We start from the raw sequence: 72,089 nt of genomic DNA, 5'->3' as shown, positions 1-72,089 counted from the left end.
TCTCCACCGAACGTCACCCACTCTCCACCGAACATCGCCCACTCTCCACCGAACATCATCCACTCTCCACCAAACATTGACCACTCTCCACTCAACATCAACCACTTTCCACCGAACATTGACCACTCTCCAACAAAGATCGCCCACTCTCCACTGAACATCATCCACTGTCCACCGGACATTGACCACTCTCCAGTGAACATCACCCACTCTCTACCGAACATCGACCACTCTCCACCGAACATCGACCACTCGCCAGCGAACATCGCCAACTCTCCCCTGAACATCGCCCACTCTCCACCGAACATCACCCACTCTCCACCGAACGTCACCCACTCTCCACTCAACATCACCCACTCTCCACCGAACATCGAACACTCTCCACCGAACATTGAGCACTCTCCACCGAACATCACCCATGCTCCACCGAACATCACCCATGCTCCACCGAACATCACCCACTCTCCCCGGAACATCGCCCACTCTCCACCGAACATTAACCACTCTCCACTCAACATCGACCACTCTCCACCGAGCATCACCCACTGTCCACCGACCTTGACCACTCTCCAGTGAACATCACCCACTCGCCACCGAACATCGACCACTCTCCACCGAACATCGACTACTCTCCACCGAACATCACCCACTCTCCGCCGACATTGACCACTCTCCAGTGAACACCACCCACTCTCCACCGAACATCGACCACTCTCCACTGAACATCACCCACTCTCCACGGAAGATCGCCCACTCTCCACAGAACATCGACCAGTCTCCACAGGACATCAACCACTCCAGCGAATATCGCCAACTCTCCGCTGAACGTCACCTACTCTCCACTCAACATCGACCACTCTCCACCGAACATCACCCACTCTCCACCGACATTGACCACTCTCCAGTGAACACCACCCACTCTCCACCGAACATCGACCACTCTCCACCGAACATCACCAACTCTCCACGGAAGATCGCCCACACTCCACAGAACATCGACCACTCTACACCGAACGTCACCCACTCTCCACCGAACATCGCCCACTCTCCACCGAACATCATCCACTCTCCACCAACCATTGACCACTCTCCACCGAACATCGGCCACTCTCCACCGAACATCACCCACTCTCCACCGAATGTCACCCACTCTCCACCGAACATCGCCGACTCTCCACCGAAAATCATCCATTGTCCACCAAACATTGATCACTCTCCACTCAACATCGACCACTCTCCACCGAACATCGAACACTCTCCACCGATCATCACCCGCTCTCCACCGAACATTGACCACTCTCCACCAAACATCGCCCACTCTCCACTGAACATCATCCACTGTCCACCGGACATTGACCACTCTCCAGTGAACATCACCCACTCTCCACCGAACATTGACCACTCTCCACCGAACATCGACCACTCTCCACCGAACATCACACACTCTCCACCGAACATCGACCACTCCCCACCGAAAATCGACCACACTACAGCGAACATCGCCAACTCTCCCCTGAACATCGCCCACTCTCCACCGAACATCACCCAGTCTCTACCAAACATCACCTACTCTCCACCGAACATCACCCACTCCCCACCGAACCTCGACCAATTTCCACCGAACATCGACCACTCTCCACCGAACATCGCCCACTCTCCACCGAACATCGCCCACTCACCACCGAACATCACCCACGCTCCACCGAATATCACCCACGCTCCACCCAACATTGACCACTCTCCACCGAACATCGATCACTGTCCACCAAACATCACCCACTCTCCACCGAACATCACCCACTCTCCACCAAACATCACCCACTCTCCTCGGAACATCGCCCACTCTCCACCGAACATTAACCACTCTCCACTCAACATCGACCACTCTCCACCGAGCATCACCCACTCTCCACCGACCTTGACCACTCTCCAGTGAACATCACCCACTCGCCACCGAACATCGACCACTGTCCACCGAACATCGACTACTCTCCACCGAACATCACCCACTCTCCACGGAAGATCATCCACTCTCCACCGGACATCGACCACTCTCCAGCGAATATCGCCAACTCTCCGCTGAACGTCACCTACTCTCCACTCAACATCGACCACTCTCCACCGAACTTCACCCACTCTCCACCGACATTGACCACTCTCCAGTGAACACCACCCACTCTCCACCGAACATCGACCACTCTCCACCGAACATCACCCACTCTCCACGGAAGATCGCCCACTCTCCACCGAACATCGCACACTCTCCACCGAACATCGAACACTCTCCACAGAACATCATCCAGTCTCCACCGAACATCGACCACTCTCCACCAAACATCGCCCACTCTCCACCAAATATCACCCAGTCTCCACCGAACATCACCCACTCTCCACCAAACATCACCCACTCTCCACCGAACGTCACCCACTCTCCACCGAACATCGCCCACTCTCCACCGAACATCATCCACTGTCCACCGGACATTGACCACTCTCCAGTGAACATCACCCACTCTCTACCGAACATCGACCACTCTCCACCGAACATCGACCACTCTCCACCGAACATCACCCACTCTCCACCGACATTGACCACTCTCCAGTGAACACCACCCACTCTCCACCGAACATCGACCACTCTCCACCGAACATCACCCACTCTCCACGGAAGATCGCCCACTCTCCACCGAACATCGCACACTCTCCACCGAACATCGAACACTCTCCACAGAACATCATCCACTCTCCACCGAACATCGACCACTCTCCACCAAACATCGCCCACTCTCCACCAAATATCACCCACTCTCCACCGAACATCACCCACTCTCCACCAAACATCACCCACTCTCCACCGAACGTCACCCACTCTCCACCGAACATCGCCCACTCTCCACCGAACATCATCCACTGTCCACCGGACATTGACCACTCTCCAGTGAACATCACCCACTCTCTACCGAGCATCGACCACTCTCCACCGAACATCGACCACTCTCCACCAAACATCGCCCACTCTCCACCGAACATCACCCACTCTCCACCGAATGTCACCCACTCTCCACCGAACATCGCCCACTCTCCACCGAACATCATCCACTGTCCACCAAACATTGACCACTCTCCACTCAACATCAACCACTCTCCACCGAACATTGACCACTCTCCACCAAACATCGCCCACTCTCCACTGAACATCATCCACTGTCCACCGGACATTGACCACTCTCCAGTGAACATCACCCACTCTCTACCGAACATCGACCACTCTCCACCGAACATCAACCACTCTCCACCGAACATCGCCCACTCTCCACCGAACATCACCCACTCTCCACCGAACGTCACCCACTCTCCACTCAACATCACCCACTCTCCACCGAACATCGAATACACTCCACCGAACATTGAGCACTCTCCACCGAACATCGACCACTCTCCACCGAACATCACCTACTCTCCACCGAACATCACCCACTCTCCACCGAACATCGATCATTCTCCACGAACATCACCCACTGTCCACCGAACATCACCTACTCTCCACCGAACATCACCCACTCCCTACCGAACCTCGACCAATTTCCACCGAACATCGACCATGCTCCACCGAACATCACCCACTCTCCACCAAACATCGCCCACTCTCTACTGAACATCACCCACGCTCCACCGAACATCACCCATGCTCCACCGAACATTGACCACTCTCCAGTGAACATCACCCACTCTCCACCGAACATCATCCACTCTCCACCGAACATCACCCACTCTCCCCAGAACATCGACCACTCTACACCGAACATCACCCACTCTCCACCGAACATCACCCACTCTCCACCGAACGTCACCCACTCTCCACCGAACATCGCCAACTCTCCACCGAACATCATCCACTCTCCACCAAACATTGACCACTCTCCACCGAACATCGGCCACTCTCCACCGAACATCGCCCACTCTCCACCGAACATCATCCACTGTCCACCAAACATTGACAACTCTCCACTCAACATCAACCACTTTCCACCGAACATTGACCACTCTCCAACAAAGATCGCCCACTCTCCACTGAACATCATCCACTGTCCACCGGACATTGACCACTCTCCAGTGAACATCACCCACTCTCTACCGAACATCGACCACTCTCCACCGAACATCGACCACTCGCCAGCGAACATCGCCAACTCTCCCCTGAACATCGCCCACTCTCCACCGAACATCACCCACTCTCCACCGAACGTCACCCACTCTCCACTCAACATCACCCACTCTCCACCAAACATCGAACACTCTCCACCGAACATTGAGCACTCTCCACCGAACATCACCCACGCTCCACCGAACATCACCCACGCTCCACCGAACATTGACCACTCTCCACCGAACATCGATCACTCTCCACCAAACATCACCCACTCTCCACCGAACATCACCCACTCTCCACCAAACATCACCCACTTTCCCCGGAACATCACCCACTCTCCACCGACCTTGACCACTCTCCAGTGAACATCACCCACTCGCCACCGAACATCGACCACTCTCCACCGAACATCGACTACTCTCCACCGAACATCACCCACTCTCCACGGAAGATCATCCACTCTCCACCGGACATCAACCACTCTCCAGCGAATATCGCCAACTCTCCGCTGAACGTCACCTACTCTCCACTCAACATCGACCACTCTCCACCGAACATCACCCACTCTCCACCGACATTGACCACTCTACAGTGAACACCACCCACTCTCCACCGAACATCGACCACTCTCCACCGAGCATCACCCACTCTCCACGGAAGATCGCCCACTCTCCACCGAACATCGATCACTCTCCACCGAACATCACCCACTCTACACGGAAGATCGCCCACTCTCCACCGAACATCGCACACTCTCCACCGAACATCGAACACTCTCCACAGAACATCACCCACTCTCCACCGACCATTGCCCACTCTCCACATAACATCGACCACTCTACACCGAACATCACCCACTCTCCACCGAAGTTCGCCCACTCTCCACCGAACATCGCCCACTCTCCACCGAACATGGACCACTCTCCACCGAACATCATCCACTCTCCCCAGAACATCGACCACTCTCCACCGAACATCGACCACTCTCCACCAAACATCGCCCACTCTCCACCAAATATCGCCCACTCTTCACCGAACATCACCCACTCTCCACCAAACATCACCCACTCTCCACCGAACGTCACCCACTCTCCACCGAACATTGCCCACTCTCCACCGAACATCATCCACTCTCCACCAAACATTGACCACTCTCCACTCAACATCAACCACTTTCCACCGAACATTGACCACTCTCCAACAAAGATCGCCCACTCTCCACTGAACATCATCCACTGTCCACCGGACATTGACCACTCTCCAGTGAACATCACCCACTCTCTACCGAACATCGACCACTCTCCACCGAACATCGACCACTCGCCAGCGAACATCGCCAACTCTCCCCTGAACATCGCCCACTCTCCACCGAACATCACCCACTCTCCACCGAACGTCACCCACTCTCCACTCAACATCACCCACTCTCCACCGAACATCGAACACTCTCCACCGAACATTGAGCACTCTCCACCGAACATCACCCACGCTCCACCGAACATCACCCATGCTCCACCGAACATCACCCACTCTCCCCGGAACATCGCCCACTCTCCACCGAACATTAACCACTCTCCACTCAACATCGACCACTCTCCACCGAGCATCACCCACTGTCCACCGACCTTGACCACTCTCCAGTGAACATCACCCACTCGCCACCGAACATCGACCACTCTCCACCGAACATCGACTACTCTCCACCGAACATCACCCACTCTCCGCCGACATTGACCACTCTCCAGTGAACACCACCCACTCTCCACCGAACATCGACCACTCTCCACTGAACATCACCCACTCTCCACGGAAGATCGCCCACTCTCCACAGAACATCGACCAGTCTCCACAGGACATCAACCACTCCAGCGAATATCGCCAACTCTCCGCTGAACGTCACCTACTCTCCACTCAACATCGACCACTCTCCACCGAACATCACCCACTCTCCACCGACATTGACCACTCTCCAGTGAACACCACCCACTCTCCACCGAACATCGACCACTCTCCACCGAACATCACCAACTCTCCACGGAAGATCGCCCACACTCCACAGAACATCGACCACTCTACACCGAACGTCACCCACTCTCCACCGAACATCGCCCACTCTCCACCGAACATCATCCACTCTCCACCAACCATTGACCACTCTCCACCGAACATCGGCCTCTCTCCACCGAACATCACCCACTCTCCACCGAATGTCACCCACTCTCCACCGAACATCGCCGACTCTCCACCGAAAATCATCCATTGTCCACCAAACATTGATCACTCTCCACTCAACATCGACCACTCTCCACCGAACATCGAACACTCTCCACCGATCATCACCCGCTCTCCACCGAACATTGACCACTCTCCACCAAACATCGCCCACTCTCCACTGAACATCATCCACTGTCCACCGGACATTGACCACTCTCCAGTGAACATCACCCACTCTCCACCGAACATTGACCACTCTCCACCGAACATCGACCACTCTCCACCGAACATCACACACTCTCCACCGAACATCGACCACTCCCCACCGAAAATCGACCACACTACAGCGAACATCGCCAACTCTCCCCTGAACATCGCCCACTCTCCACCGAACATCACCCAGTCTCTACCAAACATCACCTACTCTCCACCGAACATCACCCACTCTCCACCAAACATCGATCATTCTCCACGAACATCACCCACTGTCCACCAAACATCACCTACTCTCCACCGAACATCACCCACTCCCCACCGAACCTCGACCAATTTCCACCGAACATCGACCACTCTCCACCGAACATCGCCCACTCTCCACCGAACATCGCCCTCTCACCACCGAACATCACCCACGCTCCACCGAATATCACCCACGCTCCACCCAACATTGACCACTCTCCACCGAACATCGATCACTGTCCACCAAACATCACCCACTCTCCACCGAACATCACCCACTCTCCACCAAACATCACCCACTCTCCTCGGAACATCGCCCACTCTCCACCGAACATTAACCACTCTCCACTCAACATCGACCACTCTCCACCGAGCATCACCCACTCTCCACCGACCTTGACCACTCTCCAGTGAACATCACCCACTCGCCACCGAACATCGACCACTGTCCACCGAACATCGACTACTCTCCACCGAACATCACCCACTCTCCACGGAAGATCATCCACTCTCCACCGGACATCGACCACTCTCCAGCGAATATCGCCAACTCTCCGCTGAACGTCACCTACTCTCCACTCAACATCGACCACTCTCCACCGAACTTCACCCACTCTCCACTGACATTGACCACTCTCCAGTGAACACCACCCACTCTCCACCGAACATCGACCACTCTCCACCGAACATCACCCACTCTCCACGGAAGATCGCCCACTCTCCACCGAACATCGCACACTCTCCACCGAACATCGAACACTCTCCACAGAACATCATCCAGTCTCCACCGAACATCGACCACTCTCCACCAAACATCGCCCACTCTCCACCAAATATCACCCACTCTCCACCGAACATCACCCACTCTCCACCAAACATCACCCACTCTCCACCGAACGTCACCCACTCTCCACCGAACATCGCCCACTCTCCACCGAACATCATCCACTGTCCACCGGACATTGACCACTCTCCAGTGAACATCACCCACTCTCTACCGAACATCGACCACTCTCCACCGAACATCGACCACTCTCCACCGAACATCGCCCACTCTCCACCGAACATCACCCACTCTCCACCGAATGTCACCCACTCTCCACCGAACATCGCCCACTCTCCACCGAACATCATCCACTGTCCACCAAACATCGACCACTCTCCACCGAACATCGACCACTCGCCTGCGAACATCGCCAACTCTCCCCTGAACATCGCCCAGTTTCCACTGAACGTCACCCACTCTCCACCGAACATCACCCACTCTCCACCGAATGTCACCCACTCTCCACCGAACATCGCCCACTCTCCACCGAACATCATCCACTGTCCACCAAACATTGACCACTCTCCACTCAACATCAACCACTTTCCACCGAACATTGACCACTCTCCACCAAAGATCGCCCACTCTCCACTGAACATCATCCACTGTCCACCGGACATTGACCACTCTCCAGTGAACATCACCCACACTCTACCGAACATCGACCACTCTCCACCGAACATCACCCACTCTCCACCGAACGTCACCCACTCCCCACTCAACATCACCCACTCTCCACCGAACATCGAACACTCTCCACCGAACATTGAGCACTCTCCACCGAACATCACCCACGCTCCACCGAACATTGACCACTCTCCACCGAACATCGATCACTCTCCACCAAACATCACCCACTCTCCACCGAACATCACCCACTCTCCACCAAACATCACCCACTCTCCCCGGAACATCGCCCACTCTCCACCGAACATTAACCACTCTCCACTAAACATCGACCACTCTCCACCGAGCATCACCCACTCTCCACCGACCTTGACCACTCTCCAGTGAACATCACCCACTCGCCACCGAACATCGACCACTCTCCACCGAACATCGACTACTCTCCACCGAACATCACCCACTCTCCACGGAAGATCATCCACTCTCCACCGGACAGCAACCACTCTCCAGCGAATATCGCCAACTCTCCGCTGAACGTCACCTACTCTCCACTCAACATCGACCACTCTCCACCGAACATCACCCACTCTCCACCGACATTGACCACTCTCCAGTGAACACCACCCACTCTCCACCGAACATCACCCACTCTCCACCAAACATCACCCACTCTCCACCGAACGTCACCCACTCTCCACCGAACATCGCCCACTCTCCACCGAACATCATCCACTGTCCACCGGACATTGACCACTCTCCAGTGAACATCACCCACTCTCTACCGAACATCGACCACTCTCCACCGAACATCGACCACTCGCCAGCGAACCTCGACCAATTTCCACCGAACATCGACCACTCTCCACCGAACATCACCCACTCTCCACCAAACATCGCCCACTCTCTACTGAACATCACCCATGCTCCACCGAACATCACCCATGCTCCACCGAACATTGACCACTCTCCAGTGAACATCACCCACTCTCCACCGAACATCATCCACTCTCCACCGAACATCACCCACTCTCCCCAGAACATCGACCACTCTACACCGAACATCACCCACTCTCCACCGAACATCACCCACTCTCCACCGAACGTCACCCACTCTCCACCGAACATCGCCCACTCTCCACCGAACATCATCCACTCTCCACCAAACATTGACCACTCTCCACCGAACATCGGCCACTCTCCACCGAACATCACCCACTCTCCACCGAAAATCATCCACTGTCCACCAAACATTGACCACTCTCCACTCAACATCGTCCACTCTCCACCGAACATCGAACACTCTCCACCGAACATCGCCCACTCTCCACCGAACATCACCCACTCTCCACCGAATGTCACCCACTCTCCACCGAACATCGCCCACTCTCCACCGAACATCATCCACTGTCCACCAAACATTGACCACTCTCCACTCAACATCAACCACTTTCCACCGAACATTGACCACTCTCCACCAAAGATCGCCCACTCTCCACTGAACATCATCCACTGTCCACCGGACATTGACCACTCTCCAGTGAACATCACCCACTCTCTACCGAACATCGACCACTCTCCACCGAACATCGACCACTCGCCAGCGAACATCGCCAACTCTCCCCTGAACATCGCCGACTCTCCACCGAACATCACCCACTCTCCACCGAACGTCACCCACTCTCCACTCAACATCACCCACTCTCCACCGAACATCGAACACTCTCCACCGAACATTGAGCACTCTCCACCGAACATCACCCACGCTCCACCGAACATCACCCACGCTCCACCGAACATTGACCACTCTCCACCGAACATCGATCACTCTCCACCAAATATCACCCACTCTCCACCGAACATCACCCACTCTCCACCAAACATCACCCACTCTCCCCGGAACATCGCCCACTCTCCACCGGACATCAACCACTCTCCAGCGAATATCGCCAACTATCCGCTGAACGTCACCTACTCTCCACTCAACATCGACCACTCTCCACCGAACATCACCCACTCTCCACCGACATTGACCACTCTCCAGTGAACACCACCCACTCTCCACCGAACATCGACCACTCTCCACCGAACATCACCCACTCTCCACGGAAGATCGCCCACTCTCCACCGAACATCGATCACTCTCCACCGAACATCACCCACTCTCCACGGAAGATCGCCCACTCTCCACCGAACATCGCCCACTCTCCACCGAACATCGAACACTCTCCACAGAACATCACCCACTCTCCACCGATCACTGCCCACTCTCCACATAACATCGACCACTCTACACCGAACATCACCCACTCTCCACCGAAGTTCGCCCACTCTCCACCGAACATCGCCCACTCTCCACCGAACATGGACCACTCTCCACCGAACATCATCCACTCTCCCCAGAACATCGACCACTCTCCACCGAACATCGACCACTCTCCACCAAACATCGCCCACTCTCCACCAAATATCGCCCACTCTTCACCAAACATCACCCACTCTCCACCAAACATCACCCACTCTCCACCGAACGTCACCCACTCTCCACCGAACATCGCCCACTCTCCACCGAACATCATCCACTCTCCACCAAACATCACCCACTCTCCACCGAACGTCACCCACTCTCCACCGAACATCGCCCACTCTCCACCGAACATCACCCAGTCTCCACCGAATGTCACCCACTCTCCACCGAACATCGCCCACTCTCCACCGAACATCATCCACTGTCCACCAAACATTGACCACTCTCCACTCAACATCAACCACTTTCCACCGAACATTGACCACTCTCCACCAAAGATCGCCCACTCTCCACTGAACATCATCCACTGTCCACCGGACATTGACCACTCTCCAGTGAACATCACCCACTCTCTACCGAACATCGACCACTCTCCACCGAACATCGACCACTCGCCAGCGAACATCGCCAACTCTCCCCTGAACATCGCCCACTCTCCACCGAACATCACCCACCCTCCACCGAACGTCACCCACTCTCCACTCAACATCACCCACTCTCCACGCAACATCGACCACTTTCCACCAAATATTGAACACTCTCCACCGAACATCACCCACTCTCCACCGAACATCGATCAGTCTCCACCGAACATCGCCCACTCTCCACTCTCCATCGCCCACTCTCCACCGAACATCACCCACTCTCCATTGCGCCACTCTCCACCGAACATTGACCACTCTCCACCAAACATCGCCCACTCTCCACCGAACATCGACCAGTCTCCTCCGAACATCACCCACTCCCCACCGAACATCGCCCACTCTCCACCGAACATCGCCCACTCTCCACCGAACATCGAACACTCTCCACAGAACATCACCCACTCTCCACCGAACATTGGCACTCTCCACATAACATCGACCACTCTACACCGAACATCACCCACTCTCCACCGAACATCATCCACTGTCCACCAAACATTGACCACTCTCCACTCAACATCAACCACTTTCCACCGAACATTGACCACTCTCCACCAAAGATCGCCCACTCTCCACTGAACATCATCCACTGTCCACCGGACATTGACCACTCTCCAGTGAACATCACCCACTCTCTACCGAACATCGACCACTCTCCACCGAACATCGACCACTCGCCAGCGAACATCGCCAACTCTCCCCTGAACATCGCCCACTCTCCACCGAACATCACCCACTCTCCACCGAACATCGAACACTCTCCACCGAACATCACCCACGCTCCACCGAACATCACCCACGCTCCACCGAACATTGACCACTCTCCACCGAACATCGATCACTCTCCACCGAACATCACCCACTCTCCACCGAACATCACCCACTCTCCACCAAACATCACCCACTCTCCCCGGAACATCGCCCACTCTCCACCGAACATTAACCACTCTCCACTCAACATCGACCACTCTCCACTGAGCATCACCCACTCTCCACCGACCTTGACCACTCTCCAGTGAACATCACCCACTCGCCACCGAACATCGACCACTCTCCACCGAACATCGACTACTCTCCACCGAACATCACCCACTCTCCACGGAAGATCATCCACTCTCCACCGGACATCAACCACTCCAGCGAATATCGCCAACTCTCCGCTGAACGTCACCTACTCTCCACTCAACATCGACCACTCTCCACCGAACATCACCCACTCTCCACCGACATTGACCACTCTCCAGTGAACACCACCCACTCTCCACCGAACATCGACCACTCTCCACCGAACATCACCCACTCTCCACGGAAGATCGCCCACTCTCCACCGAACATCGCACACTCTCCACCGAACATCGAACACTCTCCACAGAACATCATCCACTCTCCACCGAACATCGACCACTCTCCACCAAACATCGCCCACTCTCCACCAAATATCACCCACTCTCCACCGAACATCACCCACTCTCCACCAAACATCACCCACTCTCCACCGAACGTCACCCACTCTCCACCGAACATCGCCCACTCTCCACCGAACATCATCTGCTCACCACTCTCCACGCAACATCGACCACTTTCCACCAAATATTGAACACTCTCCACCGAACATCACCCACTCTCCACCGAACATCGATCAGTCTCCACCGAACATCGCCCACTCTCCACTCTCCATCGCCCACTCTCCACCGAACATCACACACTCTCCATTGCCCCACTCTCCACCGAACATTGACCACTCTCCACCAAACATCGCCCACTCTCCACCGAACATCGACCAGTCTCCACCGAACATCACCCACTCTCCACCGAACATCACCTACTCTCCCCAGAACATTGAACGCTCTCCACCGAACATCACCTACTCTCCCCAGAACATTGAACGCTCTCCACATAACATCGACCACTCTACACCGAACATCACCCACTCTCCACCGAAGTTCGCCCACTCTCCACCGAATATCGCCCACTCTCCACCGAACATGGACCACTCTCCACCGAACATCATCCACTCTCCCCAGAACATCGACCACTCTCCACCGAACATCGACCACTCTCCACCAAACATCGCCCACTCTCCACCAAATATCGCCCACTCTCCACCGAACGTCACCCACTCTCCACCGAACATCGCCCACTCTCCACCGAACATCATCTGCTCACCACTCTCCACGCAACATCGACCACTTTCCACCAAATATTGAGCACTCTCCACCGAACATCACCCACTCTCCACCGAACATCGATCAGTCTCCACCGAACATCGCCCACTCTCCGCTCTCCATCGCCCACTCTCCACCGAACATCACCCACTCTCCATTGCCCCACTCTCCACCGAACATTGACCACTCTCCACCAAACATCGCCCACTCTCCACCGAACATCGACCAGTCTCCACCGAACATCACCCACTCTCCACCGAACATCACCTACTCTCCCCAGAACATTGAACGCTCTCCACCGAACATCACCTACTCTCCCCAGAACATTGAACGCTCTCCACATAACATCGACCACTCTACACCGAACATCACCCACTCTCCACCGAAGTTCGCCCACTCTCCACCGAATATCGCCCACTCTCCACCGAACATGGACCACTCTCCACCGAACATCATCCACTCTCCCCAGAACATCGACCACTCTCCACCGAACATCGACCACTCTCCACCAAACATCGCCCACTCTCCACCAAATATCGCCCACTCTCCACCGAACATCACCCACTCTCCACCAAACATCACCCACTCTCCACCGAACGTCACCCACTCTCCACCGAACATCGCCCACTCTCCACCGAACATCGCCCACTCTCCACCGAACATCGAACACTCTCCACAGAACATCATCCACTCTCCACCGAACATCGACCACTCTCCACCAAACATCGCCCACTCTCCACCAAATATCACCCACTCTCCACCGAACATTTCCCACTCTCCACCAAACATCACCCACTCTCCACCGAACGTCACCCACTCTCCACCGAACATCGCCCACTCTCCACCGAACATCATCTGCTCACCACTCTCCACGCAACATCGACCACTTTCCACCAAATATTGAACACTCTCCACCGAACATCACCCACTCTCCACCGAACATCGATCAGTCGCCACCGAACATCGCCCACTCTCCACTCTCCATCGCCCACTCTCCACCGAACATCACACACTCTCCATTGCCCCACTCTCCACCGAACATTGACCACTCTCCACCAAACATCGCCCACTCTCCACCGAACATCGACCAGTCTCCACCGAACATCACCCACTCTCCACCGAACATCACCTACTCTCCCCAGAACATTGAACGCTCTCCACCGAACATCACCTACTCTCCCCAGAACATTGAACGCTCTCCACATAACATCGACCACTCTACACCGAACATCACCCACTCTCCACCGAAGTTCGCCCACTCTCCACCGAATATCGCCCACTCTCCACCGAACATGGACCACTCTCCACCGAACATCATCCACTCTCCCCAGAACATCGACCACTCTCCACCGAACATCGACCACTCTCCACCAAACATCGCCCACTCTCCACCAAATATCGCCCACTCTCCACCGAACGTCACCCACTCTCCACCGAACATCGCCCACTCTCCACCGAACATCATCTGCTCACCACTCTCCACGCAACATCGACCACTTTCCACCAAATATTGAGCACTCTCCACCGAACATCACCCACTCTCCACCGAACATCGATCAGTCTCCACCGAACATCGCCCACTCTCCGCTCTCCATCGCCCACTCTCCACCGAACATCACCCACTCTCCATTGCCCCACTCTCCACCGAACATTGACCACTCTCCACCAAACATCGCCCACTCTCCACCGAACATCGACCAGTCTCCACCGAACATCACCCACTCTCCACCGAACATCACCTACTCTCCCCAGAACATTGAACGCTCTCCACCGAACATCACCTACTCTCCCCAGAACATTGAACGCTCTCCACATAACATCGACCACTCTACACCGAACATCACCCACTCTCCACCGAAGTTCGCCCACTCTCCACCGAATATCGCCCACTCTCCACCGAACATGGACCACTCTCCACCGAACATCATCCACTCTCCCCAGAACATCGACCACTCTCCACCGAACATCGACCACTCTCCACCAAACATCGCCCACTCTCCACCAAATATCGCCCACTCTCCACCGAACATCACCCACTCTCCACCGAACATCACCCACTCTCCACCGAACGTCACCCACTCTCCACCGAACATCGCCCACTCTCCACCGAACATCGCCCACTCTCCACCGAACATCACCCACTCTCCACCGAATGTCACCCACTCTCCACCGAACATCGCCCACTCTCCACCGAACATCATCCACTGTCCACCAAACATTGACCACTCTCCACTCAACATCAACCACTCTCCACCGAACATTGACCACTCTCCACCAAACATCGCCCACTCTCCACTGAACATCATCCACTGTCCACCGGACATTGTCCACTCTCCAGTGAACATCACCCACTCTCTACCGAACATCGACCACTCTCCACCGAACATCAACCACTCGCCAGCGAACATCGCCAACTCTCCCCTGAACATCGCCCACTTTCCACCGAACATCACCCACTCTCCACCGACCTTGACCACTCTCCAGTGAACATCACCCACTCTCCACTCTCCATTGCCCACTCTCCACCGAACATCGCCCACTCTCCACTCTCCATCACCCACTCTCCACCAAACATCACCCACTCTCCACCGAACGTCACCCACTCTCCACTCAACATCACCCACTCTCCACCGAACATCGAACACACTCCACCGAACATTGAGCACTCTCCACCGAACATCGACCACTCTCCACTGAACATCACCTACTCTCCACCGAACATCACCCACTCTCCACCGAACATCGATCATTCTCCACGAACATCACCCACTGTCCACCGAACATCACCTACTCTCCACCGAACATCACCCACTCCCCACCGAACCTCGACCAATTTCCACCGAACATCGACCAGTCTCCACCGAACATCACCCACTCTCCACCAAACATCGCCCACTCTCTACTGAACATCACCCACGCTCCACCGAACATCACCCATGCTCCACCGAACATTGACCACTCTCCAGTGAACATCACCCACTCTCCACCGAACATCATCCACTCTCCACCGAACATCACCCACTCTCCCCAGAACATCGACCACTCTACACCGAACATCACCCACTCTCCACCGAACATCACCCACTCACCACCGAACGTCACCCACTCTCCAACGAACATAGCCCACTCTCCACCGAACATCATCCACTCTCCACCAAACATTGACCACTCTCCACCGAACATCGGCCACTCTCCACCGAACATCACCCACTCTCCACCGAAAATCATCCACTGTCCACCAAAAATTGACCACTCTCCACTCAACATCGACCACTCTCCACCGAACATCGAACACTCTCCACCGAACATCGCCCACTCTCCACCGAACATCACCCACTCTCCACCGAATGTCACCCACTCTCCACCGAACATCACCCACTCTCCACCGACATTGACCACTCTCCAGTGAACACCACCCACTCTCCACCGAACATCGACCACTCTCCACCGAACATCACCCACTCTCCACGGAAGATCGCCCACTCTCCACCGAACATCGATCACTCTCCACCGAACATCACCCACTCTCCACGGAAGATCGCCCACTCTCCACCGAACATCGCCCACTCTCCACCGAACATCGAACACTCTCCACAGAACATCACCCACTCTCCACCGATCACTGCCCACTCTCCACATAACATCGACCACTCTACACCGAACATCACCCACTCTCCACCGAAGTTCGCCCACTCTCCACCGAACATCGCCCACTCTCCACCGAACATGGACCACTCTCCACCGAACATCATCCACTCTCCCCAGAACATCGACCACTCTCCACCGAACATCGACCACTCTCCACCAAACATCGCCCACTCTCCACCAAATATCGCCCACTCTTCACCAAACATCACCCACTCTCCACCAAACATCACCCACTCTCCACCGAACGTCACCCACTCTCCACCGAACATCGCCCACTCTCCACCGAACATCATCCACTCTCCACCAAACATCACCCACTCTCCACCGAACGTCACCCACTCTCCACCGAACATCGCCCACTCTCCACCGAACATCACCCAGTCTCCACCGAATGTCACCCACTCTCCACCGAACATCGCCCACTCTCCACCGAACATCATCCACTGTCCACCAAACATTGACCACTCTCCACTCAACATCAACCACTTTCCACCGAACATTGACCACTCTCCACCAAAGATCGCCCACTCTCCACTGAACATCATCCACTGTCCACCGGACATTGACCACTCTCCAGTGAACATCACCCACTCTCTACCGAACATCGACCACTCTCCACCGAACATCGACCACTCGCCAGCGAACATCGCCAACTCTCCCCTGAACATCGCCCACTCTCCACCGAACATCACCCACCCTCCACCGAACGTCACCCACTCTCCACTCAACATCACCCACTCTCCACGCAACATCGACCACTTTCCACCAAATATTGAACACTCTCCACCGAACATCACCCACTCTCCACCGAACATCGATCAGTCTCCACCGAACATCGCCCACTCTCCACTCTCCATCGCCCACTCTCCACCGAACATCACCCACTCTCCATTGCGCCACTCTCCACCGAACATTGACCACTCTCCACCAAACATCGCCCACTCTCCACCGAACATCGACCAGTCTCCTCCGAACATCACCCACTCCCCACCGAACATCGCCCACTCTCCACCGAACATCGCCCACTCTCCACCGAACATCGAACACTCTCCACAGAACATCACCCACTCTCCACCGAACATTGGCACTCTCCACATAACATCGACCACTCTACACCGAACATCACCCACTCTCCACCGAACATCATCCACTGTCCACCAAACATTGACCACTCTCCACTCAACATCAACCACTTTCCACCGAACATTGACCACTCTCCACCAAAGATCGCCCACTCTCCACTGAACATCATCCACTGTCCACCGGACATTGACCACTCTCCAGTGAACATCACCCACTCTCTACCGAACATCGACCACTCTCCACCGAACATCGACCACTCGCCAGCGAACATCGCCAACTCTCCCCTGAACATCGCCCACTCTCCACCGAACATCACCCACTCTCCACCGAACATCGAACACTCTCCACCGAACATCACCCACGCTCCACCGAACATCACCCACGCTCCACCGAACATTGACCACTCTCCACCGAACATCGATCACTCTCCACCGAACATCACCCACTCTCCACCGAACATCACCCACTCTCCACCAAACATCACCCACTCTCCCCGGAACATCGCCCACTCTCCACCGAACATTAACCACTCTCCACTCAACATCGACCACTCTCCACTGAGCATCACCCACTCTCCACCGACCTTGACCACTCTCCAGTGAACATCACCCACTCGCCACCGAACATCGACCACTCTCCACCGAACATCGACTACTCTCCACCGAACATCACCCACTCTCCACGGAAGATCATCCACTCTCCACCGGACATCAACCACTCCAGCGAATATCGCCAACTCTCCGCTGAACGTCACCTACTCTCCACTCAACATCGACCACTCTCCACCGAACATCACCCACTCTCCACCGACATTGACCACTCTCCAGTGAACACCACCCACTCTCCACCGAACATCGACCACTCTCCACCGAACATCACCCACTCTCCACGGAAGATCGCCCACTCTCCACCGAACATCGCACACTCTCCACCGAACATCGAACACTCTCCACAGAACATCATCCACTCTCCACCGAACATCGACCACTCTCCACCAAACATCGCCCACTCTCCACCAAATATCACCCACTCTCCACCGAACATCACCCACTCTCCACCAAACATCACCCACTCTCCACCGAACGTCACCCACTCTCCACCGAACATCGCCCACTCTCCACCGAACATCATCTGCTCACCACTCTCCACGCAACATCGACCACTTTCCACCAAATATTGAACACTCTCCACCGAACATCACCCACTCTCCACCGAACATCGATCAGTCTCCACCGAACATCGCCCACTCTCCACTCTCCATCGCCCACTCTCCACCGAACATCACACACTCTCCATTGCCCCACTCTCCACCGAACATTGACCACTCTCCACCAAACATCGCCCACTCTCCACCGAACATCGACCAGTCTCCACCGAACATCACCCACTCTCCACCGAACATCACCTACTCTCCCCAGAACATTGAACGCTCTCCACCGAACATCACCTACTCTCCCCAGAACATTGAACGCTCTCCACATAACATCGACCACTCTACACCGAACATCACCCACTCTCCACCGAAGTTCGCCCACTCTCCACCGAATATCGCCCACTCTCCACCGAACATGGACCACTCTCCACCGAACATCATCCACTCTCCCCAGAACATCGACCACTCTCCACCGAACATCGACCACTCTCCACCAAACATCGCCCACTCTCCACCAAATATCGCCCACTCTCCACCGAACGTCACCCACTCTCCACCGAACATCGCCCACTCTCCACCGAACATCATCTGCTCACCACTCTCCACGCAACATCGACCACTTTCCACCAAATATTGAGCACTCTCCACCGAACATCACCCACTCTCCACCGAACATCGATCAGTCTCCACCGAACATCGCCCACTCTCCGCTCTCCATCGCCCACTCTCCACCGAACATCACCCACTCTCCATTGCCCCACTCTCCACCGAACATTGACCACTCTCCACCAAACATCGCCCACTCTCCACCGAACATCGACCAGTCTCCACCGAACATCACCCACTCTCCACCGAACATCACCTACTCTCCCCAGAACATTGAACGCTCTCCACCGAACATCACCTACTCTCCCCAGAACATTGAACGCTCTCCACATAACATCGACCACTCTACACCGAACATCACCCACTCTCCACCGAAGTTCGCCCACTCTCCACCGAATATCGCCCACTCTCCACCGAACATGGACCACTCTCCACCGAACATCATCCACTCTCCCCAGAACATCGACCACTCTCCACCGAACATCGACCACTCTCCACCAAACATCGCCCACTCTCCACCAAATATCGCCCACTCTCCACCGAACATCACCCACTCTCCACCAAACATCACCCACTCTCCACCGAACGTCACCCACTCTCCACCGAACATCGCCCACTCTCCACCGAACATCGCCCACTCTCCACCGAACATCGAACACTCTCCACAGAACATCATCCACTCTCCACCGAACATCGACCACTCTCCACCAAACATCGCCCACTCTCCACCAAATATCACCCACTCTCCACCGAACATCACCCACTCTCCACCAAACATCACCCACTCTCCACCGAACGTCACCCACTCTCCACCGAACATCGCCCACTCTCCACCGAACATCATCTGCTCACCACTCTCCACGCAACATCGACCACTTTCCACCAAATATTGAACACTCTCCACCGAACATCACCCACTCTCCACCGAACATCGATCAGTCGCCACCGAACATCGCCCACTCTCCACTCTCCATCGCCCACTCTCCACCGAACATCACACACTCTCCATTGCCCCACTCTCCACCGAACATTGACCACTCTCCACCAAACATCGCCCACTCTCCACCGAACATCGACCAGTCTCCACCGAACATCACCCACTCTCCACCGAACATCACCTACTCTCCCCAGAACATTGAACGCTCTCCACCGAACATCACCTACTCTCCCCAGAACATTGAACGCTCTCCACATAACATCGACCACTCTACACCGAACATCACCCACTCTCCACCGAAGTTCGCCCACTCTCCACCGAATATCGCCCACTCTCCACCGAACATGGACCACTCTCCACCGAACATCATCCACTCTCCCCAGAACATCGACCACTCTCCACCGAACATCGACCACTCTCCACCAAACATCGCCCACTCTCCACCAAATATCGCCCACTCTCCACCGAACGTCACCCACTCTCCACCGAACATCGCCCACTCTCCACCGAACATCATCTGCTCACCACTCTCCACGCAACATCGACCACTTTCCACCAAATATTGAGCACTCTCCACCGAACATCACCCACTCTCCACCGAACATCGATCAGTCTCCACCGAACATCGCCCACTCTCCGCTCTCCATCGCCCACTCTCCACCGAACATCACCCACTCTCCATTGCCCCACTCTCCACCGAACATTGACCACTCTCCACCAAACATCGCCCACTCTCCACCGAACATCGACCAGTCTCCACCGAACATCACCCACTCTCCACCGAACATCACCTACTCTCCCCAGAACATTGAACGCTCTCCACCGAACATCACCTACTCTCCCCAGAACATTGAACGCTCTCCACATAACATCGACCACTCTACACCGAACATCACCCACTCTCCACCGAAGTTCGCCCACTCTCCACCGAATATCGCCCACTCTCCACCGAACATGGACCACTCTCCACCGAACATCATCCACTCTCCCCAGAACATCGACCACTCTCCACCGAACATCGACCACTCTCCACCAAACATCGCCCACTCTCCACCAAATATCGCCCACTCTCCACCGAACATCACCCACTCTCCACCGAACATCACCCACTCTCCACCGAACGTCACCCACTCTCCACCGAACATCGCCCACTCTCCACCGAACATCGCCCACTCTCCACCGAACATCACCCACTCTCCACCGAATGTCACCCACTCTCCACCGAACATCGCCCACTCTCCACCGAACATCATCCACTGTCCACCAAACATTGACCACTCTCCACTCAACATCAACCACTCTCCACCGAACATTGACCACTCTCCACCAAACATCGCCCACTCTCCACTGAACATCATCCACTGTCCACCGGACATTGTCCACTCTCCAGTGAACATCACCCACTCTCTACCGAACATCGACCACTCTCCACCGAACATCAACCACTCGCCAGCGAACATCGCCAACTCTCCCCTGAACATCGCCCACTTTCCACCGAACATCACCCACTCTCCACCGACCTTGACCACTCTCCAGTGAACATCACCCACTCTCCACTCTCCATTGCCCACTCTCCACCGAACATCGCCCACTCTCCACTCTCCATCACCCACTCTCCACCAAACATCACCCACTCTCCACCGAACGTCACCCACTCTCCACTCAACATCACCCACTCTCCACCGAACATCGAACACACTCCACCGAACATTGAGCACTCTCCACCGAACATCGACCACTCTCCACTGAACATCACCTACTCTCCACCGAACATCACCCACTCTCCACCGAACATCGATCATTCTCCACGAACATCACCCACTGTCCACCGAACATCACCTACTCTCCACCGAACATCACCCACTCCCCACCGAACCTCGACCAATTTCCACCGAACATCGACCAGTCTCCACCGAACATCACCCACTCTCCACCAAACATCGCCCACTCTCTACTGAACATCACCCACGCTCCACCGAACATCACCCATGCTCCACCGAACATTGACCACTCTCCAGTGAACATCACCCACTCTCCACCGAACATCATCCACTCTCCACCGAACATCACCCACTCTCCCCAGAACATCGACCACTCTACACCGAACATCACCCACTCTCCACCGAACATCACCCACTCACCACCGAACGTCACCCACTCTCCAACGAACATAGCCCACTCTCCACCGAACATCATCCACTCTCCACCAAACATTGACCACTCTCCACCGAACATCGGCCACTCTCCACCGAACATCACCCACTCTCCACCGAAAATCATCCACTGTCCACCAAAAATTGACCACTCTCCACTCAACATCGACCACTCTCCACCGAACATCGAACACTCTCCACCGAACATCGCCCACTCTCCACCGAACATCACCCACTCTCCACCGAATGTCACCCACTCTCCACCGAACATCGCCCACTCTCCACCGAACATCATCCACTGTCCACCAAACATTGACCACTCTCCACTCAACATCAACCACTTTCCACCGAACATTGACCACTCTCCACCAAAGATCGCCCACTCTCCACTGAACATCATCCACTGTCCACCGGACATTGACCAATCTCCAGTGAACATCACCCACTCTCTACCGAACATCGACCACTCTCCACCGAACATCGACCACTCGCCAGCGAACATCGCCAACTCTGCCCTGAACATCGCCCACTCTCCACCGAACATCACCCACTCTCCACCGAACGTCACCCACTCTCCACCGAACATCGCCCACTCTCCACCGAACATCACCCACTCTCCACCGAATGTCACCCACTCTCCACCGAACATCGCCCACTCTCCACCGAACATCATCCACTGTCCACCAAACATTGACCACTCTCCACTCAACATCAACCACTTTCCACCGAACATTGACCACTCTCCACCAAAGATCGCCCACTCTCCACTGAACATCATCCACTGTCCACCGGACATTGACCACTCTCCAGTGAACATCACCCACTCTCTACCGAACATCACCCACTCTCCACCGAACATCACCCACTCTCCACCAAACATCACCCACTCTCCCCGGAACATCGCCCACTCTCCACCGAACATTAACCACTCTCCACTCAACATCGACCACTCTCCACCGAGCATCACCCACTCTCCACCGTCCTTGACCACTCTCCAGTGAACATCACCCACTCGCCACCGAATATCGGCCACTGTCCGCCGAACATCGACTACTCTCCACCGAACATCACCCACTCTCCACGGAAGATCATCCACTCTCCACCGGACATCAACCACTCCAGCGAATATCGCCAACTCTCCGCTGAACGTCACCTACTCTCCACTCAACATCGACCACTCTCCACCGAACATCACCCACTCTCCACCGACATTGACCACTCTCCAGTGAACACCACCCACTCTCCACCGAACATCGACCACTCTCCATCGAACATCACCCACTCTCCACGGAAGATCGTCCACTCTCCACCGAACATCGCACACTCTCCACCGAACATCGAACACTCTCCACAGAACATCATCCACTCTCCACCGAACATCGACCACTCTCCACCAAACATCGCCCACTCTCCACCGAACATCGCCCATTCTCCACCGAACATCATCCACTCTCCACCAAACATTGACCACTCTCCACCGAACATCGCCCACTCTCCACCGAACATCACCCACTCTCCACCGAATGTCACCCACTCTCCACCGAACATCGCCCACTCTCCACCGAACATCATCCACTGTCCACCAAACATTGACCACTCTCCACTCAACATCAACCACTCTCCACCGAACATTGACCACTCTCCACCAAACATCGCCCACTCTCCACTGAACATCATCCACTGTCCAGCGGCCATTGACCACTCTCCAGAGAACATCACCCACTCTCTACCGAACATCGACCACTCTCCACCGAACATCGACCACTCGCCAGCGAACATCGCCAACTCTCCCCTGAACATGGCCCACTTTCCACCGAACATCACCCACTCTCCACCGAACGTCACCCACTCTCCACTCAACATCACCCACTCTCCACCGAACATCGAACACACTCCACCGAACATTGAGCACTCTCCACCGAACATCGACCACTCTCCACCGAACATCACCTACTCTCCACCGAACATCACCCACTCTCCACCGAACGTCACCCACTCTCCACTCAACATCACCCACTCTCCACCGAACATCGAACACACTCCACCGAACATTGAGCACTCTCCACCGAACATCGACCACTCTCCACCGAACATCACCTACTCTCCACCGAACATCACCCACTCTCCACCGAACATCGATCATTCTCCACGAACATCACCCACTGTCCACTGAACATCACCTACTCTCCACCGAACATCACCCACTCCCCACCGAACCTCGACCAATTTCCACCGAACATCGACCACTCTCCACCGAACATCACCCACTCTCCACCAAACATCGCCCACTCTCTACTGAACATCACCCACGCTCCACCGAACATCACCCATGCTCCACCGAACATTGACCACTCTCCAGTGAACTTCACCCACTCTCCACCGAACATCATCTACTCTCCACCGAACATCACCCACTCTCCCCAGAACATCGACCACTCTACACCGAACATCACCCACTCTCCACCGAACGTCACCCACTCTCCACCGAACGTCACCCACTCTCCACCGAACATCGCCCACTCTCCACCGAACATCATCCACTCTCCACCAAACATTGACCACTCTCCACCGAACATCGGCCACTCTCCACCGAACATCACCCACTCTCCACCGAAAATCATCCACTGTCCACCAAACATTGACCACTCTCCACTCAACATCGACCACTCTCCACCGAACATCGAACACTCTCCACCGAACATCACCCAATCTCCACCGAACATCATCCACTGTCCACCAAACATTGACCACTCTCCATTCAACATCAACCACTCTCCACCGAACATTGACCACTCTCCACCAAACATCGCCCACTCTCCACTGAACATCATCCACTGTCCACTGGACATTGACCACTCTCCTGTGAACATCACCCACTCTCTACCGAACATCGACCACTCTCCACCGAACATCGACCACTCACCAGCGAACATCGCCAACTCTCCCCTGAACATCGACCACTCTCCACCGAACATCACCCACTCTGCACCGAACATCACGCACTCTCCACTCAACATCACCCACTCTCCACCGAACATCGAACACTCTACACCGAACATTGACCACTCTCCACCGAACATCGACCACTCTCCACCGAACATCACACACTCTCCACCGAACATCGACCACTCCCCACCGAACATCGACCACACTCCAGCAAACATCGCCAACTCTCCCCTGAACATCGCCCACTCTCCACCGAACTTCACCCACTCTCTACCAAACATCACCTACTCTCCACTGAACATCACCCACTCTCCACCAAACATCGATCATTCTCCATGAACATCACCCACTGTCCACCAAACATCACTTACTCTCCACCGAATATCACCCACGCCCCACCGAACCTCGACGAATTTCCACCGAACATCGACCACTCTCCACCGAACATCGCCCACTCTCCACCGAACATCACCCACGCTCCACCGAACATCACCCACGCTCCACCGAACATCGATCACTCTCCACCAAACATCACCCACTCTCCACCGAACATCCCCCACTCTCCACCAAACATCACCCACTCTCCCCGGAACATCGCCCACTCTCCACCGAACATTAACCACTCTCCACTCAACATCGACCACTCTCCACCGAGCATCACCCTCTCTCCACCGACCTTGACCACTCTCCAGTGAACATCACCCACTCTCCACTCTCCATTGCCCACTCTCCACCGAACATCGCCCACTCTCCACTCTCCATCACCCACTCTCCACCAAACATCACCCACTCTCCACCGAACATTCCCCACGCTCCCACCGAACATCGACCACTCTCCACCGAACTCACCCATTCTCCACTGAACATCACCCACTCTCCACCGACATTGACCACTCTCCAGTGAACACCACCCACTCTCCACCGAACATCGACCACTCTCCACCGAATATCGCCCACTCTCCACCGAACATCATCCACTCTCCACCAAACATTGACCACTCTCCACCGAACATCGCCCACTCTCCACCAAACGTCACCCACTCTCCACCGAACATCGCCCACTCTCCACCGAACATCATCTGCTCACCACTCTCCACGCAACATCGACCACTTTCCACCAAATATTGAACACTCTCCACCGAACATCACCCACTCTCCACCGAACATCGATCAGTCTCCACCGAACATCGCCCACTCTCCACTCTCCATCGCCCACTCTCCACCGAACATCACCCACTCTCCATTGCCCCACTCTCCACCGAAGATTGACCACTCTCCACCAAACATCGCCCACTCTCCACCGAACATCGACCAGTCTCCACCGAACATCACCTACTCTCCCCAGAACATTGAACGCTCTCCACCGAACATCGACCACTCTCCTCCGAACATCACCCACTCCCCACCGAACATTGTCCACTCTCCACCGAACTTCGATCACTCTCCACCGAACGTCACCGACTCTCCACGGAAGATCGCCCACTCTCCACCGAACATCGCCCACTCTCCACCGAACATCGAGCACTCTCCACAGAACATCACCCACTCTCCACCGAACATTGCCCACTCTCCACATAACATCGACCACTCTACACCGAACATCACCCACTCTCCACCGAACATCATCCACTGTCCACCAAACATTGACCACTCTCCACTCAACATCAACCACTCTCCACCGAACATTGACCACTCTCCACCAAACATCGCCCACTCTCCACTGAACATCATCCACTGTCCACCGGACATTGACCACTCTCCAGTGAACATCACCCACTCTCTACCGAACATCGACCACTCTCCACCGAACATCGACCACTCGCCAGCGAACATCGCCAACACTCCCCTGAGCATGGCCCACTTTCCACCGAACATCACCCACTCTCCACCGAACGTCACCCACTCTCCACTCAACATCACCCACTCTCCACCGAACATCGAACACACTCCACCGAACATTGAGCACTCTCCACCGAACATCGACCACTCTCCACCGAACATCACCTACTCTCCACCGAACATCACCCACTCTCCACCGAACATCGATCATTCTCCACGAACATCACCCACTGTCCACTGAACATCACCTACCCTCCACCGAACATCACCCACTCCCCACCGAACCTCGACCAATTTCCACCGAACATCGACCACTCTCCACCGAACATCACCCACTCTCCACCAAACATCGCCCACTCTCTACTGAACATCACCCACGCTCCACCGAACATCACCCATGCTCCACCGAACATTGACCACTCTCCAGTGAACATCACCCACTCTCCACCGAACATCATCTACTCTCCACCGAACATCACCCACTCTCCCCAGAACATCGACCACTCTACACCGAACATCACCCACTCTCCACCGAACATCACCCACTCTCCACCGAACGTCACCCACTCTCCACCGAACATCGCCCACTCTCCACCGAACAGCATCCACTCTCCACCAAACATTGACCACTCTCCACCGAACATCGGCCACTCTCCACCGAACATCACCCACTCTCCACCGAAAATCATCCACTGTCCACCAAACATTGACCACTCTCCACTCAACATCGACCACTCTCCACCGAACATCGAACACTCTCCACCGAACATCACCCAATCTCCACCGAACATCATCCACTGTCCACCAAACACTGACCACTCTCCATTCAACATCAACCACTCTCCACCGAACATTGACCACTCTCCACCAAACATCGCCCACTCTCCACTGAACATCATCCACTGTCCACTGGACATTGACCACTCTCCTGTGAACATCACCCACTCTCTACCGAACATCGACCACTCTCCACCGAACATTGACCACTCACCAGCGAACATCGCCAACTCTCCCCTGAACATCGACCACTCTCCACCGAACATCATCCACTCTCCACCGAACATCACCCACTCTCCACTCAACATCACCCACTCTCCACCGAACATCGAACACTCTACACCGAACATTGACCACTCTCCACCGAACATCGACCACTCTCCACCGAACATCACACACTCTCCACCGAACATCGACCACTCCCCACCGAACATCGACCACACTCCAGCGAACATCGCCAACTCTCCCCTGAACATCGCCCACTCTCCACCGAACTTCACCCACTCTCTACCAAACATCACCTACTCTCCACCGAACATCACCCACTCTCCACCAAACATCGATCATTCTCCATGAACATCACCCACTGTCCACCAAACATCACTTACTCTCCACCGAACATCACCCACGCCCCACCGAACCTCGACCAATTTCCACCGAACATCGACCACTCTCCACCGAACATCGCCCACTCTCCACCGAACATCACCCACGCTCCACCGAACATCACCCACGCTCCACCGAACATTGACCACTCTCCATCGAACATCGATCACTCTCCACTGAACATCACCCACTCTCCACGGAAGATCATCCACTCTCCACCGGACATCGACCACTCTCCAGCGAATATCACCAACTCTCCGCTGAACGTCACCTACTCTCCACTCAACATCGACCACTCTCCACCGAACATCACCCACTCTCCACCGACATTGACCACTCTCCAGTGAACACCACCCACTCTCCACCGAACATCGACCACTCTCCACCGAACATCACCCACTCTCCACGGAAGATCATCCACTCTCCACCGGACATCGACCACTCTCCAGCGAATATCGCCAACTCTCCGCTGAACGTCTCCCACTCTCCACTCAACATCGACCACTCTCCACCGAACATTGACCACTCTCCACCGAACATCGCCCACTCTCCACTCTCCATCGCCCACTCTCCACCGAACATCACCCACTCTCCATTGCCCCACTCTCCACCGAAGATTGACCACTCTCCACCAAACATCGCCCACTCTCCACCGAACATCGACCAGTCTCCACCGAACATCACCTACTCTCCCCAGAACATTGAACGCTCTCCACCGAACATCGACCACTCTCCTCCGAACATCACCCACTCCCCACCGAACATTGTCCACTCTCCACCGAACTTCGATCACTCTCCACCGAACGTCACCCACTCTCCACGGAAGATCGCCCACTCTCCACAGAACATCGCCCACTCTCCACCGAACATCGAGCACTCTCCACAGAACATCACCCACTCTCCACCGAACATTGCCCACTCTCCACATAACATCGACCACTCTACACCGAACATCACCCACTCTCCACCGAACATCATCCACTGTCCACCAAACATTGACCACTCTCCACTCAACATCAACCACTCTCCACCGAACATTGACCACTCTCCACCAAACATCGCCCACTCTCCACTGAACATCATCCACTGTCCACCGGACATTGACCACTCTCCAGTGAACATCACCCACTCTCTACCGAACATCGACCACTCTCCACCGAACATCGACCACTCGCCAGCGAACATCGCCAACTCTCCCCTGAGCATGGCCCACTTTCCACCGAACATCACCCACTCTCCACCGAACGTCACCCACTCTCCACTCAACATCACCCACTCTCCACCGAACATCGAACACACTCCACCGAACATTGAGCACTCTCCACCGAACATCGACCACTCTCCACCGAACATCACCTACTCTCCACCGAACATCACCCACTCTCCACCGAACATCGATCATTCTCCACGAACATCACCCACTGTCCACTGAACATCACCTACCCTCCACCGAACATCACCCACTCCCCACCGAACCTCGACCAATTTCCACCGAACATCGACCACTCTCCACCGAACATCACCCACTCTCCACTAAACATCGCCCACTCTCTACTGAACGTCACCCACGCTCCACCGAACATCACCCATGCTCCACCGAACATTGACCACTCTCCAGTGAACATCACCCACTCTCCACCGAACATCATCTACTCTCCACCGAACATCACCCACTCTCCCCAGAACATCGACCACTCTACACCGAACATCACCCACTCTCCACCGAACATCACCCACTCTCCACCGAACGTCACCCACTCTCCACCGAACATCGCCCACTCTCCACCGAACATCATCCACTCTCCACCAAACATTGACCACTCTCCACCGAACATCGGCCACTCTCCACCGAACATCACCCACTCTCCACCGAAAATCATCCACTGTCCACCAAACATTGACCACTCTCCACTCAACATCGACCACTCTCCACCGAACATCGAACACTCTCCACCGAACATCACCCAATCTCCACCGAACATCATCCACTGTCCACCAAACACTGACCACTCTCCATTCAACATCAACCACTCTCCACCGAACATTGACCACTCTCCACCAAACATCGCCCACTCTCCACTGAACATCATCCACTGTCCACTGGACATTGACCACTCTCCTGTGAACATCACCCACTCTCTACCGAACATCGACCACTCTCCACCGAACATCGACCACTCACCAGCGAACATCGCCAACTCTCCCCTGAACATCGACCACTCTCCACCGAACATCATCCACTCTCCACCGAACATCACCCACTCTCCACTCAACATCACCCACTCTCCACCGAACATCGAACACTCTACACCGAACATTGACCACTCTCCACCGAACATCGACCACTCTCCACCGAACATCACACACTCTCCACCGAACATCGACCACTCCCCACCGAACATCGACCACACTCCAGCGAACATCGCCAACTCTCCCCTGAACATCGCCCACTCTCCACCGAACTTCACCCACTCTCTACCAAACATCACCTACTCTCCACCGAACATCACCCACTCTCCACCAAACATCGATCATTCTCCATGAACATCACCCACTGTCCACCAAACATCACTTACTCTCCACCGAACATCACCCACGCCCCACCGAACCTCGACCAATTTCCACCGAACATCGACCACTCTCCACCGAACATCGCCCACTCTCCACCGAACATCACCCACGCTCCACCGAACATCACCCACGCTCCACCGAACATTGACCACTCTCCATCGAACATCGATCACTCTCCACTGAACATCACCCACTCTCCACGGAAGATCATCCACTCTCCACCGGACATCGACCACTCTCCAGCGAATATCACCAACTCTCCGCTGAACGTCACCTACTCTCCACTCAACATCGACCACTCTCCACCGAACATCACCCACTCTCCACCGACATTGACCACTCTCCAGTGAACACCACCCACTCTCCACCGAACATCGACCACTCTCCACCGAACATCACCCACTCTCCACGGAAGATCATCCACTCTCCACCGGACATCGACCACTCTCCAGCGAATATCGCCAACTCTCCGCTGAACGTCTCCCACTCTCCACTCAACATCGACCACTCTCCACCGAACATTGACCACTCTCCACCGAACATCGCCCACTCTCCACTCTCCATCGCCCACTCTCCACCGAACATCACCCACTCTCCATTGCCCCACTCTCCACCGAAGATTGACCACTCTCCACCAAACATCGCCCACTCTCCACCGAACATCGACCAGTCTCCACCGAACATCACCTACTCTCCCCAGAACATTGAACGCTCTCCACCGAACATCGACCACTCTCCTCCGAACATCACCCACTCCCCACCGAACATTGTCCACTCTCCACCGAACTTCGATCACTCTCCACCGAACGTCACCCACTCTCCACGGAAGATCGCCCACTCTCCACAGAACATCGCCCACTCTCCACCGAACATCGAGCACTCTCCACAGAACATCACCCACTCTCCACCGAACATTGCCCACTCTCCACATAACATCGACCACTCTACACCGAACATCACCCACTCTCCACCGAACATCATCCACTGTCCACCAAACATTGACCACTCTCCACTCAACATCAACCACTCTCCACCGAACATTGACCACTCTCCACCAAACATCGCCCACTCTCCACTGAACATCATCCACTGTCCACCGGACATTGACCACTCTCCAGTGAACATCACCCACTCTCTACCGAACATCGACCACTCTCCACCGAACATCGACCACTCGCCAGCGAACATCGCCAACTCTCCCCTGAGCATGGCCCACTTTCCACCGAACATCACCCACTCTCCACCGAACGTCACCCACTCTCCACTCAACATCACCCACTCTCCACCGAACATCGAACACACTCCACCGAACATTGAGCACTCTCCACCGAACATCGACCACTCTCCACCGAACATCACCTACTCTCCACCGAACATCACCCACTCTCCACCGAACATCGATCATTCTCCACGAACATCACCCACTGTCCACTGAACATCACCTACCCTCCACCGAACATCACCCACTCCCCACCGAACCTCGACCAATTTCCACCGAACATCGACCACTCTCCACCGAACATCACCCACTCTCCACTAAACATCGCCCACTCTCTACTGAACGTCACCCACGCTCCACCGAACATCACCCATGCTCCACCGAACATTGACCACTCTCCAGTGAACATCACCCACTCTCCACCGAACATCATCTACTCTCCACCGAACATCACCCACTCTCCCCAGAACATCGACCACTCTACACCGAACATCACCCACTCTCCACCGAACATCACCCACTCTCCACCGAACGTCACCCACTCTCCACCGAACATCGCCCACTCTCCACCGAACATCATCCACTCTCCACCAAACATTGACCACTCTCCACCGAACATCGGCCACTCTCCACCGAACATCACCCACTCTCCACCGAAAATCATCCACTGTCCACCAAACATTGACCACTCTCCACTCAACATCGACCACTCTCCACCGAACATCGAACACTCTCCACCGAACATCACCCAATCTCCACCGAACATCATCCACTGTCCACCAAACATTGACCACTCTCCATTCAACATCAACCACTCTCCACCGAACATTGACCACTCTCCACCAAACATCGCCCACTCTCCACTGAACATCATCCACTGTCCACTGGACATTGACCACTCTCCTGTGAACATCACCCACTCTCTACCGAACATCGACCACTCTCCACCGAACATCGACCACTCACCAGCGAACATCGCCAACTCTCCCCTGAACATCGACCACTCTCCACCGAACATCATCCACTCTCCACCGAACATCACCCACTCTCCACTCAACATCACCCACTCTCCACCGAACATCGAACACTCTACACCGAACATTGACCACTCTCCACCGAACATCGACCACTCTCCACCGAACATCACACACTCTCCACCGAACATCGACCACTCCCCACCGAACATCGACCACACTCCAGCGAACATCGCCAACTCTCCCCTGAACATCGCCCACTCTCCACCGAACTTCACCCACTCTCTACCAAACATCACCTACTCTCCACCGAACATCACCCACTCTCCACCAAACATCGATCATTCTCCATGAACATCACCCACTGTCCACCAAACATCACTTACTCTCCACCGAACATCACCCACGCCCCACCGAACCTCGACCAATTTCCACCGAACATCGACCACTCTCCACCGAACATCGCCCACTCTCCACCGAACATCACCCACGCTCCACCGAACATCACCCACGCTCCACCGAACATTGACCACTCTCCATCGAACATCGATCACTCTCCACTGAACATCACCCACTCTCCACGGAAGATCATCCACTCTCCACCGGACATCGACCACTCTCCAGCGAATATCACCAACTCTCCGCTGAACGTCACCTACTCTCCACTCAACATCGACCACTCTCCACCGAACATCACCCACTCTCCACCGACATTGACCACTCTCCAGTGAACACCACCCACTCTCCACCGAACATCGACCACTCTCCACCGAACATCACCCACTCTCCACGGAAGATCATCCACTCTCCACCGGACATCGACCACTCTCCAGCGAATATCGCCAACTCTCCGCTGAACGTCTCCCACTCTCCACTCAACATCGACCACTCTCCACCGAACATTGACCACTCTCCACCGAACATCGCCCACTCTCCACTCTCCATCGCCCACTCTCCACCGAACATCACCCACTCTCCATTGCCCCACTCTCCACCGAAGATTGACCACTCTCCACCAAACATCGCCCACTCTCCACCGAACATCGACCAGTCTCCACCGAACATCACCTACTCTCCCCAGAACATTGAACGCTCTCCACCGAACATCGACCACTCTCCTCCGAACATCACCCACTCCCCACCGAACATTGTCCACTCTCCACCGAACTTCGATCACTCTCCACCGAACGTCACCCACTCTCCACGGAAGATCGCCCACTCTCCACAGAACATCGCCCACTCTCCACCGAACATCGAGCACTCTCCACAGAACATCACCCACTCTCCACCGAACATTGCCCACTCTCCACATAACATCGACCACTCTACACCGAACATCACCCACTCTCCACCGAACATCATCCACTGTCCACCAAACATTGACCACTCTCCACTCAACATCAACCACTCTCCACCGAACATTGACCACTCTCCACCAAACATCGCCCACTCTCCACTGAACATCATCCACTGTCCACCGGACATTGACCACTCTCCAGTGAACATCACCCACTCTCTACCGAACATCGACCACTCTCCACCGAACATCGACCACTCGCCAGCGAACATCGCCAACTCTCCCCTGAGCATGGCCCACTTTCCACCGAACATCACCCACTCTCCACCGAACGTCACCCACTCTCCACTCAACATCACCCACTCTCCACCGAACATCGAACACACTCCACCGAACATTGAGCACTCTCCACCGAACATCGACCACTCTCCACCGAACATCACCTACTCTCCACCGAACATCACCCACTCTCCACCGAACATCGATCATTCTCCACGAACATCACCCACTGTCCACTGAACATCACCTACCCTCCACCGAACATCACCCACTCCCCACCGAACCTCGACCAATTTCCACCGAACATCGACCACTCTCCACCGAACATCACCCACTCTCCACCAAACATCGCCCACTCTCTACTGAACGTCACCCACGCTCCACCGAACATCACCCATGCTCCACCGAACATTGACCACTCTCCAGTGAACATCACCCACTCTCCACCGAACATCATCTACTCTCCACCGAACATCACCCACTCTCCCCAGAACATCGACCACTCTACACCGAACATCACCCACTCTCCACCGAACATCACCCACTCTCCACCGAACGTCACCCACTCTCCACCGAACATCGCCCACTCTCCACCGAACATCATCCACTCTCCACCAAACATTGACCACTCTCCACCGAACATCGGCCACTCTCCACCGAACATCACCCACTCTCCACCGAAAATCATCCACTGTCCACCAAACATTGACCACTCTCCACTCAACATCGACCACTCTCCACCGAACATCGAACACTCTCCACCGAACATCACCCAATCTCCACCGAACATCATCCACTGTCCACCAAACATTGACCACTCTCCATTCAACATCAACCACTCTCCACCGAACATTGACCACTCTCCACCAAACATCGCCCACTCTCCACTGAACATCATCCACTGTCCACTGGACATTGACCACTCTCCTGTGAACATCACCCACTCTCTACCGAACATCGACCACTCTCCACCGAACATCGACCACTCACCAGCGAACATCGCCAACTCTCCCCTGAACATCGACCACTCTCCACCGAACATCATCCACTCTCCACCGAACATCACCCACTCTCCACTCAACATCACCCACTCTCCACCGAACATCGAACACTCTACACCGAACATTGACCACTCTCCACCGAACATCGACCACTCTCCACCGAACATCACACACTCTCCACCGAACATCGACCACTCCCCACCGAACATCGACCACACTCCAGCGAACATCGCCAACTCTCCCCTGAACATCGCCCACTCTCCACCGAACTTCACCCACACTCTACCAAACATCACCTACTCTCCACCGAACATCACCCACTCTCCACCAAACATCGATCATTCTCCATGAACATCACCCACTGTCCACCAAACATCACTTACTCTCCACCGAACATCACCCACGCCCCACCGAACCTCGACCAATTTCCACCGAACATCGACCAATTTCCACCGAACATCGCCCACTCTCCACCGAACATCACCCACGCTCCACCGAACATCACCCACGCTCCACCGAACATTGACCACTCTCCATCGAACATCGATCACTCTCCACTGAACATCACCCACTCTCCACGGAAGATCATCCACTCTCCACCGGACATCGACCACTCTCCAGCGAATATCACCAACTCTCCGCTGAACGTCACCTACTCTCCACTCAACATCGACCACTCTCCACCGAACATCACCCACTCTCCACCGACATTGACCACTCTCCAGTGAACACCACCCACTCTCCACCGAACATCGACCACTCTCCACCGAACATCACCCACTCTCCACCGAACATCACCCACTCTCCACTCAACATCACCCACTCTCCACCGAACATCGAACACTCTACACCGAACATTGACCACTCTCCACCGAACATCGACCACTCTCCACCGAACATCACACACTCTCCACCGAACATCGACCACTCCCCACCGAACATCGACCACACTCCAGCGAACATCGCCAACTCTCCCCTGAACATCGCCCACTCTCCACCGAACTTCACCCACTCTCTACCAAACATCACCTACTCTCCACCGAACATCACCCACTCTCCACCAAACATCGATCATTCTCCATGAACATCACCCACTGTCCACCAAACATCACTTACTCTCCACCGAACATCACCCACGCCCCACCGAACCTCGACCAATTTCCACCGAACATCGACCACTCTCCACCGAACATCGCCCACTCTCCACCGAACATCACCCACGCTCCACCGAACATTGACCACTCTCCATCGAACATCGATCACTCTCCACTGAACATCACCCACTCTCCACGGAAGATCATCCACTCTCCACCGGACATCGACCACTCTCCAGCGAATATCACCAACTCTCCGCTGAACGTCACCTACTCTCCACTCAACATCGACCACTCTCCACCGAACATCACCCACTCTCCACCGACATTGACCACTCTCCAGTGAACACCACCCACTCTCCACCGAACATCGACCACTCTCCACCGAACATCACCCACTCTCCACGGAAGATCATCCACTCTCCACCGGACATCGACCACTCTCAAGCGAATATCGCCAACTCTCCGCTGAACGTCTCCCACTCTCCACTCAACATCGACCACTCTCCACCGAACATTGACCACTCTCCACCGAACATCGCCCACTCTCCACTCTCCATCGCCCACTCTCCACCGAACATCACCCACTCTCCATTGCCCCACTCTCCACCGAAGATTGACCACTCTCCACCAAACATCGCCCACTCTCCACCGAACATCGACCAGTCTCCACCGAACATCACCTACTCTCCCCAGAACATTGAACGCTCTCCACCGAACATCGACCACTCTCCTCCGAACATCACCCACTCCCCACCGAACATTGTCCACTCTCCACCGAACTTCGATCACTCTCCACCGAACGTCACCCACTCTCCACGGAAGATCGCCCACTCTCCACCGAACATCGCCCACTCTCCACCGAACATCGAGCACTCTCCACAGAACATCACCCACTCTCCACCGAACATTGCCCACTCTCCACATAACATCGACCACTCTACACCGAACATCACCCACTCTCCACCGAACATCATCCACTGTCCACCAAACATTGACCACTCTCCACTCAACATCAACCACTCTCCACCGAACATTGACCACTCTCCACCAAACATCGCCCACTCTCCACTGAACATCATCCACTGTCCACCGGACATTGACCACTCTCCAGTGAACATCACCCACTCTCTACCGAACATCGACCACTCTCCACCGAACATCGACCACTCGCCAGCGAACATCGCCAACTCTCCCCTGAGCATGGCCCACTTTCCACCGAACATCACCCACTCTCCACCGAACGTCACCCACTCTCCACTCAACATCACCCACTCTCCACCGAACATCGAACACACTCCACCGAACATTGAGCACTCTCCACCGAACATCGACCACTCTCCACCGAACATCACCTACTCTCCACCGAACATCACCCACTCTCCACCGAACGTCACCCACTCTCCACTCAACATCACCCACTCTCCACCGAACATCGAACACACTCCACCGAACATTGAGCACTCTCCACCGAACATCGACCACTCTCCACCGAACATCACCTACTCTCCACCGAACATCACCCACTCTCCACCGAACATCGATCATTCTCCACGAACATCACCCACTGTCCACTGAACATCACCTACTCTCCACCGAACATCACCCACTCCCCACCGAACCTCGACCAATTTCCACCGAACATCGACCACTCTCCACCGAACATCACCCACTCTCCACCAAACATCGCCCACTCTCTACTGAACATCACCCACGCTCCACCGAACATCACCCATGCTCCACCGAACATTGACCACTCTCCAGTGAACTTCACCCACTCTCCACCGAACATCATCTACTCTCCACCGAACATCACCCACTCTCCCCAGAACATCGACCACTCTACACCGAACATCACCCACTCTCCACCGAACGTCACCCACTCTCCACCGAACGTCACCCACTCTCCACCGAACATCGCCCACTCTCCACCGAACATCATCCACTCTCCACCAAACATTGACCACTCTCCACCGAACATCGGCCACTCTCCACCGAACATCACCCACTCTCCACCGAAAATCATCCACTGTCCACCAAACATTGACCACTCTCCACTCAACATCGACCACTCTCCACCGAACATCGAACACTCTCCACCGAACATCACCCAATCTCCACCGAACATCATCCACTGTCCACCAAACATTGACCACTCTCCATTCAACATCAACCACTCTCCACCGAACATTGACCACTCTCCACCAAACATCGCCCACTCTCCACTGAACATCATCCACTGTCCACTGGACATTGACCACTCTCCTGTGAACATCACCCACTCTCTACCGAACATCGACCACTCTCCACCGAACATCGACCACTCACCAGCGAACATCGCCAACTCTCCCCTGAACATCGACCACTCTCCACCGAACATCACCCACTCTGCACCGAACATCACGCACTCTCCACTCAACATCACCCACTCTCCACCGAACATCGAACACTCTACACCGAACATTGACCACTCTCCACCGAACATCGACCACTCTCCACCGAACATCACACACTCTCCACCGAACATCGACCACTCCCCACCGAACATCGACCACACTCCAGCAAACATCGCCAACTCTCCCCTGAACATCGCCCACTCTCCACCGAACTTCACCCACTCTCTACCAAACATCACCTACTCTCCACTGAACATCACCCACTCTCCACCAAACATCGATCATTCTCCATGAACATCACCCACTGTCCACCAAACATCACTTACTCTCCACCGAATATCACCCACGCCCCACCGAACCTCGACGAATTTCCACCGAACATCGACCACTCTCCACCGAACATCGCCCACTCTCCACCGAACATCACCCACGCTCCACCGAACATCACCCACGCTCCACCGAACATCGATCACTCTCCACCAAACATCACCCACTCTCCACCGAACATCCCCCACTCTCCACCAAACATCACCCACTCTCCCCGGAACATCGCCCACTCTCCACCGAACATTAACCACTCTCCACTCAACATCGACCACTCTCCACCGAGCATCACCCTCTCTCCACCGACCTTGACCACTCTCCAGTGAACATCACCCACTCTCCACTCTCCATTGCCCACTCTCCACCGAACATCGCCCACTCTCCACTCTCCATCACCCACTCTCCACCAAACATCACCCACTCTCCACCGAACATTCCCCACGCTCCCACCGAACATCGACCACTCTCCACCGAACTCACCCATTCTCCACTGAACATCACCCACTCTCCACCGACATTGACCACTCTCCAGTGAACACCACCCACTCTCCACCGAACATCGACCACTCTCCACCGAATATCGCCCACTCTCCACCGAACATCATCCACTCTCCACCAAACATTGACCACTCTCCACCGAACATCGCCCACTCTCCACCAAACGTCACCCACTCTCCACCGAACATCGCCCACTCTCCACCGAACATCATCTGCTCACCACTCTCCACGCAACATCGACCACTTTCCACCAAATATTGAACACTCTCCACCGAACATCACCCACTCTCCACCGAACATCGATCAGTCTCCACCGAACATCGCCCACTCTCCACTCTCCATCGCCCACTCTCCACCGAACATCACCCACTCTCCATTGCCCCACTCTCCACCGAAGATTGACCACTCTCCACCAAACATCGCCCACTCTCCACCGAACATCGACCAGTCTCCACCGAACATCACCTACTCTCCCCAGAACATTGAACGCTCTCCACCGAACATCGACCACTCTCCTCCGAACATCACCCACTCCCCACCGAACATTGTCCACTCTCCACCGAACTTCGATCACTCTCCACCGAACGTCACCGACTCTCCACGGAAGATCGCCCACTCTCCACCGAACATCGCCCACTCTCCACCGAACATCGAGCACTCTCCACAGAACATCACCCACTCTCCACCGAACATTGCCCACTCTCCACATAACATCGACCACTCTACACCGAACATCACCCACTCTCCACCGAACATCATCCACTGTCCACCAAACATTGACCACTCTCCACTCAACATCAACCACTCTCCACCGAACATTGACCACTCTCCACCAAACATCGCCCACTCTCCACTGAACATCATCCACTGTCCACCGGACATTGACCACTCTCCAGTGAACATCACCCACTCTCTACCGAACATCGACCACTCTCCACCGAACATCGACCACTCGCCAGCGAACATCGCCAACACTCCCCTGAGCATGGCCCACTTTCCACCGAACATCACCCACTCTCCACCGAACGTCACCCACTCTCCACTCAACATCACCCACTCTCCACCGAACATCGAACACACTCCACCGAACATTGAGCACTCTCCACCGAACATCGACCACTCTCCACCGAACATCACCTACTCTCCACCGAACATCACCCACTCTCCACCGAACATCGATCATTCTCCACGAACATCACCCACTGTCCACTGAACATCACCTACCCTCCACCGAACATCACCCACTCCCCACCGAACCTCGACCAATTTCCACCGAACATCGACCACTCTCCACCGAACATCACCCACTCTCCACCAAACATCGCCCACTCTCTACTGAACATCACCCACGCTCCACCGAACATCACCCATGCTCCACCGAACATTGACCACTCTCCAGTGAACATCACCCACTCTCCACCGAACATCATCTACTCTCCACCGAACATCACCCACTCTCCCCAGAACATCGACCACTCTACACCGAACATCACCCACTCTCCACCGAACATCACCCACTCTCCACCGAACGTCACCCACTCTCCACCGAACATCGCCCACTCTCCACCGAACAGCATCCACTCTCCACCAAACATTGACCACTCTCCACCGAACATCGGCCACTCTCCACCGAACATCACCCACTCTCCACCGAAAATCATCCACTGTCCACCAAACATTGACCACTCTCCACTCAACATCGACCACTCTCCACCGAACATCGAACACTCTCCACCGAACATCACCCAATCTCCACCGAACATCATCCACTGTCCACCAAACACTGACCACTCTCCATTCAACATCAACCACTCTCCACCGAACATTGACCACTCTCCACCAAACATCGCCCACTCTCCACTGAACATCATCCACTGTCCACTGGACATTGACCACTCTCCTGTGAACATCACCCACTCTCTACCGAACATCGACCACTCTCCACCGAACATTGACCACTCACCAGCGAACATCGCCAACTCTCCCCTGAACATCGACCACTCTCCACCGAACATCATCCACTCTCCACCGAACATCACCCACTCTCCACTCAACATCACCCACTCTCCACCGAACATCGAACACTCTACACCGAACATTGACCACTCTCCACCGAACATCGACCACTCTCCACCGAACATCACACACTCTCCACCGAACATCGACCACTCCCCACCGAACATCGACCACACTCCAGCGAACATCGCCAACTCTCCCCTGAACATCGCCCACTCTCCACCGAACTTCACCCACTCTCTACCAAACATCACCTACTCTCCACCGAACATCACCCACTCTCCACCAAACATCGATCATTCTCCATGAACATCACCCACTGTCCACCAAACATCACTTACTCTCCACCGAACATCACCCACGCCCCACCGAACCTCGACCAATTTCCACCGAACATCGACCACTCTCCACCGAACATCGCCCACTCTCCACCGAACATCACCCACGCTCCACCGAACATCACCCACGCTCCACCGAACATTGACCACTCTCCATCGAACATCGATCACTCTCCACTGAACATCACCCACTCTCCACGGAAGATCATCCACTCTCCACCGGACATCGACCACTCTCCAGCGAATATCACCAACTCTCCGCTGAACGTCACCTACTCTCCACTCAACATCGACCACTCTCCACCGAACATCACCCACTCTCCACCGACATTGACCACTCTCCAGTGAACACCACCCACTCTCCACCGAACATCGACCACTCTCCACCGAACATCACCCACTCTCCACGGAAGATCATCCACTCTCCACCGGACATCGACCACTCTCCAGCGAATATCGCCAACTCTCCGCTGAACGTCTCCCACTCTCCACTCAACATCGACCACTCTCCACCGAACATTGACCACTCTCCACCGAACATCGCCCACTCTCCACTCTCCATCGCCCACTCTCCACCGAACATCACCCACTCTCCATTGCCCCACTCTCCACCGAAGATTGACCACTCTCCACCAAACATCGCCCACTCTCCACCGAACATCGACCAGTCTCCACCGAACATCACCTACTCTCCCCAGAACATTGAACGCTCTCCACCGAACATCGACCACTCTCCTCCGAACATCACCCACTCCCCACCGAACATTGTCCACTCTCCACCGAACTTCGATCACTCTCCACCGAACGTCACCCACTCTCCACGGAAGATCGCCCACTCTCCACAGAACATCGCCCACTCTCCACCGAACATCGAGCACTCTCCACAGAACATCACCCACTCTCCACCGAACATTGCCCACTCTCCACATAACATCGACCACTCTACACCGAACATCACCCACTCTCCACCGAACATCATCCACTGTCCACCAAACATTGACCACTCTCCACTCAACATCAACCACTCTCCACCGAACATTGACCACTCTCCACCAAACATCGCCCACTCTCCACTGAACATCATCCACTGTCCACCGGACATTGACCACTCTCCAGTGAACATCACCCACTCTCTACCGAACATCGACCACTCTCCACCGAACATCGACCACTCGCCAGCGAACATCGCCAACTCTCCCCTGAGCATGGCCCACTTTCCACCGAACATCACCCACTCTCCACCGAACGTCACCCACTCTCCACTCAACATCACCCACTCTCCACCGAACATCGAACACACTCCACCGAACATTGAGCACTCTCCACCGAACATCGACCACTCTCCACCGAACATCACCTACTCTCCACCGAACATCACCCACTCTCCACCGAACATCGATCATTCTCCACGAACATCACCCACTGTCCACTGAACATCACCTACCCTCCACCGAACATCACCCACTCCCCACCGAACCTCGACCAATTTCCACCGAACATCGACCACTCTCCACCGAACATCACCCACTCTCCACTAAACATCGCCCACTCTCTACTGAACGTCACCCACGCTCCACCGAACATCACCCATGCTCCACCGAACATTGACCACTCTCCAGTGAACATCACCCACTCTCCACCGAACATCATCTACTCTCCACCGAACATCACCCACTCTCCCCAGAACATCGACCACTCTACACCGAACATCACCCACTCTCCACCGAACATCACCCACTCTCCACCGAACGTCACCCACTCTCCACCGAACATCGCCCACTCTCCACCGAACATCATCCACTCTCCACCAAACATTGACCACTCTCCACCGAACATCGGCCACTCTCCACCGAACATCACCCACTCTCCACCGAAAATCATCCACTGTCCACCAAACATTGACCACTCTCCACTCAACATCGACCACTCTCCACCGAACATCGAACACTCTCCACCGAACATCACCCAATCTCCACCGAACATCATCCACTGTCCACCAAACACTGACCACTCTCCATTCAACATCAACCACTCTCCACCGAACATTGACCACTCTCCACCAAACATCGCCCACTCTCCACTGAACATCATCCACTGTCCACTGGACATTGACCACTCTCCTGTGAACATCACCCACTCTCTACCGAACATCGACCACTCTCCACCGAACATCGACCACTCACCAGCGAACATCGCCAACTCTCCCCTGAACATCGACCACTCTCCACCGAACATCATCCACTCTCCACCGAACATCACCCACTCTCCACTCAACATCACCCACTCTCCACCGAACATCGAACACTCTACACCGAACATTGACCACTCTCCACCGAACATCGACCACTCTCCACCGAACATCACACACTCTCCACCGAACATCGACCACTCCCCACCGAACATCGACCACACTCCAGCGAACATCGCCAACTCTCCCCTGAACATCGCCCACTCTCCACCGAACTTCACCCACTCTCTACCAAACATCACCTACTCTCCACCGAACATCACCCACTCTCCACCAAACATCGATCATTCTCCATGAACATCACCCACTGTCCACCAAACATCACTTACTCTCCACCGAACATCACCCACGCCCCACCGAACCTCGACCAATTTCCACCGAACATCGACCACTCTCCACCGAACATCGCCCACTCTCCACCGAACATCACCCACGCTCCACCGAACATCACCCACGCTCCACCGAACATTGACCACTCTCCATCGAACATCGATCACTCTCCACTGAACATCACCCACTCTCCACGGAAGATCATCCACTCTCCACCGGACATCGACCACTCTCCAGCGAATATCACCAACTCTCCGCTGAACGTCACCTACTCTCCACTCAACATCGACCACTCTCCACCGAACATCACCCACTCTCCACCGACATTGACCACTCTCCAGTGAACACCACCCACTCTCCACCGAACATCGACCACTCTCCACCGAACATCACCCACTCTCCACGGAAGATCATCCACTCTCCACCGGACATCGACCACTCTCCAGCGAATATCGCCAACTCTCCGCTGAACGTCTCCCACTCTCCACTCAACATCGACCACTCTCCACCGAACATTGACCACTCTCCACCGAACATCGCCCACTCTCCACTCTCCATCGCCCACTCTCCACCGAACATCACCCACTCTCCATTGCCCCACTCTCCACCGAAGATTGACCACTCTCCACCAAACATCGCCCACTCTCCACCGAACATCGACCAGTCTCCACCGAACATCACCTACTCTCCCCAGAACATTGAACGCTCTCCACCGAACATCGACCACTCTCCTCCGAACATCACCCACTCCCCACCGAACATTGTCCACTCTCCACCGAACTTCGATCACTCTCCACCGAACGTCACCCACTCTCCACGGAAGATCGCCCACTCTCCACAGAACATCGCCCACTCTCCACCGAACATCGAGCACTCTCCACAGAACATCACCCACTCTCCACCGAACATTGCCCACTCTCCACATAACATCGACCACTCTACACCGAACATCACCCACTCTCCACCGAACATCATCCACTGTCCACCAAACATTGACCACTCTCCACTCAACATCAACCACTCTCCACCGAACATTGACCACTCTCCACCAAACATCGCCCACTCTCCACTGAACATCATCCACTGTCCACCGGACATTGACCACTCTCCAGTGAACATCACCCACTCTCTACCGAACATCGACCACTCTCCACCGAACATCGACCACTCGCCAGCGAACATCGCCAACTCTCCCCTGAGCATGGCCCACTTTCCACCGAACATCACCCACTCTCCACCGAACGTCACCCACTCTCCACTCAACATCACCCACTCTCCACCGAACATCGAACACACTCCACCGAACATTGAGCACTCTCCACCGAACATCGACCACTCTCCACCGAACATCACCTACTCTCCACCGAACATCACCCACTCTCCACCGAACATCGATCATTCTCCACGAACATCACCCACTGTCCACTGAACATCACCTACCCTCCACCGAACATCACCCACTCCCCACCGAACCTCGACCAATTTCCACCGAACATCGACCACTCTCCACCGAACATCACCCACTCTCCACTAAACATCGCCCACTCTCTACTGAACGTCACCCACGCTCCACCGAACATCACCCATGCTCCACCGAACATTGACCACTCTCCAGTGAACATCACCCACTCTCCACCGAACATCATCTACTCTCCACCGAACATCACCCACTCTCCCCAGAACATCGACCACTCTACACCGAACATCACCCACTCTCCACCGAACATCACCCACTCTCCACCGAACGTCACCCACTCTCCACCGAACATCGCCCACTCTCCACCGAACATCATCCACTCTCCACCAAACATTGACCACTCTCCACCGAACATCGGCCACTCTCCACCGAACATCACCCACTCTCCACCGAAAATCATCCACTGTCCACCAAACATTGACCACTCTCCACTCAACATCGACCACTCTCCACCGAACATCGAACACTCTCCACCGAACATCACCCAATCTCCACCGAACATCATCCACTGTCCACCAAACATTGACCACTCTCCATTCAACATCAACCACTCTCCACCGAACATTGACCACTCTCCACCAAACATCGCCCACTCTCCACTGAACATCATCCACTGTCCACTGGACATTGACCACTCTCCTGTGAACATCACCCACTCTCTACCGAACATCGACCACTCTCCACCGAACATCGACCACTCACCAGCGAACATCGCCAACTCTCCCCTGAACATCGACCACTCTCCACCGAACATCATCCACTCTCCACCGAACATCACCCACTCTCCACTCAACATCACCCACTCTCCACCGAACATCGAACACTCTACACCGAACATTGACCACTCTCCACCGAACATCGACCACTCTCCACCGAACATCACACACTCTCCACCGAACATCGACCACTCCCCACCGAACATCGACCACACTCCAGCGAACATCGCCAACTCTCCCCTGAACATCGCCCACTCTCCACCGAACTTCACCCACTCTCTACCAAACATCACCTACTCTCCACCGAACATCACCCACTCTCCACCAAACATCGATCATTCTCCATGAACATCACCCACTGTCCACCAAACATCACTTACTCTCCACCGAACATCACCCACGCCCCACCGAACCTCGACCAATTTCCACCGAACATCGACCACTCTCCACCGAACATCGCCCACTCTCCACCGAACATCACCCACGCTCCACCGAACATCACCCACGCTCCACCGAACATTGACCACTCTCCATCGAACATCGATCACTCTCCACTGAACATCACCCACTCTCCACGGAAGATCATCCACTCTCCACCGGACATCGACCACTCTCCAGCGAATATCACCAACTCTCCGCTGAACGTCACCTACTCTCCACTCAACATCGACCACTCTCCACCGAACATCACCCACTCTCCACCGACATTGACCACTCTCCAGTGAACACCACCCACTCTCCACCGAACATCGACCACTCTCCACCGAACATCACCCACTCTCCACGGAAGATCATCCACTCTCCACCGGACATCGACCACTCTCCAGCGAATATCGCCAACTCTCCGCTGAACGTCTCCCACTCTCCACTCAACATCGACCACTCTCCACCGAACATTGACCACTCTCCACCGAACATCGCCCACTCTCCACTCTCCATCGCCCACTCTCCACCGAACATCACCCACTCTCCATTGCCCCACTCTCCACCGAAGATTGACCACTCTCCACCAAACATCGCCCACTCTCCACCGAACATCGACCAGTCTCCACCGAACATCACCTACTCTCCCCAGAACATTGAACGCTCTCCACCGAACATCGACCACTCTCCTCCGAACATCACCCACTCCCCACCGAACATTGTCCACTCTCCACCGAACTTCGATCACTCTCCACCGAACGTCACCCACTCTCCACGGAAGATCGCCCACTCTCCACAGAACATCGCCCACTCTCCACCGAACATCGAGCACTCTCCACAGAACATCACCCACTCTCCACCGAACATTGCCCACTCTCCACATAACATCGACCACTCTACACCGAACATCACCCACTCTCCACCGAACATCATCCACTGTCCACCAAACATTGACCACTCTCCACTCAACATCAACCACTCTCCACCGAACATTGACCACTCTCCACCAAACATCGCCCACTCTCCACTGAACATCATCCACTGTCCACCGGACATTGACCACTCTCCAGTGAACATCACCCACTCTCTACCGAACATCGACCACTCTCCACCGAACATCGACCACTCGCCAGCGAACATCGCCAACTCTCCCCTGAGCATGGCCCACTTTCCACCGAACATCACCCACTCTCCACCGAACGTCACCCACTCTCCACTCAACATCACCCACTCTCCACCGAACATCGAACACACTCCACCGAACATTGAGCACTCTCCACCGAACATCGACCACTCTCCACCGAACATCACCTACTCTCCACCGAACATCACCCACTCTCCACCGAACATCGATCATTCTCCACGAACATCACCCACTGTCCACTGAACATCACCTACCCTCCACCGAACATCACCCACTCCCCACCGAACCTCGACCAATTTCCACCGAACATCGACCACTCTCCACCGAACATCACCCACTCTCCACCAAACATCGCCCACTCTCTACTGAACGTCACCCACGCTCCACCGAACATCACCCATGCTCCACCGAACATTGACCACTCTCCAGTGAACATCACCCACTCTCCACCGAACATCATCTACTCTCCACCGAACATCACCCACTCTCCCCAGAACATCGACCACTCTACACCGAACATCACCCACTCTCCACCGAACATCACCCACTCTCCACCGAACGTCACCCACTCTCCACCGAACATCGCCCACTCTCCACCGAACATCATCCACTCTCCACCAAACATTGACCACTCTCCACCGAACATCGGCCACTCTCCACCGAACATCACCCACTCTCCACCGAAAATCATCCACTGTCCACCAAACATTGACCACTCTCCACTCAACATCGACCACTCTCCACCGAACATCGAACACTCTCCACCGAACATCACCCAATCTCCACCGAACATCATCCACTGTCCACCAAACATTGACCACTCTCCATTCAACATCAACCACTCTCCACCGAACATTGACCACTCTCCACCAAACATCGCCCACTCTCCACTGAACATCATCCACTGTCCACTGGACATTGACCACTCTCCTGTGAACATCACCCACTCTCTACCGAACATCGACCACTCTCCACCGAACATCGACCACTCACCAGCGAACATCGCCAACTCTCCCCTGAACATCGACCACTCTCCACCGAACATCATCCACTCTCCACCGAACATCACCCACTCTCCACTCAACATCACCCACTCTCCACCGAACATCGAACACTCTACACCGAACATTGACCACTCTCCACCGAACATCGACCACTCTCCACCGAACATCACACACTCTCCACCGAACATCGACCACTCCCCACCGAACATCGACCACACTCCAGCGAACATCGCCAACTCTCCCCTGAACATCGCCCACTCTCCACCGAACTTCACCCACACTCTACCAAACATCACCTACTCTCCACCGAACATCACCCACTCTCCACCAAACATCGATCATTCTCCATGAACATCACCCACTGTCCACCAAACATCACTTACTCTCCACCGAACATCACCCACGCCCCACCGAACCTCGACCAATTTCCACCGAACATCGACCAATTTCCACCGAACATCGCCCACTCTCCACCGAACATCACCCACGCTCCACCGAACATCACCCACGCTCCACCGAACATTGACCACTCTCCATCGAACATCGATCACTCTCCACTGAACATCACCCACTCTCCACGGAAGATCATCCACTCTCCACCGGACATCGACCACTCTCCAGCGAATATCACCAACTCTCCGCTGAACGTCACCTACTCTCCACTCAACATCGACCACTCTCCACCGAACATCACCCACTCTCCACCGACATTGACCACTCTCCAGTGAACACCACCCACTCTCCACCGAACATCGACCACTCTCCACCGAACATCACCCACTCTCCACCGAACATCACCCACTCTCCACTCAACATCACCCACTCTCCACCGAACATCGAACACTCTACACCGAACATTGACCACTCTCCACCGAACATCGACCACTCTCCACCGAACATCACACACTCTCCACCGAACATCGACCACTCCCCACCGAACATCGACCACACTCCAGCGAACATCGCCAACTCTCCCCTGAACATCGCCCACTCTCCACCGAACTTCACCCACTCTCTACCAAACATCACCTACTCTCCACCGAACATCACCCACTCTCCACCAAACATCGATCATTCTCCATGAACATCACCCACTGTCCACCAAACATCACTTACTCTCCACCGAACATCACCCACGCCCCACCGAACCTCGACCAATTTCCACCGAACATCGACCACTCTCCACCGAACATCGCCCACTCTCCACCGAACATCACCCACGCTCCACCGAACATTGACCACTCTCCATCGAACATCGATCACTCTCCACTGAACATCACCCACTCTCCACGGAAGATCATCCACTCTCCACCGGACATCGACCACTCTCCAGCGAATATCACCAACTCTCCGCTGAACGTCACCTACTCTCCACTCAACATCGACCACTCTCCACCGAACATCACCCACTCTCCACCGACATTGACCACTCTCCAGTGAACACCACCCACTCTCCACCGAACATCGACCACTCTCCACCGAACATCACCCACTCTCCACGGAAGATCATCCACTCTCCACCGGACATCGACCACTCTCAAGCGAATATCGCCAACTCTCCGCTGAACGTCTCCCACTCTCCACTCAACATCGACCACTCTCCACCGAACATTGACCACTCTCCACCGAACATCGCCCACTCTCCACTCTCCATCGCCCACTCTCCACCGAACATCACCCACTCTCCATTGCCCCACTCTCCACCGAAGATTGACCACTCTCCACCAAACATCGCCCACTCTCCACCGAACATCGACCAGTCTCCACCGAACATCACCTACTCTCCCCAGAACATTGAACGCTCTCCACCGAACATCGACCACTCTCCTCCGAACATCACCCACTCCCCACCGAACATTGTCCACTCTCCACCGAACTTCGATCACTCTCCACCGAACGTCACCCACTCTCCACGGAAGATCGCCCACTCTCCACCGAACATCGCCCACTCTCCACCGAACATCGAGCACTCTCCACAGAACATCACCCACTCTCCACCGAACATTGCCCACTCTCCACATAACATCGACCACTCTACACCGAACATCACCCACTCTCCACCGAACATCATCCACTGTCCACCAAACATTGACCACTCTCCACTCAACATCAACCACTCTCCACCGAACATTGACCACTCTCCACCAAACATCGCCCACTCTCCACTGAACATCATCCACTGTCCACCGGACATTGACCACTCTCCAGTGAACATCACCCACTCTCTACCGAACATCGACCACTCTCCACCGAACATCGACCACTCGCCAGCGAACATCGCCAACTCTCCCCTGAGCATGGCCCACTTTCCACCGAACATCACCCACTCTCCACCGAACGTCACCCACTCTCCACTCAACATCACCCACTCTCCACCGAACATCGAACACACTCCACCGAACATTGAGCACTCTCCACCGAACATCGACCACTCTCCACCGAACATCACCTACTCTCCACCGAACATCACCCACTCTCCACCGAACATCGATCATTCTCCACGAACATCACCCACTGTCCACTGAACATCACCTACCCTCCACCGAACATCACCCACTCCCCACCGAACCTCGACCAATTTCCACCGAACATCGACCACTCTCCACCGAACATCACCCACTCTCCACCAAACATCGCCCACTCTCTACTGAACATCACCCACGCTCCACCGAACATCACCCATGCTCCACCGAACATTGACCACTCTCCAGTGAACATCACCCACTCTCCACCGAACATCATCTACTCTCCACCGAACATCACCCACTCTCCCCAGAACATCGACCACTCTACACCGAACATCACCCACTCTCCACCGAACATCACCCACTCTCCACCGAACGTCACCCACTCTCCACCGAACATCGCCCACTCTCCACCGAACATCATCCACTCTCCACCAAACATTGACCACTCTCCACCGAACATCGGCCACTCTCCACCGAACATCACCCACTCTCCACCGAAAATCATCCACTGTCCACCAAACATTGACCACTCTCCACTCAACATCGACCACTCTCCACCGAACATCGAACAGTCTCCACCGAACATCACCCAATCTCCACCGAACATCATCCACTGTCCACCAAACATTGACCACTCTCCATTCAACATCAACCACTCTCCACCGAACATTGACCACTCTCCACCAAACATCGCCCACTCTCCACTGAACATCATCCACTGTCCACTGGACATTGACCACTCTCCTGTGAACATCACCCACTCTCTACCGAACATCGACCACTCTCCACCGAACATCGACCACTCACCAGCGAACATCGCCAACTCTCCCCTGAACATCGACCACTCTCCACCGAACATCATCCACTCTCCACCGAACATCACCCACTCTCCACTCAACATCACCCACTCTCCACCGAACATCGAACACTCTACACCGAACATTGACCACTCTCCACCGAACATCGACCACTCTCCACCGAACATCACACACTCTCCACCGAACATCGACCACTCCCCACCGAACATCGACCACACTCCAGCGAACATCGCCAACTCTCCCCTGAACATCGCCCACTCTCCACCGAACTTCACCCACACTCTACCAAACATCACCTACTCTCCACCGAACATCACCCACTCTCCACCAAACATCGATCATTCTCCATGAACATCACCCACTGTCCACCAAACATCACTTACTCTCCACCGAACATCACCCACGCCCCACCGAACCTCGACCAATTTCCACCGAACATCGACCAATTTCCACCGAACATCGCCCACTCTCCACCGAACATCACCCACGCTCCACCGAACATCACCCACGCTCCACCGAACATTGACCACTCTCCATCGAACATCGATCACTCTCCACTGAACATCACCCACTCTCCACGGAAGATCATCCACTCTCCACCGGACATCGACCACTCTCCAGCGAATATCACCAACTCTCCGCTGAACGTCACCTACTCTCCACTCAACATCGACCACTCTCCACCGAACATCACCCACTCTCCACCGACATTGACCACTCTCCAGTGAACACCACCCACTCTCCACCGAACATCGACCACTCTCCACCGAACATCACCCACTCTCCACGGAAGATCATCCACTCTCCACCGGACATCGACCACTCTCCAGCGAATATCGCCAACTCTCCGCTGAACGTCTCCCACTCTCCACTCAACATCGACCACTCTCCACCGAACATTGACCACTCTCCACCGAACATTGACCACTCTCCACCGAACATCGATCACTCTCCACCGAACATCACCCACTCTCCACCGAACATCACCCACTCTCCACCAAACATCACCCACTCTCTCCGGAACATCACCCACTCTCCACCGAACATTAACCACTCTCCACTCAACATCGACCACTCTCCACCGAGCATCACCCACTCTCCACCGACCTTGACCACTCTCCAGTGAACATCACCCACTCTCCACTCTCCATTGCCCACTCTCCACCGAACATCGCCCACTCTCCACTCTCCATCACCCACTCTCCACCAAACATCACCCACTCTCCACCGAACGTCACCCACTCTCTACTCAACATCACCCACTCTCCACCGAACATCGAACACACTCCACCGAACATTGAGCACTCTCCACCGAACATCGACCACTCTCCACTGAACATCACCTACTCTCCACAGAACATCACCCACTCTCCACCGAACATCGATCATTCTCCACGAACATCACCCACTGTCCACCGAACATCACCTACTCTCCACCGAACATCACCCACTCCCCACCGAACCTCGACCAATTTCCACCGAACATCGACCAGTCTCCACCGAACATCACCCACTCTCCACCAAACATCGCCCACTCTCTACTGAACATCACCCACGCTCCACTGAACATCACCCATGCTCCACCGAACATTGACCACTCTCCAGTGAACATCACCCACTCTCCACCGAACATCATCCACTCTCCACCGAACATCACCCACTCTCCCCAGAACATCGACCGCTCTACACCGAACATCACCCACTCTCCACCGAACATCACCCACTCACCACCGAACGTCACCCACTCTCCACCGAACATCGCCCACTCTCCACCGAACATCATCCACTCTCCACCAAACATTGACCACTCTCCACCGAACATCGGCCACTCTCCACCGAACATCACCCACTCTCCACCGAAAATCATCCGCTGTCCACCAAAAATTGACCACTCTCCACTCAACATCGACCACTCTCCACCGAACATCGAACACTCTCCACCGAACATCGCCCACTCTCCACCGAACATCACCCACTCTCCACCGAATGTCACCCACTCTCCACCGAACATCGCCCACTCTCCACCGAACATCATCCACTGTCCACCAAACATTGACCACTCTCCACTCAACATCAACCACTTTCCACCGAACATTGACCACTCTCCACCAATGATCGCCCACTCTCCACTGAACATCATCCACTGTCCACCGGACATTGACCACTCTCCAGTGAACATCACCCACTCTCTACCGAACATCACCCACTCTCCACCGAACATCACCCACTCTCCACCAAACATCACCCACTCTCCCCGGAACATCGCCCACTCTCCACCGAACATTAACCACTCTCCACTCAACATCGACCACTCTCCACCGAGCATCACCCACTCTCCACCGACCTTGACCACTCTCCAGTGAACATCACCCACTCGCCACCGAACATCGGCCACTGTCCACCGAACATCGACTACTCTCCACCGAACATCACCCACTCTCCACGGAAGATCATCCACTCTCCACCGGACATCAACCACTCCAGCGAATATCGCCAACTCTCCGCTGAACGTCACCTACTCTCCACTCAACATCGACCACTCTCCACCGAACATCACCCACTCTCCACCGACATTGACCACTCTCCAGTGAACACCACCCACTCTCCACCGAACATCGACCACTCTCCATCGAACATCACCCACTCTCCACGGAAGATCGTCCACTCTCCACCGAACATCGCACACTCTCCACCGAACATCGAACACTCTCCACAGAACATCATCCACTCTCCACCGAACATCGACCACTCTCCACCAAACATCGCCCACTCTCCACCGAACATCGCCCATTCTCCACCGAACATCATCCACTCTCCACCAAACATTGACCACTCTCCACCGAACATCGCCCACTCTCCACCGAACATCACCCACTCTCCACCGAATGTCACCCACTCTCCACCGAACATCGCCCACTCTCCACCGAACATCATCCACTGTCCACCAAACATTGACCACTCTCCACTCAACATCAACCACTCTCCACCGAACATTGACCACTCTCCACCAAACATCGCCCACTCTCCACTGAACATCATCCACTGTCCACCGGCCATTGACCACTCTCCAGTGAACATCACCCACTCTCCCCTGAACATGGCCCACTTTCCACCGAACATCACCCACTCTCCACCGAACGTCACCCACTCTCCACTCAACATCACCCACTCTCCACCGAACATCGAACACACTCCACCGAACATTGAGCACTCTCCACCGAACATCGACCACTCTCCACCGAACATCACCTACTCTCCACCGAACATCACCCACTCTCCACCGAACGTCACCCACTCTCCACTCAACATCACCCACTCTCCACCGAACATCGAACACACTCCACCGAACATTGAGCACTCTCCACCGAACATCGACCACTCTCCACCGAACATCACCTACTCTCCACCGAACATCACCCACTCTCCACCGAACATCGATCATTCTCCACGAACATCACCCACTGTCCACTGAACATCACCTACTCTCCACCGAACATCACCCACTCCCCACCGAACCTCGACCAATTTCCACCGAACATCGACCACTCTCCACCGAACATCACCCACTCTCCACCAAACATCGCCCACTCTCTACTGAACATCACCCACGCTCCACCGAACATCACCCATGCTCCACCGAACATTGACCACTCTCCAGTGAACTTCACCCACTCTCCACCGAACATCATCTACTCTCCACCGAACATCACCCACTCTCCCCAGAACATCGACCACTCTACACCGAACATCACCCACTCTCCACCGAACGTCACCCACTCTCCACCGAACGTCACCCACTCTCCACCGAACATCGCCCACTCTCCACCGAACATCATCCACTCTCCACCAAACATTGACCACTCTCCACCGAACATCGGCCACTCTCCACCGAACATCACCCACTCTCCACCGAAAATCATCCACTGTCCACCAAACATTGACCACTCTCCACTCAACATCGACCACTCTCCACCGAACATCGAACACTCTCCACCGAACATCACCCAATCTCCACCGAACATCATCCACTGTCCACCAAACATTGACCACTCTCCATTCAACATCAACCACTCTCCACCGAACATTGACCACTCTCCACCAAACATCGCCCACTCTCCACTGAACATCATCCACTGTCCACTGGACATTGACCACTCTCCTCTGAACATCACCCACTCTCTACCGAACATCGACCACTCTCCACCGAACATCGACCACTCACCAGCGAACATCGCCAGCTCTCCCCTGAACATCGACCACTCTCCACCGAACATCACCCACTCTCCACCGAACATCACGCACTCTCCACTCAACATCACCCACTCTCCACCGAACATCGAACACTCTACACCGAACATTGACCACTCTCCACCGAACATCGACCACTCTCCACCGAACATCACACACTCTCCACCGAACATCGACCACTCCCCACCGAACATCGACCACACTCCAGCGAACATCGCCAACTCTCCCCTGAACATCGCCCACTCTCCACCGAACTTCACCCACTCTCTACCAAACATCACCTACTCTCCACCGAACATCACCCACTCTCCACCAAACATCGATCATTCTCCATGAACATCACCCACTGTCCACCAAACATCACTTACTCTCCACCGAATATCACCCACGCCCCACCGAACCTCGACGAATTTCCACCGAACATCGACCACTCTCCACCGAACATCGCCCACTCTCCACCGAACATCACCCACGCTCCACCGAACATCACCCACGCTCCACCGAACATCGATCACTCTCCACCAAACATCACCCACTCTCCACCGAACATCCCCCACTCTCCACCAAACATCACCCACTCTCCCCGGAACATCGCCCACTCTCCACCGAACATTAACCACTCTCCACTCAACATCGACCACTCTCCACCGAGCATCACCCTCTCTCCACCGACCTTGACCACTCTCCAGTGAACATCACCCACTCTCCACTCTCCATTGCCCACTCTCCACCGAACATCGCCCACTCTCCACTCTCCATCACCCACTCTCCACCAAACATCACCCACTCTCCACCGACATTGACCACTCTCCAGTGAACACCACCCACTCTCCACCGAACATCGACCACTCTCCACCGAATATCGCCCACTCTCCACCGAACATCATCCACTCTCCACCAAACATTGACCACTCTCCACCGAACATCGCCCACTCTCCACCAAACGTCACCCACTCTCCACCGAACATCGCCCACTCTCCACCGAACATCATCTGCTCACCACTCTCCACGCAACATCGACCACTTTCCACCAAATATTGAACACTCTCCACCGAACATCACCCACTCTCCACCGAACATCGATCAGTCTCCACCGAACATCGCCCACTCTCCACTCTCCATCGCCCACTCTCCACCGAACATCACCCACTCTCCATTGCCCCACTCTCCACCGAAGATTGACCACTCTCCACCAAACATCGCCCACTCTCCACCGAACATCGACCAGTCTCCACCGAACATCACCTACTCTCCCCAGAACATTGAACGCTCTCCACCGAACATCGACCACTCTCCTCCGAACATCACCCACTCCCCACCGAACATTGTCCACTCTCCACCGAACTTCGATCACTCTCCACCGAACGTCACCCACTCTCCACGGAAGATCGCCCACTCTCCACCGAACATCGCCCACTCTCCACCGAACATCGAGCACTCTCCACAGAACATCACCCACTCTCCACCGAACATTGCCCACTCTCCACATAACATCGACCACTCTACACCGAACATCACCCACTCTCCACCGAACATCATCCACTGTCCACCAAACATTGACCACTCTCCACTCAACATCAACCACTCTCCACCGAACATTGACCACTCTCCACCAAACATCGCCCACTCTCCACTGAACATCATCCACTGTCCACCGGACATTGACCACTCTCCAGTGAACATCACCCACTCTCTACCGAACATCGACCACTCTCCACCGAACATCGACCACTCGCCAGCGAACATCGCCAACTCTCCCCTGAGCATGGCCCACTTTCCACCGAACATCACCCACTCTCCACCGAACGTCACCCACTCTCCACTCAACATTACCCACTCTCCACCGAACATCGAACACACTCCACCGAACATTGAGCACTCTCCACCGAACATCGACCACTCTCCACCGAACATCACCTACTCTCCACCGGACATCACCCACTCTCCACCGAACATCGATCATTCTCCACGAACATCACCCACTGTCCACTGAACATCACCTACCCTCCACCGAACATCACCCACTCCCCACCGAACCTCGACCAATTTCCACCGAACATCGACCACTCTCCACCGAACATCACCCACTCTCCACCAAACATCGCCCACTCTCTACTGAACATCACCCACGCTCCACCGAACATCACCCATGCTCCACCGAACATTGACCACTCTCCAGTGAACATCACCCACTCTCCACCGAACATCATCTACTCTCCACCGAACATCACCCACTCTCCCCAGAACATCGACCACTCTACACCGAACATCACCCACTCTCCACCGAACATCACCCACTCTCCACCGAACGTCACCCACTCTCCACCGAACATCGCCCACTCTCCACCGAACATCATCCACTCTCCACCAAACATTGACCACTCTCCACCGAACATCGGCCACTCTCCACCGAACATCACCCACTCTCCACCGAAAATCATCCACTGTCCACCAAACATTGACCACTCTCCACTCAACATCGACCACTCTCCACCGAACATCGAACACTCTCCACCGAACATCACCCAATCTCCACCGAACATCATCCACTGTCCACCAAACATTGACCACTCTCCATTCAACATCAACCACTCTCCACCGAACATTGACCACTCTCCACCAAACATCGCCCACTCTCCACTGAACATCATCCACTGTCCACTGGACATTGACCACTCTCCTGTGAACATCACCCACTCTCTACCGAACATCGACCACTCTCCACCGAACATCGACCACTCACCAGCGAACATCGCCAACTCTCCCCTGAACATCGACCACTCTCCACCGAACATCATCCACTCTCCACCGAACATCACCCACTCTCCACTCAACATCACCCACTCTCCACCGAACATCGAACACTCTACACCGAACATTGACCACTCTCCACCGAACATCGACCACTCTCCACCGAACATCACACACTCTCCACCGAACATCGACCACTCCCCACCGAACATCGACCACACTCCAGCGAACATCGCCAACTCTCCCCTGAACATCGCCCACTCTCCACCGAACTTCACCCACTCTCTACCAAACATCACCTACTCTCCACCGAACATCACCCACTCTCCACCAAACATCGATCATTCTCCATGAACATCACCCACTGTCCACCAAACATCACTTACTCTCCACCGAACATCACCCACGCCCCACCGAACCTCGACCAATTTCCACCGAACATCGACCACTCTCCACCGAACATCGCCCACTCTCCACCGAACATCACCCACGCTCCACCGAACATCACCCACGCTCCACCGAACATTGACCACTCTCCATCGAACATCGATCACTCTCCACTGAACATCACCCACTCTCCACGGAAGATCATCCACTCTCCACCGGACATCGACCACTCTCCAGCGAATATCACCAACTCTCCGCTGAACGTCACCTACTCTCCACTCAACATCGACCACTCTCCACCGAACATCACCCACTCTCCACCGACATTGACCACTCTCCAGTGAACACCACCCACTCTCCACCGAACATCGACCACTCTCCACCGAACATCACCCACTCTCCACGGAAGATCATCCACTCTCCACCGGACATCGACCACTCTCCAGCGAATATCGCCAACTCTCCGCTGAACGTCTCCCACTCTCCACTCAACATCGACCACTCTCCACCGAACATTGGCCACTCTCCACCGAACATTGACCACTCTCCACCGAACATCGATCACTCTCCACCGAACATCACCCACTCTCCACCGAACATCACCCACTCTCCACCAAACATCACCCACTCTCTCCGGAACATCACCCACTCTCCACCGAACATTAACCACTCTCCACTCAACATCGACCACTCTCCACCGAGCATCACCCACTCTCCACCGACCTTGACCACTCTCCAGTGAACATCACCCACTCTCCACTCTCCATTGCCCACTCTCCACCGAACATCGCCCACTCTCCACTCTCCATCACCCACTCTCCACCAAACATCACCCACTCTCCACCGAACATTCCCCACGCTCCCACCGAACATCGACCACTCTCCACCGAACTCACCCATTCTCCACTGAACATCACCCACTCTCCACCGAACATCGACCACTCTCCACTGAACATCGCCCACTCTCCACTCTCCATCGCCCACTCTCCACCAAACATCACCCACTCTCCCCGGAACATCACCCACTCTCCACCGAACATCGCCCACTCTCCACCGAACTCACCCATTCTCCACTGAACATCACCCACTCTCCACCGAACATCGACCACTCTCCACTGAACATCGCCCACTCTCCACTCTCCATCGCCCACTCTCCACCAAACATCACCCACTCTCCCCGGAACATCGCCCACTCTCCACCGAACATCGCCCACTCTCCACCGAACATCATCCACTCTCCACCGAACATTCCCCACGCTCCCACCGAACATCGACCACTCTCCACCGAACATCGACCACTCTCCCCAGAACATCGCCCACTCTCCACCAAACATCACTCACTCTCCACTGAACATCACCCACTCTCCACTGAACATCGATGACTCCTCCGTAGAGATCGTTAAGAGCACCAAATTTCTTGGTGTTCGCCAGGCGGAGAATCTCACCTTGACTTGACTTGAAAACTCCAAGTGCGGCCTGTCTAGTGTCTTATAAAGCTTCAGCATTATCTCCTTCTTTTTATATTCTATTCTCCTTGAACTGAACGCCAACATTGCATTTGCCCTCTTTCCCACAGACTCAACCTGTGAAGTAATCATCTGGGAGCCTTGCACGAGCACTCTGCACTCTGAAGTTTACATTTTCTCCCCATTTAGATAATAGTCTGCACATCTTTTCCTTTTACCAAAATACATTATTATACATTTCCCAACACTGTACTCCATCTGCCACTTTTTTGCCCATTCTTTCAGTTTGTCTAAGTCCTGCTGCATTGCCTCCTCAGCATGACCTATCTATCCAGCAATCTTTGTATTATCCGGAAAATTCGCCAGAAAGCGATCAATTCGACTATCTAAATCATTGACAAACAATGTGAAAAGTAGCAGTCCCAATACTAACCCCTAAGGAACACCGCAGGTCACAGACAGTCCACCAGAAAAGACCCCCTTTATTCCCACTCGCTGCCTCCTGCCAGTCAGCCATTCCTCTATCCATGCCAGTACATTTCCTTTAACACCATAGGATTTTATCTTGAGATGCAGCCTCATGTGAGGCATCTTATCAAATGCCTTTTGAAGATCCAACTAAATGACATCCACCACCTTGGTACCTCCTCAACAAGTTTTGACATATTTGTCAAGCAGGACTTCTCTTAACAGAAACCATGTTGACTTTGACTTATTTTATCATCAGTCTCCAAGTTCCCTGAAATCTCATCCTTAATAATGGATCCCAATACTCTCCCAACCACTGAGGTTAGGTTAACTCTTTTGTCTTCCTGCCTTCATAAAAAATGGAGTGACTTTTGCAATTTTTCAGTCCTCTGGGACCATGCCAGAATCAAGTGATTCATTAAAGATTATGACCAATACATCTATTATCTCTTCAACAACCTCTCTCAGGACACTGGGATGTCGTCTATCTGGCCCAAGAGACTTATCCACCTTAAGACCTTCTGGTTTACCTCACACTTTTTCATTTATAATAGCAATAGTATCACTCCTGCTCCCTAACGCTCACTGACCTCTGGAACACTGTCTTCCACAGCAAACACTGAAGCAAAGTACATCTCCCATTTCTTTGTCACCCATTACAACCTCACCAGTATAATTTTCCAGTGATCCAATATCAACTATCACCTTCCTTTTATTGTTATATCACTGAAAAAATCTTTTTGTATCCTGCTTTATATTATCGGTTAGTTTGCCCTCATATTTCATCTTTTCCCTTCTTATTGCTTTCTTCATTGCATTTTGTTGGATTTTAAAAGCTTCCCAATCATCCAACTTCCCACTCATTTTCGCTAACTTATATGCCCTTTCCTTGTAGTCCTTAACTTCCCTTGTCAGCCGCCATTGCTTAGCCCTGCCGTTTGAGAACTTCTTCTATGGGTCATATCTACCCTGCGCCTTGTGAACTATTCCCAGAAACTTCAGCCACCTCTGTTCTGCCATCATTCCCACTAGTATCCTTTAATCCACCTGGGCAAGCTTCTGTCTCATGCTTCTTTAATTCCCTTGATTCAGTTGTGATACTGACACATGTGACTTATGCTTCTCCCTTTCAAATTGCAGTATGAATTCAAGGGATGGTGTGGAATGTGTGCCATCCAATTAGGGGGAGGTTTTCTTCATGAGAGACAGTAAGGTTGGTCTTGGGGTTTTTTTTGTTTGGCAGGACATGAAGAGAAAAGACACTGGGGAGAACCAGTCGTACGATATGACCCAGTGGGAGACCTATTTGTTTGAGATGGATTGCAAGTGACATTCGGAAGTCTGTGTGTGCTTTCATGCAGACCAAAGGCCCAGCGCATGAATTACAGAGAATTTCAAGATGAACGCCAACTTGTGCACATTTAACTCTTTAATTAAAATGGGCCCGTTTTTTAAAATTTTTCTTTACTAATCCTTAACCCTTTAGTTAAGATTCATAAATATAATTCCTTTAATTGTCTGTAGTGTACTGTCTGTTATCTCATGGCACTAATTTGTAATAGGGTAGTAGTGGTGGTGGCATCCGCTAGTCTCGCGAGACCATGGATCTGCGCCTGGAGGGTCTTGCTTCAGTCTGTGTTAGAGCAGCGTCTGTTGTGGCTGTAGAGGCCCACACGGGAGTGACAGTCTCGACTGCAGTGACTGCACTTGAAGGCGCTGTCCTCCAGTGTTGTCTTGATGCTGTTTTTTGGGCTAGTGCGCTTTTCTTCAGCAGCAAGCCTCAACTTCTCTTCTCTTTTTAGACCTCTGCGTAGTTCCAGCCTCCAGTGAGAGCGATCGTTTGCGATGTCCTCCCAACTCTCGACGTTCATTTTCAGTGACTTCATGTCTCTCTTGCAAACGTCTTTGAAACAAGGATGGGGCCGCCCTTGTGCTTTCTTGCCGGAGGCCAGTTCCCCGTACAGCAGGCCTTTCGGGATCCTCCTGTCTGACATGCAGTGTACGTGGTCCAGCCAGCGGAGACGGCACTATTGGAGCAGGGTGAAGAGGCTGGGTATCTGGGCGCAGGCCAGGACCTCATTGTTGGTGACTCGGTCAGTCCACGTGATGTCCAGGATGCGTCTCAGGCTGCGAAGGTGGAAGGCGTTGAGACGTCGCTCTTGTCTGGAGTAGAGGCTCCAGGTCTCGCTGCCACAAAGTAGTGTGCTGAGGACGCAGGCCCCGTAGACTGCAACCTTGGTGTGTTTCGTTGGCTTTCTGTTCTCCCATACTCTCTTTGTTAACCTGGTGAATGTTGAGGCTGCTCATCCGATCCATCTGTTGATGTCGGGGTCTAGGGAGAGACTGTCCGTGATGGTGGAGCCAAGGTATGTAAACTCGTGAACTACCTCCAGCTCATAGTTGTTGATGGTAATGGCAGGGGGGTGCTCAACGCCTTGGCCCAACACGTTGGTTTTCTTCAGGCTGACGGTCAAGCTGAAGTCCTGGCAGGCTCTTGAGAAGCTGTCCATGAGGCGTTGCAGTTGCTCTTCAGAGTGTGTTGCCAGTGCCGCGTTGTCTGCAGACAACATGTCCCTGATGAGTACTTCACACACCTTGGTTTTTGCCCTCAGCCGGGACAGACTGAACAGCCTCCCGTCTGATCTGGTGTGGAGATAGACACCACCAGTTGATGTTCCAAAGGCGTGCTTCAGCATGACTGCGAAGAAGATGCCGAACAGGGTGGGGCCAAGCACACCGCCCTGCTTCACACTGCTGCGGATGTTGAAGGCCTCCGAAGAAGAGCCGCCAAAGTGAAAGACGCCTTTCATGTCTGTGTGGAATGACTGAACTATCCTGAGGAGCCTTGGGGTTTCAGGTCAGAACGCTCCACAATCGACATGATCTTCTCCCTTTGACAGCTACAAGAGAAATACAGAGAGCAAAGACAACCACTCTATGTCACTTTCATTGACCTTATGAAGGTCTTCGACCTTGTGAGCAGAGACGGCCCGTTCAAAATCCTCACCAGGATTGGTTGTCCCCCGAGGCTCCTCAGAATAGGGTAGTAAATTATGCAGTATCGACACAAACTGCGGTTTGAGGTGAGGGAACCATCTCAATCTCGCAAGCTTGATGGGACTGTAGAGTGTTTTCCCTAGGAAACCAGGAGGTTTCATAGATATTACATCATCCACTTGTAAACCTGCTGGTTTATCCTTAGCTCTGTCACACTGGTTCCCATCCCCTGCATATTAGTTTAATCCACTCCCAATAACCTTAGGAAACCTGGCTGCAAGGATATTTGTCCCCCTCAGATTCAAGTGTGATCCGTTCCTTTTGTACAGGACACACCTGCCCCAGAGGAGGTCCCAATGATCCAGAAATCTGAATCCCTGCCCCTTGCTCCAATTCTTCAGCCACGTATGATCTCTGGCTGCTCAGTTTCCCCCTTGAGAATTTTCTGCAGACTCTCTGAGTCACCCTGGACCCTAGCACCTGGGTGACAACACACCATCATTGCAGCTCTTTCATGGCCACAGAATCTCCTGTCCGTCCCCTGAATGATCGGGATTCTGCCTTCCCGGTTGAGCCGTAGAGCCAGTCACAGTGCCACTGGCATGGCTGCTGATGCTGTTCCCTGATAGGTTACCCCCCACCCCCCCAGCAGTACCCAAAGGGATATACTTGTTGCTGACGAGAATGGCCACAGGGGAACCCTGCACTGACTGTTCGCTCCCCTCACTTCTCCTAGTGGTCACCAATGTACAATCGGAAGCCTCAGTAAATGTTTCATCTATGAGTTTTTCAGCCTCTCGGATGCTCTTAAGTACATCCAGCTCCTGCTCCAGTTCCTTGACCTTGTCAGTCAGGAGCTAAAGTTGGGTGCACTTCCTACATTTGTAGTCACCATGGAGACCATTAGGTACCCTGAAATCCCACATCTCCAGGAGGAGCATTCCACTGCCTTAATCATCCTGCCCACACCAGACGAAGAACTAAAGATTTACAGACAATAAAAAAGCTTACCTGTTCTTATCTGTGCCTTCCCTCTGAAACCTTTGAAGTTTGCACTCACCTTTGTCACTTACTCAGGCTCTTCTTGCCAAGCTTGTTATACATTTGGTTCCAATTTTTCAAGCCAATTTCCACAATCAAAGCAAATGATAAAAAAATCTCACCGCCCTTTTCAAATGCCACCCCCCCCCATCCTGCAGGGGTATCACTCTCTCACTTGCTAATTCAAAATGATTCTCTCCAGATGAGACCTATTCTTTTCAAATGGCTCCCGCCCTGCACAATGGTGCTCTTTCACTTGCTAATTCAGAATAATTCACTCCAGATGAGATTTATTCTTTTCAAATGGCTCCCGCCCTGCACAATGTGCTCTCTCACTTGCTAGTTCAGAATAATATCACTCCAGGTGTATTCTTTTCAAATAGCTCCCACCCTGCAGCAATGCACACTCTCACTCACTAATTAAAAGGGTTACGTTTCCAAATGTAGTAGGAGAGTCTAGAATCAGAAGGCACTGCCTCAGAATAAAGGGATGTCCTTGAAAGCTGATATGGAAAAAGTTCTTCAGCCAGACGATAGTGAATCTGCAATATTTCTTGCCACAGAGGACCATGTGTTTGGTTGCATCCATGGAAGAGATTGATAGATTCTTGATTGGCAAAAGCGGTTAAGGGTTACTGAAAGAAGTCAGGAGAATGAGTTGAAAAAAGCACATCAGCTGTGATTCAATGGAACAGACTAGTTCTTCCATAATTCCATATGGCTTGATGGTTTTGTGCAACTATAGTAGCGACATCTTTATACCCAATGCCTCAGGTCACAAAGGCTCACATTCCACATCATGCCTTTTTCATTGCTGTATCAACCTTCTTTATTTACTTTCAGGGAGCTATGAATTTGCACCACAAGGGTTGTATCAACGCTCTCAAGGTCCCTGCCATTTACTATATATGTCTCTATATACCAGAATTTGAGCTCCCAAAGTGTGTTACCTCATAACTCTTGACTGAATTACATCTGCCACTGCTTTGTCCAACATTTTAACTGATCCATGTCCTACAGTATCACCAGGTAACCTTCGCCAGTAGCTTCAACTCCATTAATTTCCATGTCCTAAATAGGAGAGCAATGCAAACTAATGATGTAAATGCTGAATACAGCTTCAATGAAGACAGAATTGGCTCTCAGCAGGGTTTGCTGGAAAGAAAGAGAAGGATGGCTACAAACAAAAAACATCTGATGTGAGGAGGGATGATATTCTGGAACATTCAACATGGTTGAACTGAGGACCAAGAACATCATACTGCTATGAGTACTCTACCAATCTGAAACATTCAGGAGAGATAGACATTAATTAGGCAAATAATTTCAGATTCCAGACTGTTTATTGTCACTTCCAGTGCACAAAAGTAATGGAGAATGAAATAATTGTTACTCTACATTCAATACAGCACAAAAAAACACAATAAGCTAATGAAAAAAATATAAATTAAAGGGTTAGTTTATATGTATATATTGATTTTATACCCATAAAGTGAGGCAGGGAACAGGAGTGTCTGTACATAAGGTGACTCTGTCAGGAAATGATAAAATAGTGGTGCTTCACTGCTTGGGGAAAGTAACTGTTTTTGTGTCTGGTGGTCACATGTAGCCTCCTCTCTAATAGGAGTGGGACAAACAGAGTGGATGGGATCCTTCATGATGTTACTGGCCCTTTTCCAGCACCTTCCTGGGCAGACTGTTGCCGGTGAAGCACTGGACAGTTTTGACTACTCGTGGTCGAGCCTTCCCGACCACAGCAGTGCGGTTTCCATATGATACAGTGATGCAGTATGTTGGGATTCTCTCTATTGTGCGTCTGCAGAAGGATGTGGGTATAAATGTGAATAGTCCAGCTCTCTTCAGCTTCCTCGGTAAGTAATCATCGGTGAGCTTTCCTGATTGTGTAGGATGTGTTCTGGGACTATGACAGATTGTGCGAGATGTGCACTCACGGGAGTTTGAAGTTGCTCGCAGTTTCCACTGCTGTGCCACCAATGTAAAGAGGGGAGTAGGGGTGCAAGTTCTCCTGAAGTCGATAACCATCTCCTTGGTCTTGTTGATATTGGGGAAGAGGTTATTTGCCTGACACCAGGCATCAAGCTCTCCACCTCCTGTCAGTAAGGCCTTCATTGTTGGTGATGAACCCCACCACTGCTGTGTCAACAGAAAACTTGACAGTGTGATCACTCGGGTGTTTGGCTGTGGAGCCATGTGTGAGCATAGCAATTGGCACATCACACAGCCCTGAGGGGCATATGTGTTGAGGATAATTGGGAGGGAGGAGCAGTTGTGTATCCTGACTACCTGTTGATTAGGAAGTACATCGCCCAATTGCACAGTGGTGTATTTAAACTGAGAGCAGGATTTTCTTCACCAAGATCTGTGGACAGTCGTGTTGAATGTCGAACTGAAATTCAGAAATAGCTTTCTGACATAAATGCCTTTGTTTTCTATGTGTGTCAGAGCCAGGTGCATTACAGATGCTATGGCATCTGCCATAGAGCTGTTCCGTCGGTAAGCATGTTGGTGAGTGTCCGGTAGGACAGCAATGGAATCCTTGATATGTTACCAAGCCAATACCAGCCATTCAAAGCACTTCACTGGCATCAGTGGAACTGGACAGTAGCTGTTCAGTTCCGAAGGTGCAGAGTCCTTTGATACAGGGATGATGGTGGCTGATTTGGAGCATGTGGGAAGAGCAGCCTGGGTGAGCAAAGTGTTGAAGATGTCAGTGCGCTGGTGTGCACACTCCATGAGTACTCAGCCTGTGTATATACCATACCAGTATACTGTAATAAGCCAGTAATAGTAGAGGACCTCACTACAATACAAACAGTTATGCTTCCTAAGGTTGTCATAGTTTAGGGATAAGCTCCCACTACCTATAAGGTGCTCTAAATGGCATGCGACTCTAACAGCCTCTGACAACCAGGTCCAACTCCTGGCCTTCACGTGTGGCTTAGCTACTAAGCCCAGCGGAACTGTTTCGACTGACAAGAGAAGGGGCAAAGGCGGACCACTGATGCTTCAAAACCAGTTGCTTTGGGAAGGTGGGGCCAGTCAGCCTCGGATGGCAGTCTGCCTAGGAGAAGGAAAGCTCTGATTTTAAAACTCCGCTGCTTTGCGGCCATACCCACGCATGGGAAAGGCTTCAGGAATAAACCCTGAGGAAAAAATCTGGAGCCAGGGCTGCTAAGGCAGTTGGATTTTGTTTACAACTTCACTCTGGCAATCTCTGCAACGACACAGGTGCCAAGTTGTATCGGTGCTTACCCTTCCCTTGGACTACATCAGTGACATAGAGAGGGGGAACCCACTGCATGGGCAACAGTTAGTTCTTCAAATCTTCAATTATTCTAGAAAACCTTTTAAATCTGTTTTAAAAGGTCCAAGGGGAAAGAGATGGTCCTGAATTTAGATTTTTGGGAAGGAAGCTCAGCTGATAGCTGAGCAATGGCAGAGCACATTGAAAATATTGATTATGATTTTGTTCCATTTAGCAGAAAAAGACAAAAACATAGAAACATAGGAACATAGAAAATAGGTGCAGGAGTAGGCCATTCGTCCCTTCGAGCCTGCACCGCCATTTATTATGATCATGGCTGATCATCCAACTCAGAACCCTGCCCCAGCCTTCCCTCCATACCCCCTGACCCCCGTAGCCACAAGGCCCATATCTAACTCCCTCTTAAATATAGCCAATGAACTGGCCTCAACTGTTTCCTGTGGCAGAGAATTCCACAGATTCACCACTCTCTGTGTGAAGAAGTTTTTCCTAATCTTGGTCCTAAAAGGCTTCCCCTTTATCCTCAAATTGTGGCCCCTCGTTCTGGACTTCCCCAACATCGGGAACAATCTTCCTGCATCTAGCCTGTCCAATCCCTTTAGGATTTTATACGTTTCAATCAGATACCCCCTCAATCTTCTAAATTCCAACGAGTACAAGCCCAGTTCATCCAGTCTTTCTTAATATGAAAGCCCTGCCATCCCAGGAATCAATCTGGTGAACTTTCTTTGTACTCCCTCTATGGCAAGGGTGTCTTTCCTCAGATTAGGGGACCAAAACTGCACACATTACTCCAGGTGTGGTCTCACCAAGGCCTTGTGCAACTGCAGTAGTACCTCCCTGCTCCTGTACTCGAATCCTCTGGCTATAAATGCCAGCATACCATTCGCCTTTTTCACCGCCTGCTCTACCTGCATGCCCACTTTCAATGACTGTTGTATAATGACACCCAGGTCTCGTTGCATCTCCCCTTTTCCTAATCGGCCACCATTCAGATAATAATCTGTTTTCCTATTTTTGCCACCAAAGTGGATAACTTCACATTTATCCACATTAAATTGCATCTGCCATGAATTTGCCCACTCACCCAACCTATCCAAGTCACCCTGCATCCTCTTAGCATCCTCCTCACAGCTAACACTGCCACCCAGCCTCGTGTCATCCGCAAACTTGGAGATGCTGCATTTAATTCCCTCGTCTGAGTCACTAATATATATTGTAAACAACTGGGGTCCCAGCACTGAACCTTGCGGTACCCCACTAGTCACTGCCTGCCATTCTGAAAAGGTCCCATTTATTCCCACTCTTTGCTTCCTGTCTGCTAACCAATTCTCCATCCACATCAATACCTTACCCCCAATACCGTGTGCTTTAAGTTTGCACACTAATCTCCTGTGTGGGACCTTGTCAAAAGCCTTTTGAAAATCCAAATATACCACATCCACTGGTTCTCCCCTATCCACTCTACTGGTTACATCCTCAAAAAATTCTATGAGATTCGTCAGACATGATTTTCCTTTCTCAAGTCCATGCTGACTTTGTCGGATGATTTCACCGCTTTCCAAATGTGCTGTTATCACATCCTTGATAACTGACTCCAGCAGTTTCCCCACCACCGATGTTAGGCTAACCAGTCTATAATTCCCTGGTTTCTCTCTCCCTCCTTTCTTAA

This window comes from Mobula birostris, chromosome 30, assembly GCF_030028105.1.
Source record: "Mobula birostris isolate sMobBir1 chromosome 30, sMobBir1.hap1, whole genome shotgun sequence".
Classification (NCBI taxonomy): Eukaryota; Metazoa; Chordata; class Chondrichthyes; order Myliobatiformes; family Myliobatidae; genus Mobula; species Mobula birostris.
Note: the sequence above shows the minus strand (reverse complement) of the source record.